Source organism: Thamnophis sirtalis, unplaced genomic scaffold (genome assembly GCF_051295495.1).
Source record: "Thamnophis sirtalis isolate CommonGarterSnake01/CBP01778 unplaced genomic scaffold, rThaSir2_p1.2 scaffold_1, whole genome shotgun sequence".
NCBI classification, from domain to species: domain Eukaryota; kingdom Metazoa; phylum Chordata; class Lepidosauria; order Squamata; family Natricidae; genus Thamnophis; species Thamnophis sirtalis.
Genome location: NW_028261381.1, coordinates 90,952,476 through 91,024,564, shown reverse-complemented (window position 1 = coordinate 91,024,564; position 72,089 = coordinate 90,952,476). Strand labels below are relative to the sequence as shown.

At 38.9% G+C, this 72,089-nt stretch overlaps 1 protein-coding gene across 1 annotated transcript; it reads right to left on the bottom strand.

Moving 5' to 3' along the window:
• Positions 1-11,680: 11,680 nt before the first annotated feature.
• Positions 11,681-62,507, bottom strand: BDNF (brain derived neurotrophic factor). Its single transcript, XM_014061142.2, has 2 exons — positions 62,033-62,507; positions 11,681-12,620 (listed from the first exon to the last, which is right to left on the bottom strand). The coding sequence occupies exon 2, from the start codon at positions 12,597-12,599 to the stop codon at positions 11,859-11,861; it is 741 nt and encodes a 246-aa protein (XP_013916617.1). The 5' UTR covers positions 12,600-12,620; positions 62,033-62,507; the 3' UTR covers positions 11,681-11,858.
• Between the last annotated feature and the right edge of the window lie 9,582 nt (positions 62,508-72,089).

The window sequence follows — 72,089 nt, the reverse complement described above, 5'->3', positions numbered from 1 at the left end:
CTAGACCTACTTCCCATCTAGCCATTTGTTTTTCCAGAGGAGCCTGGTTGATGCATCAGATTTCTTACAGAGGCTGCTGGCCTCATGGCAACCTTTTAGTATTCTTCTAGCAAGCCGTATTCTTGCGAGACTTTAGGAGACTCCATTTTTTAGGGAGGCTTCCATAAACTTCACAAACAAATGAACTCCTCTGCAAAAACAAAACCAAAATGGTTTTGCTGGATGCTGCTGGGCCCTGAAGCTGGTTGAGGAGCAGGTCAAGTTCCTTGGGTGGCTGGATGGGAAGCAGGCCTTGGCCTACAGGCTGCGACTGCCCTCTCTGTGTTGGTTGCTTCTGCTCAAAGACTTTCGGCTCCCTTGCCTGGTTGAATAGCTGGCTTGGGAAAAGGCAAAGGCCTGGGGAATCCTGAGAAGCAGGGGGAGGCTTTTAGGTGGTAAATTGGGAGGTGGACCTCAGAATATAGGCTGTAACTGTCCACCATATGCCAGAAGGAAGGAGGGAAAGATGGGTGAAGGGATGGAACAGGGAGGATGGAACAAAGGGAGAAAGGAAGGAACAGGAAAGAAGAGGAAGGGAAAGAAAGGAGGGAGGGAGGAGGAAGGAAAAAGAGAAAGGGAGAGGGTGAGGGCGGGAGCCACTATCTTGTTTGCTGAAAGGGAAGGGCAGGGGAGGGTAAAAAGAAGGAAGGAAAGAAGGAAGGAAGCTTTACCAACTTTCTACAGGAAAATCATTGGGAAAACTGGAAGTTGACGTTGCTTCCATTACCGCTGCTTTTTTGCCTGCCCATGGTCATCCAGTTTCTGTTTTAGGTAAGGAAATACCTCTGAAATGATGGTCCAGTGGATCACATGTTGTCTAGTAGGAATTAATTTTGAGAGGGCCATCCATTATAACTTACTACTGAAAACCTCCCTTATTTTTCTCTTCGATAGAATTTGTATCCTGGCATTAATTTAGGGAAAACTGTAATCTGTTACTGAGAAGAACTGGCACTTAATTAGATGGCTAAGCTAATTTATAATTGTTAACTTTCATTTGGCAGTACTGAACTGAAAAACTACCATTCATTGACTGCTGTAAGAACTGAAATGTTGCTGTGAATTCCACCATAAAATAATGCACAGACAAGGGATTTTTATTTCTAGAGCTGTGAGGAAATATCTGGATTCACTATTTATAGCTCCAACAAAGCTAGAAACCCTTGGGTGCTTAAATAAAAGAGCTACTTCTAAAAATAACAGCCCTCTCTATTTGGTGTCTGTGTAGTTTTCCAAAAGCAAGAGAGCAACAGAAGCTACAGATTTCAGCCAAGCTAACTGTCCTTTAGTTTAAGAATTTGAGGGTTTAGAATAGGCCACAAAAACACTCTTCTGTTTGCTAATACAGACATACATTCAGACAGCCAATTACTGTTGGGCCAAGTGTTAGTACTGATATCATGTTATTACTCAGGGTTATGTTGTTTTATAGTTCTGTATTATGAAGATCTCAGGAATGACAAACCTTTGCTTGGATTATGATCTCTTCTCTGGAGAACTGTAAGAGGAACCAGATTACATAGACATACCAATTTCTGGGAGAAAATGACTCCATTTTGATGGGAATTGCCCTTTATAAAGAAGACAGGAGGAGATGGACTGCTGTATTCAACTGCTTCTTTAAAATTGTATAAGGCAATTAACTTTAGTAATATGGGTTGACCAACACTTTGCCATTTTAGTAATTACTGAGAAACGTCTGCCTGTGGACTAAATATGTGTATGATTCAGTGTTTTTCCATCATGTGACATTTCTGTCTCGGTGAAGTGATGATTATCACATCTATTTTTAATGGCTACAAAGACCAATTCTCAATTTAAAAATAATACTGGAAATACCAGCAGTAGAAAAGGATAGAAAAACATCCTGGAAGAAGTTAATGGCGAAGTATTTCCAAATCACTGTCTAGAAAAATAAATATGCATAAGTATCATCATAAGAATCAAAACTGAATATAAAGAATTTTACATTTTCTAAAAATAACCTGAACAAAATCATTTATTAATCAGAACTTGTGGCCCATCTAGCCAAATTGTCATCTATTGGTAATCTTCCATGGATTTATTGAATTTTCAGAAATTTCTGCCTAATTTCTACCTGAAATTTTAAAATAGAGGGAATGAATAAATGCACTGTTGTGGACACATAATTGTCATTTCCAACACTCCCTGACACTTTCCCACAAGTCAGTTGGAAAGCCAGCAGGAAATATAAACTCATTTGTGATTACTTACAATCCCTCCTAGCTTTCCACAAGCAAAAAATGTCACTTAAACAGTTAGCAAAAATTCTATGATGACATTGGTTGAATCGATGCTATAAAATATCCTACAAAAATTTAAAACTACAGAATTTCACACAACTTTTTTTTTAAATAAATGTTTCCTACTCTTTTTTTTTCTAAGGTTCCAGGCTTAGGATAGACCAAAGAATAGTCTGCATTTTCCCAAATTTGTGTGGGGAGATGAGTGTTTTCTTGCCTCTGATCAAAGGTTTTTTAGATACCAGAAGAGCTCACCTGGATGACTGGCAAGCCTTGTCCCTTCTGGGACGGACTGTCTTCATCACTGGTAGGATTTGGTTGTCTCATGGTTGCAGTTAGAGCAGGATGGTTAAGTGAGGTTCAGTGTCACAGAGATAATCAATCCAAAGAATTAAAAAAAAAACCTGCATGCCATCATGCATCTATTTTAGAGCAGTAAAAGGTTGGAGCAATGGCTAGGACCCATTCACTTATAGTCTTCCCCCAGTTGTTCTATATTTATATGGAAGGGGAATCTTGAGCCAACATTCAGAGTGCCACGAGTTGAGTTGAGATGAGAGGCAGGATAAATGCAGAGAAATATAAAATTCATGTGTGTGCGTGTAATATATTCTATTAAAAGTTTTAGAAGATAAAGCTAACAATATGATGTAAAGAAAGAGAAGGTAGGAAAAGAAAGAAAACATTCTTCACTGGAAACGCTACAGAGAAGTGTGTCATTTTATGAAACCAAGAGAAACCCAAGTGGAGACTTGAGACTTGAGACTTGAGACTGCAGAGTTGAAAAGTTAGTGACTCCTTGTCATCATCTCAAAGAGTTCTTAGCAGGAGATAAGGTTCCCCCCCCCCTTGTTCGATCATATCTAACTTGGGGAATGTCTGGAGAAGTCCCTAGAGGGTTTCTCCCACCCCCCAAGTGGTTTGCTATTGCATTTTTCCTAGGACTGGGAGAAAGTGACAGGCCTAAGATCAGTCAGCTGGCTTTATGCCAAAGACAGGACTAGAATTCACAATCTTTCAGTTTCTACCCTGATGCCTACACCGATCTGGCTCTAAGCAGAGTTAATGATGTTCTTAATTGATTGTCTCGCTATTTATATCACTGTCCATGACTCCTTCATTCCTTTCACTTTCCCTTTAGCTTCTCCTTACACCAGTGGTGGGTTTCAAAAAATTTTGGAACCTCTTCTGTAGGTGTAGCCTGCTTTCCGCGTCCACTGGTGGAACCTCTTCTAACCGGTTCGGTAGATTTGACAAACCGGTTCTACCAAACTGGTGCGAATTGGTAGGAACCCACCTCTGCCTTACACAGAACTAAAGTGGCCACATTGTTTATTATATATAATAACCCCAGAAGCCAGGGTGGATTTGATTTAAATCAACTCGATTTAAATCATAAGTTTTATCCTGTCATAGGTTTTGTCCTGCCAGCTCCCCCTCTGACTTACTGACAGCCCCAATGTTGCAAAATTAATTAATTAATTCATTATGTATATATTAATAAATAAATTTATTAAAATAAATTTAATTTAAAAAATCCTATTTAAATTTTAAAAATCCAATTTTTAGATTTTTTTTTTAAAGCTGGAAGCAATAGAAAAGCTTCTATTGCATCCATGAAGTCCAGCATGGAGCACTTTCAGAAACATTGCTACTGAGATCCTACTTTGATGGGATGCCTACAGTGTGACTGAGCAAGGCAACTTTAGTAAGATTAAAGCTGCTATGTTTACTTAATGGAACAAAAAGTTGCATATGTTCAATTTAAATGTATTGATATGGTCTGGATATTGCTGTCCCCATTTTTCAACTCTGAATGTTACGTGACACCAACTGTATTAAATAATAGTTTCACTGTGTACTGTATTAATCAGATTCCATCTCATCTATTACAATATATTTAATTCTAGGATCCACATCTGAAGAACTCAGACAACTGAACCAGAGAAGTGTGAGAAGCATAACCAGAGGACTCCCTTTTTCAAACAGGATGACACACTAAAGAAAGTTAAACGTTACTTTTCAGTGTTGCACATTGCAGAACACAGAATAGTTGACTAAAGTTATTGGCAGACAAATTTCATTTGAATGCAATAAAAAGAATCTAATTGTAAGGGTTGATCAACTGTAGAACCCAAATTAGTTACAGGGCATTCATTTCTTCAGTAATCTAACAGAGTTCAACTTGTGCCCTTAATGAAAATGTTATTGTCTGATCATACTTCAAATTTAATTTCCTCAAGTACATTACTTAGTTTTCTTATGTGATCTGTAAACAGCTCATGAAGGACCCAATGGAAGACAGTGATGTGGGTTTTAGGTATCTGATATGCCAACAATGACTTAAAAACCAACTGGCCAGTGGGAGGCATGCACACATGCGTGGCGGAGTTGACCTGGTGACAACTCGTGTGCCCGCAGAGAGGGCTCTGCATGCCACCCGTGGCACGCATGCCATAGGTTCGCCATCACAGGCAATTACACACATGCTTCACCTTTTCCATCAGAAGTACAACTTTATCTTCTTGAGAGCTTCTTCCTCAAAATACAAATCTACCTACACATGTCCATCAGGCATGAAGTTTCCAACCACAGGGTGGGAGTAAGACATTTTGTTGCCTGGGAGCAAAATACAGCTCAATTCATACATCAAGTTTGATTTCAATTCTGATGAAAAAACAACTTTCATCCCACCTGAAGGCAAACGTCTAATTTACTGGATGCAGGACTGGATGTACCTTAGGGCACAATCTGCTCTGCCTCCAATTTGTCAACACTGCATCTCCCCTTCAGTATGTGCAATCTAAAATGACTGCCACATTCAGTCTAATGGTAAAGCCAGCCTTGCCCAAGCATCTATATATAGCACTCACATATTAATCATGAGAAGGCAAATGGTAACATGATTTCTCACAAAAGTAGGACATATCTGGCCTTATATAATATAGAATGATATGCTTTGCTTCCTCAGGGAATGAAACTGCATGGCTTGCTGCAGATCTGAAATGGAGACCACTATTTCTGGTTCTAATTGGTGTTAAGTATATGAGTGCTACTCTGAACTATTTGTTAGCATGTACTAGCTACTTAATCCCCTGCACCCTGGAGCTCATTTCAGTGTTGAAATTGCTGGGAATTGCTATATAATTTTCCCCAGTGTTTCAGAGTAATGCTACAAGCTGGAGAAAATTCTAGGAGATTGAAATGGCTATTCAACTCCAGCAACGTATTTAAGCATTATTGCTGAAGTAGTATTGATGCCACACTGATGAAGAACTGTTCTGCCATAGAATAGAAAGGCGGCACTGCAGGGTGATTGAGATGCAGGCTCCCCGTCTTTCTGAACCAGCCCTTGTAGCTTTAGTTGATGTGCTGTTGTACACTCGGTCTCAATTAAATTGATAAAGTACACATATAGTTTATTCGCCTGGACAAAATTAATTGTACACTTTGGAGATGTGTTTTGTTATGCATCTGAAAGGTTTTATTTAATAATGTGGAGGACTTTAAATCAACAAAATTAGAAGGAAAATAAGCTGTCTTACATGAGTCTGGATAAAAGGGTTGAGCGTGAGAGTGCCATCTTTTTAAATATTGAGGTGCCCACAACATGTTGTTTTCTTTAAAAAAACTGAATCCCCTAGCATGTCTTTTTAAGTAAATAGTTCACCTTTAATAGAAAGAACTACAATTTCTTGAAACTGTTGAAGAATTCATTGGCATTTATGTCGGTGGGAAAAGTTTTGTTTTTGGATTTCCTAAAATTTAGCTTCAGTATATTATCATCAAGATGGCTATAAGAAAATGGTATTCATAAGTATACAAAGGCTTGGCAGTTGTAGGAAAGGCAAATTTGTTTAAAAGTATGTCAGTTATAGTGGAATCCACTAAGAGGATGTCCTCATACAGTGATGGGTTTCTTTACACAGTAATAGTAATGACTGAATAATAAATTGATTTAATATTTTCATTTTTATCCAGTACTTCTTAGTGAAGCATACATTATATTACTATTTGAGTACAGCCTATTGTTTATGTACCTCCCGTCCTATTTTTTTTTAAAAAGGAAACATTAGACTGCAGAGACAAATTACGCGTAATTTAAATTTTCAAGATTGTACCACTTCAGACTGTTGACTGGCAAATTACCTCTGTGTAAACCAGCAGCCTCACATCTGGCGGAAGGAAATTTGGAACTACTGGGCTTGATCAAGACCTGTTGGCTGGGGAATTTTGGGAGCTGAACTCCAAATATTTTACTGTTGTCAAGGCTGAGAAACACTTTCATAGAGTAATCTCTTTAAAATAAACGTGGCACACAATAATGATTTAACTCCCATGGATTCAATAAATCAATTGTCATAGCTTCCTTTTGTATTGCTCAACTAACACTAAGGAGGACAGACTTTATATAATTTTAAAGATGATGAAGTGATACCATGAAAATACAGTAAATGCTAGTGGGGATATAGCCCAAATCTAGGTCCATGTCATTGTTTCAAACATATTACTTTTCTATAGACAGTTTCAGATGTAGGAGAAACTTTCACCTCTTTGATGAAATGATAGAGCTTCAGAAGAAATCTATGTATTTTCTGTAATGCACCATTCTGATGAAACAAGTTTCTGATCTGTTTGCTTTTTATTGTTCCTTTTGCTTAATGTATAAGCACTGCTTTGTGCAATAAAGAATGGATTTACATATGCATTAGAATCACCCTTAATTGTACAAAGTAGCATGTGTGTGTTCAGGACATTGCATGCGTGCTGCACATATGGAATGAGGGCATCTGCATAAAATTCATTTGTGCTGTGTTATTTGATTTGAAAATTATAAATGTATGTTTAGCCATTATTTTAAAAGCGAATAAAAGCTACCGGGCCCCAATTCAAAGTTCCTTATTCTTTATTGTTTTCAGCTAAATAAAAAGGTCTAATTCTGGGAATTATTTTTTCCTTTCCTTTCCTTTCAACCACTTGAAATACCCTCCCTCATTTGCCAATTTGTCCAAATATGAAACAGCTGCCTAGCTGCCTTACCAAGAAGATTTTATTGTTAAAATAAAAGTAGATTTTGTTTCGGGAAAAAAGAACACACATATTCTTTGTAAAACTCATGTTTGGTTTACAATTAGAGAAAAGTCACATGGTCCCAAAAAGCCAAGGGTATTTTTGTCTACATATATATGTATGTATATGTGTATGTATATATATATACATATATATATATATGATATTTAAAAACATAAACATCTATATTTAAACATATATTATATGTTAATCAGTACATTTAAATATAGCTTAATTATATTTACAATTTGATGCAGATCTTGTAAGATTTAATGCCAGATTCATTTTTTCCAAAAAAGTCCCATAAAATTATATAAATATACAATAAATATCTGTTATACATGGAGAATAAGAGAGAACAAGGCCACAAACATTAACTTACATTTCCATTTTTTTTTTCAAAACAAAACAATAGGGCCAATGACAATGAAATATTTCCGCCACAGACAAAACACAGCAAAACGTCAACTGACTGACATTTTTGAAATCTCAGGTCCACTAAAACTGCCAAGCCTGTTGTAATGTATTTTGCAATAGTAGGTCTGGTCTAGCATAACCATGGGTGTTAAAAATAGTGAAGGGTCTGGGTGGGGATAAAGAACTTAAAAATAATTGCAATGTTTGGGAAACTTAATTCATGAAATGCCAATTTGTTGCATAGCAAATTCTTTGAGATTTCTGTATTCTAATAAAGATCTGTGACTATTTGCACAGTTCCAAATGCAGCTATTAATCTATGTTTACTACTAGTAGTTATATGAACTGCACCTTCATATTAAGTTCCCATTCTGTGGTCTTCTAGCCTCATCCGCATCCTTCTTGTTGGATAAAATGGGAACCCTACAGCAACGCGAGGAAGTTAGAGTTAAATGTGAAAGATTTATAAACCTATATCATTATGGGCCTCCTTGTCTATTCTCCAATGTCTTGGGAGGCATCTTATACTGAGAAAAAATTGCTGCTACTGTTCCTATTATTATTTCATAACTATTAGGGAGATAATAGTTCATTATTATCAACAGAGGGATAGAATCACCCTCTTCTTATTAAAGAAATATTTCTTTAATGCAGACTAATTCTAGCTATTTCTAATTGCATCTTGGTCAATTCATTTCTTTTCACTGTTAAAAATGAAACACTTTTAATTCAGAGTAAGATTATGCCTATCCCCAATCACTGTGGATAGCAAGATGGGTAGCATATAAATTTAATAAATAAATAAAATAAATATGTTCTAGACTCCCCACTCACAGGTCACACTAACAGAGTGTATCTGATATGCGGTTTTGATTATGTTTAACTCTTTCAGACTGCAGACCACAGTTATTGCTCATCACTTAAGGGAATTTGGGTGGCTTACTTTAGTAATCCCTAATTAATCATATGGCAGAGCTGGAGGGAAATACATTTTTTTGTGAACATGATTATTTGAATCTGTGTGCTGTAGTTAAGAGGATTAGGTAACATTAGCACACAGAAAAAAAAACATTTCCGCTAATAGACTAAGAAAATCAGGCTATGGAACTATCTCAGAGATTACAAGGCTTCCTTTCTATTTCTGCTCTCAGTTGTGTGAACAAAAACACCTTCTTACATGGAATGGTTTTATACAATCTTTTCTTTTTATGTAATAGGGGTTGTTATAACAGAGATGCTTTTCCATTTCCTAATAATATGGTATTATCATAGGTCTAAAGGAACAGGTTAAAGAAAGGGATGGTCATAAGGTGGAAAATGTGATCCAGCTCAAGCTCCATCTTCCCTTACAAAGGATAATGTTCTGTCTATTTTGCTTTAACAACCATTTGATTGCCTGACTTTTGGCAGACATTGTTGAATAATGAAACGGTATCTACTGCTTAGTGTCTTGGATCAATGGTTTACTTCAATACTAAACTCATGTCTGTGCATGTACAGTTTAATCCTATTTTTCAAATATTAGAAGCCAGTAAAAAGCTTTGCTATTTTAGTTTTTTAAATTTTTTAAAAAAATATATACTTAGATTTTGTCGGTGTCCACATTTTCTTTTTGGTAACTCTTCACTTGCATGTTAATGATATGGGATTTACTAGTTTCCACGATTAAATAAAATAGTTGGAATTACAGTAGCTGCTACCTAAATTACTGCTGCGTTAACCAAGACATATTCTGAGATTTTAATCTTTAAAAAAATGTAGGTTTTGGTCAAGAAATAAAATGTTATCTTAGTATCACTAGCCTCATTCACCCAAAGACTAACCGCTCCCCCCACGATCTATGCCTAAAACTGTATTAAAGACTGTGAATTAGGCTTCTTTATCTTATTCTCACAGGAAACAACTTAGTCAAAGAGTAGGGATTTTGCTTAGCTTTCTTGTTGACTTTCTAAGCAGGTTGTTTGGGTGTGGGGAGGTATTCTACCTGCAGTCTGAAGTGGTACAGTCCAAGCTTCCTTCGCCTATTTATATGATTCTTATAACAAGGATTTATTTGTGGCAAAACGAATCATCTGGGAAAGCATGCCTTGTTGTTGTGAAATAATGCTAGATACTAAATGACATTGTGTGCATTCTAATACATGGATCATATGAGACAGGCTATTAGGGCGTGGGGATTCTTCAAACTTCTTGCAAGAATAAGAATACTTATATATATTAGACTAATTGACTATTTGTGTTCTGGGTTGTGTTGGATTTGTTTATCATTACCCATGGCCTAAGGCTTTAATTCTGTGGTCAGCTCCTTGCATGTGCATCCCACGGAAATCAACTATAATTAAAGTGCATACAACCGATGCCAGGTCTGTATCCCATCGTTTAGGGATTTTAAATCAAAGCTCCCTGTAGGAGTTAAGGCTATTTTGTGCTACCCTTTAGAAAGACATAGATGCATATAGCCATATTTAAAAGCAACAGGTAGTTAGGTTTTGAGGTAGAAGGCTCTGTCTTTCTGATTCCAGAGCCACTCCTTCCAGCCTGAATGGTTTCATAGCACAGAAAACTGATCCTTGAAAATGAAAATATTCTAGACATTACTTTTATTTTAAGATCAGGCTGTACTATGTGTATAGTATCTCATGGATCTCTTTCACTGAGTTCCATGGGTGCTATTCAGTTGAGATTACTACACCTGCCATTGTGAACAGAAGCCAATGAGATATAAGTGCTGAATAGTGCTTAATTACAATAATAATGGCATTTTAACCATTTTTGCACAAATGTGATCAGATGTTCAGTTTATGTTTCGTTGTTGGGATTTACTAATGTCCTTTAACAATACCGGTGTTCCAATCACAATAAATTAGTTGTCCCAATACAACTCTGGCTGCATGGCCAGTGACTTTCCTATGGGGATATGATTCTCCATCCCCATCAATAGAGGCACCTATTAAAGCTTGATACTATCTAGCATCAAGAATAATGGACGCATATCAATGTATGTCTGGTTCTTCCATGTTTGATTGAAATATACTGTTAGTTCTCAACACCTTGGGAGAGGAAAAAAATTACATCTGAAAAACTATGATGCTTTTGCTTCCCAAGATAAGACCCCATAGGCAACCCGGACATGAAACAATGTCTTAGAAGCCAGCACTTGTCAACCTGGTGACCTCTAGATGTGCTGGGAATTCAGCATTAAGTGGGGATTCTGGGAGATGTAGTCTCCACTTAGCTGAAGGATGGAAAAGGCTGTTACAAGCAAAATTCAAGGAATCCCCATGGTCTGTAACCAAAATGGAAGGATAGCTTGTAGTGAAGACTAGAAAAGAGCACTGGGCAGAAGATCAACATTGACTTTTTTTAGTTGCCTCTTCTTTATTTATTTTTTCAGTAGTCTGATTTGATATTGCAAACACCTTCACAACATACAACCCCCCCCCCCCCCAAAAAAAATTCCAAATTTGTTTCTCCAGAACACATATATGTCAATGGCAAGGAGAAGGGTCTCTCCTCTTTTAAAAGCATGTGGGGATTTTAAACTTAAAAAAAGGTCAACAGGAAAACTATGACAACAGCACCTTGACATTATTTTAATTCCAACGCTACCAGAATTTAAAAGCAGTTAACAGATATAATACTAACAGGAATAAAGATACTTACTGTCTAAAATGTAAACGGAATGTTTTGGTTCAAATTTTTTTTTCTCGAAAAGAGGACAGTTTCTCATCAATTCACAATTGAAGCAGCATGCAATTTTATTTTTTTAATTTTTTTTTAAAGTTTTCAATTCTTGGCAACGGCAACAAATCACAATGTTAGAGGAATGTAATGCAATTTTGTTTGTTTTCAAAGTTGTGCACAAATGGATTTTTTTTTCTCCTTTTGTTCCCTTTTAGGTCATGGACATGTTCAATAAATAGATTGTGGAACCACGGTACTGTATAAACTTCCTTTATACATGCAGTCCATAAAATTATTTTCTTTCTTACTGAATAATTTACCCTGTTATGTATATATACAAATAGATAATTTTTGACTCAATATAATCTATCCAACATGAATCCACTATCTTCCCCTTTTGATGGTCAGTGTACAAACACAGGAAGTGTCTATTCTTATAAAGCGCCATCCAACTCTCTTTTTGTTATCCATGGTGAGAGCGCGGACGTAAGACTGAGTAGTTCGGCACTGGGAATTCCAGTACCTCTTGTCTATTCCCCTACAGCCTTCTTTTGCATAACCCTTCGTGCTGCACTTGGTCTCATAAAAATATTGCTTCAGTTGGCCTTTGGGCACTGGGACTTTTTCCAGGACTGTAACTGTTGCTCCAGACATGTCTACTGCAGTCTTTTTTTCAGCCGCTGTCACCCACTCACTAGTACTGTCACACACACTCAGCTCCCCACGGCGAGCAGGGTCAGAATGGCGCCGTACCCTCATGGACATGTTTGCGGCATCCAAGTAGTTTTTATACTCCTCGAGCAGGAAAAGCAGAGGAGGCTCCAAAGGCACTTGACTGCTTAGCATCACCCGTGATGAGTACAAGTCGGCATCCTTATTTTCTTTGCTGGGTTGGATGACCTGCTGCTCGTCCAGGAGCTCCTCAATGACATGTTCAAAAGTGTCTGCCAAAGATGTTAATCCTCTGGTGGCGTCATTGGGCCCACTGAGGGTCTCCAGATTTCCCTGTGTCCGGAGACCAGGATAAGCCAAGCTGCCTTGTCCTCTGATACTAACTTCCTTCATGGGGGCAGCTTTCATGCAACTCAAGTATGAAATAACCATAGTAAGGAAAAGGATGGTCATCACTCTTTTCACTTGGTGGAACTGTTCAAGAGAAGAAAAGAAATGGAAAAGAAATTGAAAACAAATACATTTTTTAAAAAAAGCATAAGCTACACAGATAAGTTTCCCCCCCCCACAATAGTTGGAAAAAGCTAGACATTTATTCATCTCTCTATGATACGATACCTTCAAGATGGATTGGGATTGCACCTCCCAGAATTCCAACTCAGGACAGAAGGCTCATTGGCAACATTTCTCTGAGTTGCAATCAAACATATTAGGTAGGGCATCACGTTGGGGAGGATACATTATAAATCCATCCACTATTGGAACATGGGTAACACAACCTGAAGTTTTATTCAGGATCTGGTTCCCATAGGACATTAGCATGGAGGATGCTCAGAAACTTTCAGGAATTAATATTTGGTCACAGAGGTTTGGAAACTCTGGATCGGTACAGATAATAGAACTATGGCCTGATTTAGAAACTAGATTGTCCTATGATTTGTTTAACAGTGGTGTGTTGTTGAATAAATCAGAGTTATTTGGATTCTCTCAACATACTTAAGACATAAGGTATAGTTCACAAACCACAAAGATAGGATCCAAAACCAAACAAATTGCACTGTGGCTTCTTACAGTGTTTGAAATCCACCCAAGTACTACTCTCTTCTAATCACTGTACAACAGTGTTCCCCTGTTTTATTTTTTTATATCATATATCAAATGCTGTCATTTAAGTAGCTGTCTACAGCAGATGCTCTTGATTGGAGTATCCTGCTAGGAACAAGTTAAAAATGTTTGCCTAGAAGTCCCAAGGCCTTTGTGGAGAAAATGTCACACTTTAGGCATGATAATTAATTATTCTCTATTTGTATGACAAGTGTTAACAGTATGTTTGGAAAGGTTACCAAGCATCTGTGATACGCTTGCAGTAATTGGAAAAAACCCAGAAAATTATTGTCTTTTGCAGGAAAATCTCAGTTTGGAGTTTGAAATTATATGCACTAATTCTGCAGAAATAAAAGCAATATTATGTCATTTTAAATGGAAAAATATATTATAAATAGACGACTCAATAATCTATAGTACACCTGATCTGCAAACAATCAAAAACATTGAAGAAATTAGCTGCATACAGATTGTACTTGCAAGTCAGTCAGGTTCTAGAAAATTTTCAAATTAACTTCAGACAAGACCTTTCTTAAAAAAATAATGACCACTTTTACACAAATACCCAATAATAAAAGAAAGTAGATAGTGTCATTGTAAGTCAAACGTTCTGTTAACCAATTCTGAATTTTAGTAATTTCTTGGAATCTACTAAAGTTGCAACTCTTCAAATTTTAGAGGGCAAGAAGTTTCATTATACAGGTCTTCATCCCCCGTAACCCATGGCATAAAAATTATTAACAGATTCCACTTAGGAGTTTCGCATAAACTCAGTTTATACTGGATGAGAAAACAGCCCTGCAGATACAGTATTCCCAGGTAGAACTCAGTTTAACATGTAAATAAACCACAGCCTGAATAAACCATGATTTGCATTAGAGATCAGGCCTTTTAGACTTGTTCAGCCAACTGTACCTGAAACAAATCAAGACTGAGCATAATGAATCTTCTTGTTTGTTGTTCATGGAATTACAGCAGTGACACAATGTTTTTTTTTTGTTATTTTTTTAAATATCATTTTTTTTAATTTTCCCTTTCTAATTATAGAATACTCGAAGTGGCTAATAATCTGTAGTTATATACCAAATTTAAGATACCTCTGGTCAGACTGCATGTTCCAGGGTATTCTGGGTGAATATAATCTGATAGCACTTTTATACTATACAAAGTTAACCACAACTCCTTTCTACTAATTGGAATGCATGCTTACTACTTCTGAACAGTTGTTTACAGATTCAAAGTAAATGGACATGACAAATGCAGATGTTTGGGTACTCTTTCAGTCAATGGTTTGGCAGAAATAATAATTTCCAATATTTTTATATCTGTCCAAGATTAAAAATATCTTGGAATTTTTCTCCACTGTTTCTTGCAGAACAATTCTAGCTCAGAAATATTCTTAGATCTCCATATATGCATTGAATGCCCCCAAATGATTTTCAAGTCTATAAACTATGAAGACTATTCCAAAACATCTACTTCAAGATGGATTTTGTTGAGATAGCCAACTTCTTTCTAGATTTATTTTTTTCATGATTATGGAACAGCTGGAAAATCAAGAAAAATCACTGGTAGAATTACTCCCAATTAAACATACTTGCAAAACAGAACCTACAAATTACTGCAAGCAATTGCCTGAAAACTTTACCTGACACTGGAGCAGGTATCTATAGGTCCACACAACACTGCTGCTTATACAATGATGTGCATGGGAGAGTCGTTAGAAGGAAACCTCACCGCAAAAACCATTCTCTAAGTTGTGCAAAAGAAAAGCACAAGAAACCTGAAATATTTGGGATCAAAATACTTTGGAAAAATGAAACAAAAATTAAACTGTTGAGCCACAACTCCATAGGATACATCTGGTGAAACAAGGCCAAAGTACTAAAGAAAATCACATTTTGCCAACCATTAAGCACAGGGAATGGCAATATTATGCTTTGGGGATGTGTGGCAACCAATTCTTCCTCTGATGAGTTTAGCAAAGAAAGGTGGACATAAAATCCAGAATAAACATAAAAAGACACTTATCTGATTACAGAAAACACTCTGAAGCTATTAATTCTCCCAAAAGATCTTATAAAAGTCTAACTGGAAAAGGTTTACAAACTTTTATACCTGCCATAGCCATTGTTTTGTTATTTTGATGAACAACAGCACACAGGGCTCAGCTACATAGCCTAGAAGGGTATATGTAGATAAAAATACCCCATTTAATATTTTATGAAGACCTGTCCTCCCAACAGAGGTTTGTTCTCATAGATAGAATACTACCAAAATAAGCAGAAGCCAGTCCACCATAGTCCAACATGAAAGCATGTTTGATTTGGAAAAATGGAAGATCTCCCATCTGGACAACCAATGGTGCATTAAAAAGATGACAGAAAAGTGACGACCTGCTCCAGTAGGACTAGAACTGAGGGCTACATCAGTGTTGTGTTTAACCTCGTGTGTGTGTGTGTGTGTGTGTGTGTGTGTGTGTGTGTGTGTGGCCAGCTCAACATCATTTGAATTGGGAGCCTCTGCCGAGGCCTCTGCATTGCTCTGCTAGTCAAAATGGAGCTTGGGAGAGCCACATGTGTCTCTCCTGACCTCTGTTTTCACTGGCACAAGCTGGTCCTTTGCTGTTTCCAGGATGGGCCCATAGGCCAGATCTAAGAACCCTGAAGGCCAAATCAGCCCGCGGGCCTTGAGCTTGACACCCCTGGCCTAGAAGACCAGCTATTTGGTTTATGGGTTCAATGCCTGTTCTTCAATATTGTTATAGCTGATGAACAGAATGGAGCCCTGGCTCCCTCAGAGTAGTTGGCTCATTGTTAACCCTAAAATTGGCTTCCCCATTCCCAGTTTAATACATGTAATTAAAAGGACTCAGCTACTACTATAGCCTGTGCAGTGGGGAATTCTTGTTCCTGGTTATCGTTCTTGGGGAAGGCAGAAATTTAACTTCCTCTCTTCACTCCATTTAGAATATCATTTAGTATAGATCTGGCTTTAACATATAGTCATTTTCCTCTTCTCCTATCCTTTTGGATATGCAGAGCTTTAGATACACTGATTTAACCCAAGAATCAGTAAAGTAATTTCTTAGATGTTAGCTTTTCTAAATACTTATCTAATGTCAGCATTTTGGCTGCAGGGTCTGGATGACCACTATTTGACAGGCAAGTGGAACAAGAAGTTCAATATTTTACTGTCTACTAGTGGTTGATAGGTCAACTAGTCAATAATCATTAGAAAAATTATGCAGAAATACCCAAGTGTACTCATTGCGAAAAACACATCTCACACACACCAAAATCATTTTCTTGAACTCCTCCAAGAACATTTATGGAGCACCTGCATAAATCCAGGGAATTACTACACAGTTATGATAGATGAATTCTTTGCACCCATCTAGTGGTAGTCTGGGTGATAGGTTGAGAGTTATTTGGGGGAAACACAAATTTTAAAAAAAAATATTGGGTGTGGTGGCTGAATCTTGGAAGCACCACCCTAGCACATTCCATGTGGTGATTCGACATAGGTTTTCTTATGGTTGGTGCTTTTCAAATTTTAGTCAAGGACAATTGCCAACCATTGTCATTATAGTATGTGTGAAAGATCTGTGTGAGCATGGCCCCATTCCTGATACTTACTTACTTACTTACTTACTTACTTACTTACTTACTTATTTATTTATTTATTTATTTATTTATTTATTTATTTATTTATTTATTTATTTATTTATTAAATGTACATGGTCTGCAATTGTAATCAAATGATTTGGAGTGGCTTATTGAAGACCTGTTATCTTGATAGACAGCTTGGTCTATATCCATGTGATTTTCAGTTCTGAAATGGAAAGAAACCATGGCACCGGTTGTGTTTATTTACATGGTCTGTGAAACTCTGCCTAGCATCTCAGCGAACTCTTTCACAAGAAAGTGCTGATCTAACTCATGCATAACATCAAACACCTCATCAACCAGATAGACAATGGAGGGCATGGTTGAATGCTGTAATCAATTAATGTATGGAAGGTACATTCTGTGGCTTGGCAGGCTGGTAGTGAGCTTTAACAGAAAAACAGGAAAGGACCTTGGAGGTCTTCTAGTCCAACCCACTGCTGAAACAGGAAAGCCTATAAAATTTCAGACAAATGGTTGTCCAATCTCCTCTTAAAAACCCCCATTGTTGGAGTACCCACAACTTCTGGAGGCAAGTTGTTTCACTGATTAATCATTCTCCTTAGTTCTAGGTTGGTTTTCTCCTTGATTAATTTCAATTCATTGCTTCTTGTTCTGCCTTCAGGTTCTTTAAGAATAGGTTTACTGCCCTCCTCCCCTTCTTTTTATTAGAGCACCTTATACTTTTCAGCCACTCTACACTTTCACCTCATTTCCTTGGAAAAATAACTGCAGAGTGTAAGACCACCAACTCAGTAGGAATTGACTTTTTGATTTCATACTAGATAGCTTGACTAGGATAACATGATTTATCCAAATATACAGAATGCAAATGGTCCTTTTCTTGTCACTGAATTAGCTGAGTTTCTGGCTTGCTCAGCTAGCTGGACTTAGGGAAAAAATAAACTTAAGCAAACTGTAAACATTGTCTCCTTGAATCTTATTCACAAGTATTGGAGTTTCCTAAAATTGTATTGCATGTCTCTGTCCCTGTTCATTTCCCCCTTTCCTTCCCCTCTTCCTCAAGCAAAGAGACAAACAAGTACATATACTGCTGTGTGTCCTCTTCTATAATGTTCTGAAAATGATGCCAGAATTTCAAATAATTCCAAATTTTCAGATGAAGATAAAGCATGAGGGATCATCAGAATAAACAACAATATGTCACTCGATTATTTGGAGAATTCTAGTTGCTTACGTCAGTAATGCATCTCAGACTTCTAAAAGATCATTTAAACTTTTCATAAAATTAATTTGAATTGATCCAATATGGCAGCATCCAATGCCAGATATTGGCATGTGGATTCAATAAATGTGTGGCAACATAGCAAGTGAGCAAATGGAGAATGGTAAAGTACATTTCCCTCCACCCTAATACCTTCTTCACCACCCACCAACCACCTGGATTCCCATCTTGCCCTCTATTTAATGAATTTTCATAGCAGATAATTGGCATTGGGAGATTGCAGAATGAGTTCTGGAGTTAGTTCATTACTAGCAGTGGCCCACACTTCTGAATTAAGAGGGTAGAGAAATATTCCTTCAGAGAATAGCTGGAAAGCAAAAATGCTGAGCACAATCCAGGGGTCTCATTTAGAACCCAAGATCTTTGAAATATTTATTTTTATCCCTTGCAGTTATCGACTACAAGCAATTTGAAATCCAGGAAGTATGTTGATTTTAAAATATTGTTAATATGTTAAAGCTCTTCTTTCCAAAGTAGCTTTGAATATAGTTAGTCAAACCAAAATAAATACATTTTAAAACCGATTTAAATTTTATTAGGAGTCATTAATGGAACTCCAGAGAAAAAGAGCTCCACATTATATAGGGTGTCTGACTTGGCTGTTTTCTCTGATAATGATGGAGCATGTTGAATGTCCATGAGTCCTATTGGGACCTGCATGGAAACACTGATTAAAATTGCCATAACTGCTACTGAGCTGCTGACTAATCATCTGGCATTGTGGAAAATGGGAGGGTTCTTCAGGCAGCATGGGAAACAGCTGATGCTCCAAGTTGGTAACAAAGTATGACCTAAATGTTTGTGTTGTAAAGCGGATGCTATATTCTGTTGAATGTTTGATTGAAGTATTGTCCTAGGAACAGGCAATTCAAGATATAGGACATTTCTTGTCCTGAAACAATGAATGGTGTTTAATTCCATGTAATCAAGAAGTGCATGCAATTATGATTTAGTTCTCCTCTAGTCTACCCATGTGTTTTAGCCCCCACTGTAACAGTCCACACTTTGTCTAAAGCGCTTCAGGAACACTTTAAGAACAAGTGTGTTACTGTGCGTGAGATCATATTATTCATCTGGTGAAGTAGGTTGGGCTGTTGCCAAGGAACATTTCTTCCATAGATACCCAAGACCTCATGCCTTTCTATGCTATTGCCAGCACTTAGGTCTGTCATTCCTTACATGCAAGAACATAGTTATCTGCAAGTATCTTCATGTTGCAAAGACAGGCATTAACAACATTTGTAAATACTTAATATTTGTTTTGCTGGAGTGAGAATATACTATGTTTCAACAGGCTCTTCCACTATTTTGTCTATGCTATCAATTAAGGACCCCACTTTCCTCCCACGTTTTATCACATACCATGCTACTATAAGTCAAGCATGACATACATAATGGCTCTCAGATGTTTAATACCCACTCATCTTGTTTTGCAAATATTTATTAGTATTTTTGCACTTTACTAATTGTGTTGAGAAGCATGGGGAGAGGAAGTCAACAGAAGGAGAATGAACTTAAACAACTCTCAAATCCTTATATCATATTATACCAGAGAATAATGTGAGGATTTTTTTTTTTAGCAAAAAAGAAGAGGCAGTACAGGATGGCCAGTACACATTTTAATACTACCATGTTGGATTAAATAACGTAACACTATTCAGACCATTTCATCCCATATTTTGTTCTCTCAATGGAGTGCCTTTACTCTGTGTAAGCAATAAATGAAAGCACCCTAATATTAATAATAATAATATCCTGATACATTATGACATGCAAGATTCTTGGGAAGAATTTGATGTGGATGCAGAACTGAAACTGTGATTTCACATTTTGGGGTATACAATAATACCAGTAATCAAACTAAAGTCCGACGACAATAAGAACAATGAAACTAAGGCCAGCTCAGTTGCCTAGCTATCTGTTATCTCTCCCTCTGTCTTCAAACAGAGGCAAAAGTTCATCTAATAAATATTACTTCTGAGTTCTATAACATAGGAGAACCCCTTAGACCTCTGATGGTGAACCAAAGGCATGTGTGCCAGAAGTGGCACACAGAGCCATCTCTCTGGGCATGTCAGCTGTTACCCGTTTCTCTTCCTGGTTCTGACACGAACATGTGCACTGGCCAGCTGGTCTCCGTGCATGCAGAAGCAGCTCCCTGGCGCGCATGTGTGTGCCGGAAGCCGAGCTTCCAGTTTCTGAGGCATGGAAGCACACTGGCCAGCTGGTCTTTGCATGTGCGTGCATGCCATAAACCAGAAGACCAGATGACCAACGCACATGCCCATGCCAGAAACCGGAAACTCAGCTTCCTGGTGCGCATATGCATACCAGGAAACCTCTGGTTTCTGGCATTCCTGCACGTGTGTACGTACACTCCCATTTCAGCATTTACTGCCAAAAAGATTCGCCAACACTGCCTTAGACTATAATGGAAGTTGTAGCGATAGTTTTGAATAAGGCTGTTAATACTTAGCAAGCAATGTAATTATTAGTTTATTATTATTTTAAGTAGTAGCATTTTTTTCAACATCCAGTTGGTGGTCAAGTTACCAGCCTGGGGAAACATGAATTCTAGTCCCACCTTAAGCATGAAGCCAGCGGAGTAAACTCCCTCTCTCTTAGCCTTAGGAAAATGGTAGTAATGGCAAACCACTTCCAAAAAACCTGACCAAGAAAACTGTAAGGACTAGCCCAGACACTTACAAGGAATCAACGCTCACCCAAAGGGATGGCAAAAAAAAGTTTTTGAGATGCATTTATATTTAAGTATAAGTGTGGTCTGAGTATCCTAGTATAGATGCAGAGGTGGGATTCACTTAACTTCCCTATTGGTTCACAAATGTGAGCATGCTGGCATGCTTGCTTGCTTTGCTCTCATGCACTTCATATGCGCATGTGCACTGCCTTCTGCACACCCACAGTGCTCACACATTATGTTGAGGCATGCAGCCAGAGCCTCCCACAGCCACCGCTACCAGTTTGCCCGAACCAGAGAGAACATGCTGAATACCACCTCTGTGTAGATGGCAATAATGTGCTGGTAAATATTAAGAGCTGACTCTGCCAGCTTCGTTGCTGCCCCCAAGCTAGCTATGGAAGAGCTCTCCAGGCCACTAGGCATAATGGCTTAACTCTACTTTCAACAGGCTTTAAAAATTCCAGATAATATACTATTAGCTGCTTCAAGTCAGTGGGATCTGGCTCCAGCATACCGATGCGGATTTATCTGTACAGGTTCCTCTGGAATCAACTATAAACATCTGATTGACTTGCCAGCAGTTTGAAAGAAGTCTGGATTGAGGGGCAAATGTTTGGTGCTGTTGATCTTTTTATTGAAGATCTTCGATGTTGCCACAGAGGAAGGCATTCACTAGCATTGCTTCTCTAGCCAGGCTGAAATCCCAACCACTGTATGAAGCATTCTGTGCTCTGATATAGGAATATGGGCTTGTGCTCGTCAAACAGCAGCCCCTCACCCATCAATTTCCCATAGCAAGCTGAAGATACTTTCAAAAACAGATGGCAGTCTGCTGATCTTAGAAAAGGAAATGTTTTAAAAAAGCATGTCAAAATCCTTGGGCATATGTAAAGTTTAGTTTAGGAATTTCAGCTCCTGAATATTAAATGCATAATCCAAATCATGTAGTAGGGTTAAGTAGCAGTTTTATTCATTATGCACCATACTTCAAACGTTAATATGCATATTCTATGCACCAAACCCACAGTATTTTTGTTTAAAATTCACTATGTATATAATGGGTATGCAAATTCCAAATATGATAACATTCATTATGGTCTTCCTTCCCTCCTTTAAAAATTCTCAGAGGAAAAGCAAACGATCCACACAAATGCTGGATTATAGCCATTTGTACTGATTGGCATGACTGCAATTTCATTCATTTTTGTGGTTGAGAGGGATGAGATCAATATCAGGCCTCAGGTCTGTGCTCCCTTTTTAAAAGATCCATTCCCCTCCAGGTCAAATGTATTTTTCAGCCTTGTCTGTCAACTATGTTTTTAAAGTATTTAAGTTCAAAGATGAGGAAGGAAGCATTTGTCAATAACAATAATAAAACACTAGGACATCCAAGAATACATTGGCTGAGTCACATAACAGAAATGTTTAGAGTTATCATCTGGATATGCTTTCCATATTTTAATTAATAAAAATTGACCAAGGAATATAGAAGGAGGAGCTGCTGCATAAGGTACTTCCAGAATAGTTTAGATCAAACTGTAGGCTGAGAACCCAACTATACTGAAAAAAAAATCTCTTACAAAACATGTGTGTGTATGTATGTGTGTGTGTGTGTGTATGTGTGTGTGTGTGTATGTATACACACACACACACAAACACACACACACACACGTAGATCTTTGGTTATTTGGGTTTTCTCCCGCGTAAAATTGGAAGTGTCTTTGCGATGTTTCGATGAAGTCTCATTCGTCATCTTCAGGCTGGTTTACTCGGTTTCATGCTTCCAGGAGCAATGTGAGATCACAGCTGTTTCTTCCTTTTAACTGCCAGTGGGGGTGTGAGCTGATTGGGAGGGAGCTTGGCTGTGTTCCGATTGGGTGGAGGTGTGTTCTGATTGGTACAAACACCTGCGAAAACCTCAGAAAACAACTTGTGGCTTAGTGGTTAACACAACTGCCTAATATGTAATACAGCACAGGTTCAAATCCCAGTAAGGGTATGGCTAGCTGATGAGAGCTAAATAGCTTGAAATAACTCTATACTAGTCTCCCTTTATTTATTTATTAGCTCAAATACAACACAAATGTAACAAAGGCATCAGTAAAAATATTGGCTTTCTGTCTGGATGGTCTCTTGTGATGAGCCCATAGACAGAGAAAGGAAGCAGTATGCCTCCTCCCATATTTGGGCATACCAGGGTTTGTGACACTAAATACACACACACACACACACACACACACACATATATATATATGCGCGAGCAAAGCGTGATCGGAGCTGCCATCCCTCTATGAATACTGGTGTGTATGTGTGGCGTGCTTGCTCTGTTGCTGCAAGCAGATTGGTTGGCTGTGTTGTAACATCTTGATTAGTTGATGGAGTTGATGTTTGCAGTTTAGTCAGCTGTTTTGTAACATCCTGTGTGGCTGAGGTACTGGCTGCGTGCCTATTGTTCTTTTGTGTTGTAGTGACCTGGGTAATGGGCTGTGTGATGACCACCTGAGCTCTATTGTGATATCCTGAGTCCTGTGCTGCAACCTGGGGGGGGGGGGTTGGCTGCATTGTAACATCCTGAGCCTTTGTGTTGTAACCTCCTGAGTTCTGTGATGTAATGTCCTGAGCAGATGGCTGAGGTGTAACATCCCAGGCTTTGGTTTGGCTCCGAGTTTGCATCTGGCCATGTGTTCATGGCGTGTGTTAATTTGCTTTGTGTGTGGGTCGGAGCGGGGTGCAGCAGTTGGTGATGCCGCCATGGTTTGGCTTCTGGATGGTGGTTGTATTTGGTCTATGGGATGGGTTTGGGTTTGAGTTTGGTGAGGGTGATTGGTGGTTGCGTCCTGTGTTGTTCTGGGTCTGGTGTCGGACCCAGAACCAAATTAATCGAACCAAATTTGTCGAACCAAATTACTCTCCAAAACTGAACACTTCAACAAGAGAATAATTATGGAAGCCATAGAAATAGAGAAACACCCCCACAACATGAATAAACGTGACAATACCTCCCGCCTACCAGACATCTGGAAACTAGCCCTAGTCAACAAACGAGTCCCAGCCACAAAAACCGACACCGGACCCAGAAAAACACAAAAAACCTGCATACCTGTACCCGTGAAAATCTATGAAAACACACAAACAAATACACACACAGACACGGCTTTGTTCATAAATCAAGTGATTGGGAGCAATTTAATTTACAAAGGGTACTAGATATGTGTTTATGTGGCATAGATTCAATCTAGATAGCAATAAAATGATACAAGAAAATACTAAATGTGTCCCTGAAACAGTTGCTGGTAACTGTAGGATTACTAGATTGATCATCTTGCCAAATTCGTTTAAAATACATTTCTATATTTCTTTCTTGTTACCTAGTGGTGTAGTTTTGCAGCCTACAGTAGATCTGGTAGGCCTATCTAAATGCGGAGGTTGTGTACTCCAGATGGGGAATATATTGGGAAGGAGCTATATAAAATATAGCTTAGCCATAATTTTTAAAAATTCAGATAACTGCTAGCAGGAAGAAAAGAGATGCAGAAAATTAACTCCTGCTTCCATCTAGAGATCACCTGGATTTTTACAGTACTGTCTAGCAATTCTAGTTTTAAAAACGATTGTGTAAATAGCTTCTTTATAACCTGGAACATCTGAAATTTACACATATAAGGGGTCTTCTTCACCACTATATTAATATATTTTTCTCAAATCCATTAGTGGGTATCCTTTGCCCTGCCTTTTATGACCCTATTCTTTCACCTCACACTTTTAATGCAGGAAATTCTAATGAAAACAATTGGTAAATTTCTCCTGATGTGCCAATAGGAAAAACATCACTAATCATTCCCACACAGGGAAGTGCCTAAAGAGGGCACCCTTCTCCCCCCAAAAAAAGAAATAGTGATTTTAAGTGAAAATTGAGATGCTGCATAATTTTATCTGTGTTTCTCAAGCAAATTGTCCAACATAACTAAATTTCTCCTTCTCATATCCGTAATATGATATAGTTGAAAATTCACACTAGAATGAAAAATTAAAAATTGTCCTAAGATCCACATATAAAATATCGTTCAGCTAACATGCAACTCAAAATATTTGTAAAGCTATTTATTATGTTTAAAAAGCAAAATATTTAATGTTAATGAAGCCTTCCATAAATTCACCATAATAGGTACTATTGACATTAATGAAGCAATTCTGAGTTTTATCTCTAGAGGGATAGTAGTAAGCTTGCCATATGAAAAAGAAAGAAGGATTACTGAGATTTTAATAACACAACACAGGAAAAATGTAGTTGAAATTTCACATTCTAAATTATTAATTGTGCAGGATATTAGTCTTGTTGGCATCTGTTAACTTTAAGGTGAAACCAAAAATCTGGAATTCTACCATTATGTTATCTTGATGTACATCGTGAAACTTGGACACTATCCGTGTCTTTGTATCTATGATTATGTACCTATGAAGTAAATAAAGCTTATTGAGCCAATAAGCTTTATTTCCAAGATTAAAAGGTAAAGGTTGGTTCCCCTTGCACATATGTGCTAGTCGTTCCTGACTCTAGGGGATGGTGCTAATCTTGGTTTCAAAGCTGAAGAGCCAGTGCTGTCTGAAGATGTCTCCATGGTCATGTGGCCACACTAAAGGTACACAGAATGCTGTAACTTTCCCACCAAAGGTGGTTCCTATTTTTCTACTTGCATTTTTTACGTGCTTTCGAACTGCTAGGTTGGCAGAAGCTGGGACAAGTAATGGGAGCTCACCCTGTTACAGGACGCTAGGGATTCAAACTGCTGAACTGCCAATCTTTTTGATAGACAAGCTCAGCATCTTAGCCACTGAGCCACCACGTCCCTTTTTCCCAAGATTATGCATTGGTTATTTTACATGAAAGCAACCAAGTTCAATAGAACTTACTTTTGAAAAGATACGTATAAGATGATAATATATAACTCTAGTATTTCTAAAGCCTAAAGAAAATAAAATTAATAATCCATGCTATATGCTACAAGGAGGGAAGTATACAATGGGGTACTCCAAGGCTCTGTTTTAGGCTGATCAATTATTTGGATGAGGGAATAAATGGGGAACTCATCAAATTTGAAGCAAAGCCAATACAGTTCTAGGCTGCATTAACAGAGGGATATAATCAAGAACACATGAAGTGTTAATGCCACTTTATAATGCCCTGATAAGACCACACTTGGAATACTGCATACTAATGAAGATGTTGAGACTCTAGAAAGAGTTCAGAGAAGAGCAACAAAATGATTAAGGGACTGCAGGCTAAAACATATAAAGAATAGTTGCTGAAATTTGGTATGTCCAGTTTAATAAAAAGAAGAACTAGTGGTGATATGATAGCAGTGTTCCAATATCTCAGGGGCTGCCACTAAGAAGAGGAAGTCAAACTATTCTCCAAAGCACTTGAGGGAAGTACAAGAATCAATGGATGGAAACTAATCAAGATGAGAAGCAACCTAGAACTATAAGAAATTTCCTAATCAGTGGAACAACTTGCCTCCAGAAGCTGTGAATGCTCTAACACGAGAAGTTTTTAAGAAGAGGTTTGGCAACCATTTGTCTGAAATGGTGTAGGGCTTCCAACCCTGTTATTCTATTCTATATTATAGTTACATTTAAAAAAAAAATATCAAAAGGATATGGCAATCTGATGCACACTGATTATTTCTGAAAAAATAAAGAGTAATACACAAATATGTTTACTGATAGTTAAATCACTGTTATCAGCAGGGAGAATAAGTTTAGAAAACTAGATTTTTATTTTTGTGCCTCTGCATGTATGATTTCATTGCTTCATTTCCTACATTTTAAATATCTTTTCATAGGTGTGCAAACAGATACCGAAATGGATTGCATGTTAGCACAGGATTTGCAAGAACTGAATTTACGAAGAGCAAGAAGGATTAGAGTCAGATGCATGTGCCACTGGCTGTTCAGCACACACAAGTTATCCTTGAGGATATATATTCACCCAACTGTATAATTATTTTTTTAATCACTGAAAACACCCAATACACGCACCCTAACCACATACTAATGACTTCAAGTGCTCCTAAAATAGTGATGTTAGAAGTACTCCCCTTGTTTGCCTGTTTAGTGGTTTATAATTTGCCGAGATAACACAGCAAGCCAACTACATTATAGAACAACAGATAATGGCAATCAGTATTAAATACAGTGATTGAGACTTCAAAACAAACAAGAGATTATGTGGAAACCAAGCTATAAAGTTGCAACATGAAAAAGTATTTTGTTATGTTTAAGAATGTAATAGCTTTTGCATCAATCATGAAACTATTTAACATTAGATAAGACATTGATTTAATAACTCTATTGGCCAATAGTTCATGAAGGTAGAGATGATCCAATATTCACATAGAAATGAATGTCCATTCTTTATCTTTCTCTATATTCTAGATTTTTTTCCTTTGATATTCTCAGAACATTTTTTTTAAAAAAAACACCATCCATCCTTGAGGTAGGAAACACTATTTTGCATCACATAAAGTACATTTTAATCCTGCATTGTGTTGCCATGATGGCAAACTATGTGAAACAACCACAAGAAGTAAAAGTGCATAAAATATATTCCAACAAATATTCTACCTGTCATATTAGGGCTAATTGAAACCTAGCATTATGAAAGTTTGAGAGTTTCTTCATCTTTTGTAGTTTAATCTATATTAAAGTTATCAGAACTGGACTGTAAAAATCTGGATGATCAGTAGATGTCAGCAAAATGATTCAGAAAATTGTGTCTTCTGCCATCCAGTTCATTCAGGTTTTGCACCCTAGGACTAAATCGCCTACACTATTTGAATCCTTTTTAAATTTTTGCTGTGAAATGAATTCCATAGTTTAAAAATGAAAAGTGTAAATTACTTCTGGGACAAATATTTTGACAGAGGAGAAAAACATTCTTCTGATGACTTTCTTCATTTCATGCAGAAATGTATTCACTTTCATCACGTCCTCTATTATTCATTTCAAACCACTATGTAACCTTGATTGATAGAGAAGGTCCTTCTGTTGCACTATTTGTTAGTCATTGCACACTTTCAGACCATTTTTTTCTACAGCCTAAACTAGATCCCGGTGTGTTTCATCCTAGAAATATAGTTAAGGAGGGACTTCAAGTTCTCATGTCAGAGGCAGGAAGTTTCAGTCCATCCCAGACAAATGGGTGTCCAATTTCTGTTTGAAATCTCTTTTATTTCTTTTCTTTTCTTTTAATATTTTAAATGTCATGGCTTCTGCCAAAGTCAAATTCCGCAAACTGTAATTTGAAAATAATGTTGAGACTTTTTTTTATCAGAAATCTTTGAACTTTCTCAGAATTACAGATTTCTGGAGAGGAAAGGGCGATGGTTAAACCAGTGTGCACCTTGAGGTAAATATCTTGAAAGTGATCTACACTTTAATCCGATTCAAACTTCCAATACACAACACCTCTAATCAGTGTTATTTGAAGTATATCACACTCAAGATCTGTTGGCAGAAATACAATATCTTCCTCATTGTGACAGACTTTTTCTACGCCAATTTCAGTTTAAATTGTTGACGGAAATATCTTAATTCAGGGCTGGACTTATGACCCTCATGGTGAAGTTAGATGAAATATGGGTTGGTTTAACTGATGTCATTTGAAGAGTGCCTAAGCAACCTAGACGACTTTTGAGAGTTCTCATACCTTCACGGTGATGAAAATCCTGTTTAGTAATTATAAGCAATCATTAAACGGATTACGCAAACAATAGGATCTAATTGAGCTTCACTTTGTTTTTAAACATATACCACCCACTTTGTCATATTTTTCTGAGTCAAATCCAGTGTGCTTGTTCTAACATATAAATCCCTTCACAGTTCAGGACCTGCCTGTCTAAAAACTTTCCTTTTATATTACTAATTGGCAATTCCACTCATCTTCTGACCATCCTTTGAAAGACCTACTAAGGAAGAAAGCTTAGCTGGAACACATTCAGGCTAGGAACTTCTCTAGTGTTGTGAATTTCTCTTCCCGTTGTCTTAACCTCTTGGTTTACTTTTTAAGTTATCCCAAAACCTGATTTTAGAACCTGGCATTTCCTTACTGAAACTCATTTATGCTTATACAAATGCTACTTTTAATTGTGATGTGATTGGTTTTTATCATTTATTGACAGATATATTTGTTTTCATGAGCATATTATTGTTTCACGTAAACTGGCTTTGCCAGGAGCATGTGAGCATATATTTAAAACATAAATAAATGAATAAATGCATTTATTATAATACATATGGTAAAGGTAAAGGTTCCCCACACACATATGTGCTAGTCATTCTTGACTCTAGGGGGCAGTTCTCATTTCCGTTTCAAAGGCAAAGAGCCAGTGCTGTTCAAAGACGTCTCCATGGTCATGTGGTCAGCATGACTAAATGCTGAAGGCGCATGGAACGCTGTTACCTTCCCATCAAAGATGGTTCCTATTTTTCTACTTGCATTTTTACATGCTTTTGAACTGCTAGGTTGGGAGAAGCTGGGACAAGTAATGGGAGCTCATTCCATTATGCGGTGCTAGGGATTCGAACTGCTGACCTTTTCTGATCGACAAGCTCAGTGTCTTAACCACTGAGCTACCATGTCTCTTTCTTATAATACATAAATGTATATAAAAATTCTTTTCCTCAGAGGCCAAGATTGATTTTGGAGTAAATAGTCCTGAAAAACATGGTCGCAAAATTCAAATGGCTCAGCAGTCAAAGATAACCAGTGTTATTCAGTTAAGATGCAATAATTATATTAATTTTACCTAAATCTTCTTTTTCCTTTTTCTACAATGTTCTCATTAGTCTTAATTGGTTATCAACAATGAAAGAAAGTTATATAGTCTATGCATACTACTATTGAATTATGTTTCTTTAAAATAAAGAAAAAAATACTAGCAGAAACAAATTAAACCAGATGATGTCTTAATAGCCAATTCAGAAGTTTACAACTTTTTCTTTGATGATTAACTATTATGAAAACATTTTGCTTTTGATGCTCAATCTGTAGCTAAACTTGGATACAGTCTTTATCAGATGCTGAAGAATCAATAAGATGCATCGTGAAAAATGTGATACACATTCTCTGAATTTTGAATTAATAATGGTTGACGATCATACAAAATTGGACAGGTCTTATTTTTAGAGCCCATTTTTAAAAGCTTAATAACATGTGGCCACGTGCAAGCAACAAATTGCCACCATGACCATTCATTGCCAACCATCCAAAGGAGCATGCAGAACTAATATTTGTAGCGTTCTGTTAGTACATGCCTGAAAAATCATGTGCAGGAAAGAAATGTTAATAATAAATGCAACATTCCAGGATATAGTTCTGATGGGGAACATCTGGCCAAATTTTTGATAGAAGAAGAGTGACAGAACCAGGAGGATCAGTGGCCACTCGGTTTTATTTTCTAAATACACTACCTACCTTTGCTGAACTTCTGATGCTGGGTGGCCCTGGTTAAAGTAGCAAAGAGTAGACAAATCAATCTGCTGTTAGCCATAGCTGGTGGTTGGAATGGCAAGGTCTGAAAGCATGCACTGCTGAACTGGAAATGCCAGTTAGCACAGCTCCAATGGGCATTAGCAACAGCAAGCTTTGTTATTTTGCTTGTAGCAATTTGTATTTGTTGGTGAAGGTGTCAATCATTTTTGAGCTAGCCATTCCACAATCTCTGTGGTTTTCTTTTTTACTCCTCCTAGCACATGCCCTGTTTATTTACTCAATCAAGCTTGCATTCTGGTTCTAAGCTGGGTGGCCTCAGGAAGAAAGTTAGAAGCAGAAGGCTAAAATCCCACCACAACATAAAAGGGCAACATGTATGACTTGCCATAATGAGCCATTTAGTTAACAGCTGGGTTCAAGGAGGCTTTCTTCTCAATCATTACACTGGAGCTCAGGCAGCATGAAAACGTTTGTAACAAGAATAGCAGGCAAAGCTTATGCATCTGTAATGCTTTAATGAAAACTGTGCAGGCAGTCATGGCTGATTCCTGCCCTGACTAGTACATTTTGAACATTCACTGCTATCTCTGTTTAATTACATAGTTTTGTTGCCACAATACTAGAATTGCCCTGAAAACCTTTGGCTGCGGGACACACTTGAAATGAATGGTTTTGTTCCCCAATTATGAATATTTACACAAACACATATGCACTGACTGTTATTTAAGTGAGTAACAAGTGTTCAAACCTTGTAATTAATAACAGAACACAATGCACCAGTAGTATATAATCACTGGGCAGGAACTCCGCTGAAGGATTTACTACAACCTCTTCATGCCCCCCAAATGTATATAAATACACCCTGACAAAAATAATATAAAGTGATTTATACATTTATCAGATTTGTAACTGTATACATACATATGCATTTATATAAATTATTTATACAAAGCTAAATGGGACTTTAGACTATGTTTCTCTTTCCACAGATAGGAAAGGATTTTGCCCCCTTGCTGGAGAAACTGAACCTTTCACTCTTAATTTATGTATTTTCAACTTTCCATTTTAAACCATCTGACACAAGGAAAAACCTGGTTTATTTCAGGCTTGTCTTTTGATTTAGAGCAGGTTGTGGTTGCTTCTGACATTCCTTCCATTAAAAGTAATAACTTGTTACTGTTAACGAATCTTGGAAAGGTACAAAAATTCAGCTAATATAAAAGGTAAAACTACTAATTCATAGCTTTTGAATTGAGAAATCTTACAACTTATTATGCTCTCTCATCATCATAAAACACATAGTTATATTTTAACACATCAACAGCAAGTGGAAAGAGAGTGATAGCAAGGAAGGAAGGAAGGAAGGAAGGAAGGAAGGAAGGAAGGAAAGAAAGAAGGAAGGAAGGATCTATAGAAGTTTTCTATGCATGAGTAGTCTCGATTTATATGAGGATGATATCATCATATTTTCACTTTCTGAGTATAAAATGTACATAAAATATAGAATGTGCGTGAAATGATCTGATGGACAGAATGAAGAGCATCAAGAAAAAAGCATGCATGTTATGTTCTTTTATGCAGGTTTCTCTCTAGCTATGTCATTTTGAAAAGCTGCTTTGGCAGAAAATAGTATTTTCAAAGACCGTATATCAGGTATCTGTAACAAATGTTTCCTGTACAAATTAATGACACTGGCCATAAATATTTATTTTTCCTCAAAATGTAAATATGTAAGTGTCTTTATGCTGAAGTCTTTAAGAAAGCTACGTTGGGTGGAACAATCAGTATTTTAAAATACCATAAATCAGTTTTCCAGTCTAAACTTGCACACAATAAATCAATGACACTAGCCATAAATGTTTTTCCACATTTAATGTAAATACAGGAACCTTTTATTATTCACTAAATCACTTCTGCAACAATCCATGCAGGTTGGTGAAGCACAATTAATTTTAGTTTTCTCTAACCTAATTGGCATTTCCTGTAGGAGATGCTGAAAACTGATTGTGATCCACATTAAGTATACCCAATCTGGGCTGCAAAAATCCAAATGAGCACTAGAGGACAGGATAGAGATGCATCAAAGCAGCTTTTATAGAGCTAGAATAATACAGGTAGTCCTCGACTTGCAACAGTTCATTTAGTGACAATTTGAAATTACAACGGCACTGAAAAAAGTTACTTATGACCATTTTTCACACTTATGACCATTGCAACATTTCCATGGTCACATGATTTATATTCAGATGCTTGGCAACTGACTCACATTTATGACCATTGCAGCTTCTCAGAGTCATGTGACCATCTTTTGAAACCTTCTGGGAAGGTTTTCAATAGGGAAACCAGATTCACTTAACAACCGTGCTACTAATATAACAACTGCAGTGATTCAGTTAACAAATGTGGCAAGAAAAGTCATAAATTGGGGCAAAACTCACTGAACAAATTTCTTATTTAGCAACAGAAAATCTGGCCTCAATAAGTCGTAAGTTGAGGACTACCTGCATTGAAAGAGTAACACATAGATCAGTGATGGCTAACCTTTATATCATCATGTGCCAGCCTGTGTACCAGAAATTACACACAGAACCTCCCGCTTGGACTCGCTGGCCTTTATGCACGCGGGAGTGCCAAAACCTAGAAGAGCAGTGTTTTGGCACGCATGTGTACACCGGTACCCAAACTTTCAGTTTCCAGTGCAGGTACATGGTCAACAAACAGCTAGCCATCATGCATGTGTGTGACGGAAACCCGGTGCCGGCACAGGCATGCGGCTCAGAACGCTGTTCTTCTGGGTTTTGATGCCCCCACCCGCACGAAGTCCAGCTGACTGGCACACGTCTGTGCACAGGAATGCAGAAGAGGAGCCAGCGAGGCTGCGCGTCCTATGCGGGATGGCTCTGCGTGCCACTGGCATGCATGTCATAGGTTTGCCACCATGGACATAGATAGTTCATTTTTCAGCTTTACGTGTTCACTGCAAAATGCAGGCCTTTGAATCAGCCAGTTTTCTGAAGCATTATTTAAGTTAAACCAAATATATTATGATGGTAACAAAACATAAGATATTCACATACTTTCCTGGTTATCAATCTCATCTGGAAACTTCAAAGATTAATTTAAACATTATTTCCAGGACTTCCTCTCTCTTTTCCTTTGACAGTGTCCTCTGGAAGGTATCTTCTACCATTAAGAAACCTGGGACAACACAGCACTGGAATTAGTGCTGGCAGAGAAGAAATTTGTAAGTTGCAATAATTGCTGTTTGGTGATGTAAGCATTGGAATGAAATGCTCCCTTCTCTCCAACTCTTCAATAGACAAGAAGTCATTGAGGCTACTCTGTCTGTCCTACCAAAATCTAGATAATCTCTAGATAGCACATTCAATAGCTCTTCAATAGGCACCGTTTTTCAGTGGTTCTCCTCCTACCTCTCGGACAGGTCGCAGTCGGTGTTGGTCGGAGGGCAGAGATCGACCCCTAGGCCCCTCAATTACAGGGTGCCGCAGGGTTCGGTCCTGTCCCCTCTCCTATTTAACATCTACATGAAGCCGCTGGGTGAGATCATACGCAGGCATGGGATTAAATATCATCAATATGCGGACGATACACAGCTGTATCTGTCCGCCCTGTGCCAACTCAGTGAAGCGGTAGAAGTGATGTGCCAGTGCCTGGGGGCTGTCAGGGTCTGGATGGGAACGAACAAGCTGGCGCTCAATCCCGACAAGACCGAGTGGCTATTGATGCTCCCTCCCAAGGATGGTCCAACTATTCCATCTCTCAGCCTGGGGGGTGAAATTATACGCCCCTCAGAGAGGACTCGCAATTTGGGTGTCCTCCTGGATCCGCAGCTGACTCTAGAACATCATCTGTTGGCTGTGACCAGGGGGGCCTTTGCCCAGATTCGCCTGGTGCACCTATCTGGACCGGGAGGCCCTTCGGATAGTCACTCACGCCCTCGTCACCTCAAGACTGGATTACTGTAACACGCTCTACATGGGGCTGCCCTTGAAGAGTGTTCGAAGACTTCAGCTAGTCCAGAATGCAGCCACCCGAGCGATTGTGGGTGCACCTCAGTACACCCACATTACACCTATCATCCGCGAGCTGCACTGGCTTCCCATTGGTCTCCGGACACGCTTCAAGGTGCTAGTCGTTACTTTTAAAGCCCTACATGGTATCGGACCTGGTTACCTGGGAGACCGCCTCCTGCCAGTCGCCTCCCAAAGACCTATTAGATCCCACAGACTAGGCCTCCTCCAGATTCCGTCTGCCGGCCAATGTCGGCTGGCGACTCCCCGGGGGAGGGCCTTCTTTGTGGCTGCTCCGGCCCTATGGAACGATCTCCCCGTTGAGATCCGGACCCTTACTACCCTTCCGGCCTTCAACAAAGCAACTAAGACCTGGCTGTTCCGGCAGGCCTGGGGCTGTTGAATTATCCAGCCCCATCCGATGTTATGACTGTTGCTGAATTTTTAATTATTGTTTTTATTTTTGTACCCCCTTCCCTTTCTTATTGTTAGCCACCCTGAGTCTCCCGGGAGTAGGGCGGCATACAAGCCAAATAAACCTAACCTAACCTAACCTAACCTCTTTGGTAGTGTCTGGATTTTTATAACCACATAACATAGGGCTAGAAGTCCTAGGCAAAAGGTAGTTAATTTATCAAACCAAGGCCATCTTAGCCCAGTATTTGTTACTTGAAGGACCAACAAGATTTCTTGGATATACTTGCAAGCAAGAAATGGAAACGTACATTTGTTTCTTTGCAGCTAATATGGGAGGCATGCTATTTTCAGCTTGGGTGATAAACCTGCATTCCATGAATTTATCTAATTTTCCTCTAAAGATAGGGTCCATTACCATAGTTGAGTATTCATAAAGAATATATGAATTAGGACATTTCAGTTCTCTTAAATTTCCTTTCAATTTCCATTGGATAGCTTCTGATCCTACTGTATTGAGAAACAAGTGAAAGTTCCTTACTATTTTATTCATGCCATACATAAATCTATATATCTCAGATATGGTCCTCTTTTCTTATAAGGGAGGTTTTCAAGGTCCCTGATAATTTTCACTGTGATTTTTCCAGTTCTATTTTCCAAAGTACACAATATTCTACCATGTTTTCCCAAAAATAAGACATGCTCTTATTTTCTTTTGACCTCCAAAATAAGCACTTGGCTTTATTTTTGGGGAGGTCTTATTATTTTTGAGGTACAAGAGGTGGTGAGCGTGATCAACCTATGTCTGCTGCTATGTTGCAATATTTTCGGGGAGGGCTTATTTTAGCACATGCGCTCAAAAGTCCAATTGGGCTTATTATCCAGGGAGGTCTTATTTTCAGGGAAACAGGGTAGGTGTAGATATATCATGGATTTTTATGACAGCATTTTAGTGTTGGCAAGTTTATTTTCATTCTCTTTCTCAATGGTACTTAGGATGGGATATCATTTTTTCATAACTATTGTGTCGGAATCCATAATGAGCCCAATATATTTTTGTCCTGTTAGTTACAGAAAGTGTTAGTGTTACTCATTATTGTATATGGGGTGTTTTTCTTTTGCCCCAAAGTGTATCACTTTAAATGTACTTAAACTGAATTTCATTTGCATTTCTTTGATCATTCAATTCAATTGACAATTGAAAGTCTTTTTATCTCTTCCCCGCTCCAATAGTTTTCACCACTTTGAGGAGTTTGATATCATCTGCAGACTTAGGCAGCTGTATGCTTACTTGTAAATCAAGATAATTTATGGACAAATTAAAAGGCACCAATTTTTAGAAATATCCTTGAAGGAAGCTAGTTGTTGTTCTTTATTCCAATTCTTTGCTTTCTACTTTTTTAAAAACTAGTCAGCGATTCATAAAAAAAAACTGTTTCCTCTTATCCCATAACCTCAAGAACTTTTGATGAGGCAATTTATCAGTATACTTTCAAAGTCCAATTACACAGTGTTGACAGGGTCATCTCTATCCAATGTACTTGCTGATATTGTTAAAGAAAAACTCCAGAAGATTGGTAAAGGCAGTAGTAATCATTGTAAAATCCACACATATATTCCTCTATAGGCTCAGTATTTTTTTTACAATTGTATCCACGATTCCCCCCCAAACAGATGTTAAATTGAGCATCCTATACCTTCCCAGATTTCCCCTAGATTCCCTTTTTAAAAATGGTATCATGTTGGTTACCATCCATCCCTTTGGCCCTTAACTAGCAAGTTACTAATTTTACATCTGAAGTTTTAAGCTGAGCTGAGTGGATGACATCAGGAGCTATTGATATATTCTGTCAAGGTGTTCTAGAGTATTGTTGCTTATTATCTGAGTCAAAGTCAGCTTGGCCTCAGCTATATCTTCTCTAAGAAAGATAGGTGTAAATAGTTCAGTCAATTCATGAACAATCTTCATATCCTCCTTGACAATCACTTTCATTCTTTTTTTCTTTCAAACCAGATGCTTCCTAGCTGTTTTCTGCTTCAAATATAAGTATTTAAAAATGTCATATTTTCTCTGTTTTATTGCCACAGGCTTTTTAACTTAATGATGACGATTTCTTGTTACTTTTTCTGTCAAAATGTGTGCTGCATTTTGTTCTCACTGGAACGTTCTTCATTTTCACAACTGCCTTGACATTGCTAGAAAGTCATGCTGGTCTGTTCTTAGGCTTGATTATTTCTTTCTTATATTGTGGACTATACATTTTGCCCAAGCCTACATTATTATGGACTGAAGCATCATGGAGAAATAGCTCTTTATTGCCTTTTCTTTTCAGTCTTTTTTTAATGAATTCCTCATTGTTGAGGTGGTTTATTTTTGTAGTCACATTTTTGAAAACCTTGCACTAGATCATAGTGATTATCTAGGATTAAATCTTGGGTCACCTGTCTTCTGGTCATTCCAAGGCCAATTGTTTTGAAGCACTGTCATTGGTATCTCAAAGAGTGAATCCTTTGAGGGTAACTGACCCTATTCTCCCCACCACCACCATCCACAGACATACATTAAAATATTTTTTTCCTTTCTATACCTCAAGATCACCATCATAGTTTTTTAATCAGGTAGCTTACAGCCTTTGATCTAATTTACCTTTCTGATCAGATATTGCTTTCCTATCATGAAGGGCTCTAGTCTTCCAACATTTTCTAGTGTATTAACTTACACCTGTTTGATATGTGGTACAATACCTTTCCCCTCCCTGTCCTTTCTATGGCAGGAATGTCTATCTCACTGATTCCTTTCATTCCACCAAGTTTTTGTTACACCAACTATATGTTTGTTCATAACTAATGACTCTAATTGTGCTTGGGTTTGTCACTAGAAGTGTTACCACAGAAGAATCTATACGCTATGTCTTATTTCTTGTGGTCTGCATGAACCATTCTGCATGGCATTTTAAAAAGTGCCACACTTTCTTATTAATCCATTTCTAATCCTGACCCTAATCCTGACAATATTTTCTGAAATATTTACACCCTTCCAAATCAGATGCTGTTCAGTTCCCCGCCCCCAAGGATCAGTTTAAGGCTTACTTGATATTTCAATATATGAAATGTGCCAGCAGCCTGCTTCAACTTTGGTTCAGTTGGAGTCAATTTCTTGGGTAGAGATTCAGTTGGATCCAAGTCTGACTCCACTTTTTCTTCTAACACTATTGTCTTATCGATACATTGAGACTACTGAACTATATCTGTCTAGGAGATAGTCATGTACATAGAACAGGCCAGTGGCCTTTTTCAGAGTGCAAGTGCTCTTTTCAAGAGCTGAGGTGGCGCAGTGGTTAGGGTGCAGTACTGCAGGCCACTTCAGATGACTGTTATCTGCAGTTCAGCGGTTCTAATCTTACTGGCTCAAGGTTGACTCCGCCTTCCATCCTTCCAAGGTGGGTGAAATGAGGACCCAGACTGTGGGGGTGATATGCTGACTCTGTAAACCCCTTAGAGAGGGCTGAAAGCCCTATGAAGTGGTATATAAGTCTAACTGCTATTGCTATTGCTACCTTAATAGTTCTGGATTTCAATTAGTGGTGGGTTCCTACCAGTTTGGCCAAACTGGTAGTGGTTCGGCAGCCTGGGTTGCTGGAACTGGCAGCAACCCAGGCCTGCCACGCCCCTGAACTGGATTCCTGGTTGGTGCTGTTGGCGCCACCATCTTGTTTTTCTGTTCTACGCATTCACAGAACAATTTTAATTGCACTGTGCATGCATGCACAGTGTGCATCAAGGGCGCATGAAGTGCACATTTGAGCAAACCAGCAGTAGTGCCGGCCGGAACCCGCCCTGATTTCAATCTATTAACTAGCAGCCTATATTGGTTTCTAGGTATGGCCAGCTACATTTCTACTGTTGTTGGCTCCAAGATATAACCAATGATTGTTTAATCTCCAGCACAATATTTTATAGCAGGTTGATGTCTGCAACCTTTACACCATGCAGACAAGCCATTATAAAACCTATATACCAACCACAAATTCATCTCTTTGTGCTTCTAATCTTTCCATTGCTCATAATCAAAAGCCTTCTTCCTCATCCCTTCTTAACATCTAAGGAATGGATTCTTCCTATATCATAATCTTCCTCATCTTTTAAATAATATCCTTTCATTTGATAACATTTCTAACTCCATCACCTTGGTTTTGAAGGAACCAGACTTTCTCCCTGAGAGTCAGGAACTCACTATATCCAGCCATAAGCTCATGGGTTGTGCCCGGTGGACAGTCATAGATAGCATTTTTGCTCCTTTTGGCTTTCTATTTTCATACTAGTGATTCTATTGGTTTTTTTCTTCTTTTGCAATTGTTTGACCTAACATATAACCTTGTCTTCCTCACAAAGTTGCTAAATTTGTTTTATGCTTATTTTTGGGAAGTGGGAGTATGTGTTGAGGCACATGCGGTCCTCTGATCCAGCAGACGTCTTCACTTGCAACTTCAAGGCTGACATACTGTCATGTCCACCCTAAATATATCTCGTTATTCAGCAAAACGTGTAAGTATCTCTGCATGAAGCAAAGACCTTTTTTTTTAAAAAAAAAATCTGTTATGTCCAATAGGGAGGAAGGGAAGGAACCGCAAAAAGTTCTTTTCATAGATCATTCAGCTAAGACTTCAAAAGAAGAAAAGTGTTATTACTACAGCAGTTTCAAAGTAGTATTAGTGTTAACTTCAGAAAACGTATTAACAAAGAAAGGCACCTGTAAGAAAGCTGAACCAAAAGATCAAACAAGGCATGACAAACCAAGTGAATGTCACATCTTCAAGGTTAAGACTTACATGTTATCCAGCCATGCAGGGAAAAGCAGATAACAAAAAAGCAACATGGAAAGAGACATCTAGTGATATATAAACAACCTATGCGTCCACCTATTTCATAAATCCAAAATAAAAAGATGATCACAATTCTTTACACCTTAGTGGCCGAATAGATACGTAGTAGCATAATCTTCTCTTATAAACTTTCAGTGCTTATTGGGGGTCAATAGCTGATTTCTTTAGGCATCCCATTTTTCTCTGTAGCCAAATAGGTGGATTTTTGTGACTTACCTACTATATATCTGTGCAGCAACACACCAGCCATACTCCCGAAAAAGAACCCTGTGGTTTAACCACTACACTGATTTCCCACAGGTATCGTATTGATATTTTGCACATTGGCTTTTCTTTAATGGTTATACTTGGGCTTCTAACCTAGAAGTAGGCAAGGCTGCTGATTAAAATCTTAGAGGTATTTTTTTTCTTTATACATATGCTAGCTCATTCCCATCTGTGCTGTTAATTAGTTCCTGACTGTAGGTTAAATGTAGGACATGTTGTCAGGAGGCTAAGGTGGAATAGCCAGACCTCCTGCTATTGCAATATGGCCCATTTTTAACTCTTCCCTTCCTAGTCAAGTTTATAATTTATAGGCAGGCAAGCAAAACCACTATGTTAGCTTTGGAACAGAAGGAGGGATGTTTGTTCAGTTTCATTTCCACTGCCAAAGAGATACATAGTCTTTCTAAATGCAGATTTACACACACACACGATTTAAAATGCAGGTTCCCTCCCTCACTGATTGCTTTTCTCCTAATTACATCATACACTGCAAAATTATTATTAAGGACAGGAAATTACTATGTGCATGAAGACAAACTATTGTATGCATACATGTTTCTGGAGGACATAAAACATGCTTTCCGATAATTGATAACGAGTTTGAGGGTCGCTCTCAGCTTAAAATGAAGAGGCAATGGTGCTTGTGAAAATGCTCAATAACAAGAATTGTGTGCTTAATAAGAACCCCCAATTGTGTTATGGAGAAATATATGGAGTATTGGTCATTCCAATTTTTTTTAAATCCTTATACAAGAAGTGGTAAGTTTGTCTTCTACCAGTATTAAAACTGCGAAGGTGTTTTACATACAAGGCAGGTGATTGGGGATTTATGGGCATAATATGGTGGGCTGGGAAATAATTTAACAAATCCCCTGCGATTTCTCATTCCACATCGAACTTCATTTATAGGAAAGAAACAATGGTTGGATTTGCTTAAATATTTTTGGATATAGCAATAGCACTTAAGCTTATATACCGCTTCACAGTGCTTTCCAGTCCTCTCTAAGCAGTTTACACAGTCAGGATATTGCCCCCTACAATCTGGGTCCTTATTTTACCGACCTTGGAAGGATAGAAGGCTGAGTCAACCTTAAGCCGGTCAGGATCAACTGCCAAACTGCTGGCAGCCGGCAATCAGCAGAATTAACTGTAGTACTGCATTCTAACCACCGCACCACTGCGGCCCTTAAAATATGTATGAAATATTCTATAAACTGAGTTCTAACACTGAATTGTAAAAAGTGTTACACTGGAAGCCTAAATCACTCATAAGGGGGAAAAAACTAAGCAACTCCCTGAGACTTTTGAGTGAATATATGCAAACAGACTGTATTGCTTGGCTATGAAATCCAGCATATATTTTTGCTTTACTGAACAGTATATCATTCTGATAAAAGACAATTAATACATTTTTAAACAAGTTGATTTGCATACTGTATAAGCCTTATTTTTCAACACAAATTGATTTGATTCTTATTAGATACATACATTGATTTTGATTTCTAGATTAATAAAAGCGAATTTCAACTCCTTTGCAAAGATTGTAGTATCCTACTCTGTTTAATAATTGGGTTCAAATTAGTAGAATTTGTTTCAGAGTAGTTCGGTTTATCTAGTTTTTGAAAGAAATCTCTATGTATGCATCTCTTTCATTTTTCTTGGATATTGTCTACTATTTATTAGAGATGTATTATCAAAATTCCCCACTGCATAAAACATACTACAGTATCCATCTTGAACTTTTTGTAACAGAAAGCAGGAGACAGGAAATAAACTGAATGAACAGGAAAGAGATAGACAACAGAGAGAAAGGCTCTAAAACAAACAAACAAAAGAAAAAAAAGGAAAAAATGCATAAAATTACTGATGGAGACCAAGGAAATGTAGATAGCTTATAGAGAATGTAGAAGTAAGATGGCATTATTCCTTTAAACTTAAAAAGGTAGGAGTAAGAGAAATGCTTTAATTATATGATGCTCTACATTAGTACAAAAAGCATAACTGAAATATTAAAATCCTCCCTCAAAAATTATGATTATATTTTGCAGTCTAGTGCAACAATCATCATGTAAACATCTGTTTATGAGTGATATATTGAAAGAGTTAAAAAAGCAGTTTAAGAATCTTTTCAAGCTGTGGCCTTCAGAAGAGCCTGCATGAATAGTCTTATTATCCTGTGGAACGAATCTTCTTCAAGGATTAAGATAGATAAAGGACAAATCTAACAATAGGAAAAAACCCTGAGGAATCCTGGGAATTTTAATATGATGTAACACACCACTTTTTATGTCACAAATATTATTCTAGAAAAAAAAGGAGATTTGCAAAAGGAAAGAAAGATGTTCTGCATAAAAAAAGATAAAAGTAGAGTCCAACACCTGGACTGGAGATATTCTAAGCTACTCCAAGACATAGATTTTGCTTTTGCAACAGCCAGAGTCCAAAATCAAGCTATGATTTGGCAATAAACTCAAGCTCTGTGTGGCCATATTTCTCCTGTTGATACTTATACTTTCCAGAAGGTAGGATATTTATACTCTTGGTTTCCCATATGGAGATCGTATGTACAATAGTCATAGTTTCACTCAGTTTCTTTTCTAACTAAAGAGAAGAACAGCTGATGCAGGAGAGGAGATAGTGGGTGTGGAGTAGTGAATTCTTGGAAAGATAAGGACTCTACATATTTCTGATTCCAGATTGTAAACAGACTTTCAAAGCTATTTCCAAATTACCACTTGATTCCGCTCCTGAGAGAAGTGTTATTCGTGCATTATACATTGTATAATATGCAGTTTTCAAGAGATCCAAAATTATTCAGTTTGTAAGAGACAGAGATAATAAAGAGGCTTCTGTGATTTAGGCACTCTTTCTATTTTAGTAATACAAAACCTTTTCAGCAGCCGTGGGCAATGGCATAAAGGGTCTTCAGTTTGGGAAGATGTTTACTAAATACTGCATTCCACCTTTTTTTTGTGAACTCCAAACAACCTACAGTACATGAGGATCTTCTCTCCTATAATGCTCATAACAACAACCTATTGAGAAGGTTGAGTTAAAAACATGACCTTGTTTATTAAACTTATGATTTAAACAGCAAGACGCCTAAGCTCATCCACTGAACTCCATGGTTGAATGGGAAGTTGAATCTCAAAAATTGAAGGTTTTTTTTTTTAAATTGTAAATAAGCCTCTCCTAGAACTAAGTTTCTTTCTTATTTGTCTTAGCCCGAAATTGGTGGAAAATTATGCCTCTATTCATTGGTAGCTCAGGGCTGTATTCCAACCCTACAATTTCAAAGCCCCCTGAGAGCTTAGAGAAGAGGTTGCTTGGCTGCACTGCACAACCTGAAAAATTCTTTCAGAAATTGTAGTAAGGTTATCCATCTTTTTATATTGCAAGGTTTTTTTTCTGTAAGGGTAGCATTTATAATCTTAGCTTTAGCTGTTTTAGTTAAGAGGTTTATTTTTAAAAGCTTTGCCCCCCCAAACCTGTAGTTTACTAGTAAACCATGGTTTATTAAATCTATAATGGGTATGTTGAGATTTGTCATAGTCAGTGCCTGTTTATCTATTCAATGGGATTACAATAGTGTAGTTGAGGGTAGGATGTTTAATATCTTTATGTGTCAAGAGTATCCCCATCATCTGGAATATTAACTTTATTTACTAGGCTCTACTATAACACAAGGGACGTGATGGCTCAGTGGTTAAGCTTGAGCTTGTCAATCAGGAAGGTCAGTAGTTTGGTGGTTCAAATCCCTACTACTGCATAATGGAGTGAGCTCCCATTACTTGTCCCAGCTTCTGCCAACCTAGCAGTTTGAAAGCATGTACAAATTCAAGTAGAAAAATAGGAACCTTTGGTGGGAAGGTAACAGCGTTCCCTGCACCTTTGGCATTTAGTCATGCTGGCCACAGGACCAGGGAGACATCTTCAGACAGTGCTGGCTCTTCGGCTTTGAAATGGAGATGAGCACCACCCCCTAGTGTCAGGAATGACTAGCACATACCTTTACTTTACTATACCACAACAGTTTCTGACTTCATTGTGAAGATTTTTTTTCCTTTATATTATGTTAGAGTTAGATCTTTATTTTTCATGATAGAAAGTTCAATACTAACTGGAGAAAATAACAAACTAAATCTGGAATTCATATTGATGTGCCATCAGCATTCATATGCAGTACTTCAGTGGAAACAACAAGAAAAGGGAGACGAAGCAGAAACAAGAGTAAATAAAGAAACAATATGGGATTGTTTCACTGACAAGGCTTAGACTTAGTGATGGAAGAGCATGGGGATATCAAAGGGGATGGGATGAGCAGAACTATATTTGTTTGGTGTTGCTTAGACTTTGTGACTGTAAAAGGTCTTTATACTGCTGTTCCACATAATAAGCATTTGTCCATTGGGGAAAATATGTTTCCAAAATAAAAGATTTCCATTTGAGGCCAGGGAGGAGGGGGAGCCATACTCAGATACTTCATGAAAAATGGGCACTTCACCCCATCCTTCTCTTGTCATACCCCCAGGAGTTTGAAAAAGTAGTAAACATATTTATAGACTAAATTGTAGTTAATAAAAATAGAAAAAAATAGGTTTGGTATTATTGGTTTTGCAATGGCCTGTTCTAACCCTGAAGGAAGACGCTGGAAATTGGTTTAAAAAGGCACATAAATCTTAGCTCTTTTTTATCTTATTGATTAACTTTACTAAGCTCAGTTTTTAAGTTATTGTGTAAATGAGAAAGTGGCAACAAATTCTGGGCAACAAAATTTGGGTGAGAATTTTGAGAAGGATTAGAATGCAAACTCAGTATTTTCCACTGAGCAGAAGTTCTGGGAAATGTAAAATATGAGAGAGAATGAGGTGTGGTGCCTAGAAGTAAGACATGTATGAAACAATCATAAATATAGCATGAGCAATTCTGCTTTAACATCCTCCTAAGCTTCCTGTCACATTTTTCTTTTTAATTATTTAAATAGGAAGCAAAGTCTTTAAAAGCTTTTGCACTGATAGTGCTTTCAGCATGAAATCTAGGTCTTCGACACCCAGAAATTTTTAATTTATAAATACTATCCCTTTTGGTGAAAGTAAAAAAAATGTAAGTAAGTGTCTCATGAGCAATATTAGTCTTTGATGTTTGAATGTTAGATTTCAGTGAAAGTGTGGAAAGATTCTTGTATTACTAAGCAACAATAGAAAAACATAGCCATGTTGTGCTTTGTGATATAATTGCTCTGACATATTATTTTTGATGGGCTTGTCTAAAGCTCTTCTTTCTTTATAAGGCAACTTGAAAGATAAGAACAGATGCTAGTTCTAAATGTATTACTATTAGCAAGCATGAAGATAAACCAAGAGGGAAAAGATGTGCTACTAAAGTAGTATCACAAGCAAATCCCAATGTAACACTAATGGCAAATTGTCTAGAGATGTGTTAAGAAATCATATGTAGAGGATAACACAAAAAGATATAAAAGTGCTAATTTCTTGCAGTAGTGGCTAACAAAATAAAAGCCTGAGATGGAAGCAGCATTGCTTGCTCTATATCAGGCACGTTCAACCTGTGGCACAGGGTCACATGCAGTTCTGGACAGGTAATGACACAGCCCTGCAATATTGTAAACTTTTAACATTATTATGGGATTTTACATTATAAAACTATATTATATATTGTATATGCAGCCCAAGACTATTTCTCTTCATTCAATATGGTCCAGACAAGCCAAAAGGTTGGACGCCTATGTTCCAGATGTTTTGTGGTGCCCAAAGGGGAGTATACTTTTCATCCTTTAATATGGACAATCAAGATATTTCAGCTTATGAGTTGAGGGTTGGGAGGCTGGACTGCAGTGGTTCTGCTCCTTAGATGAAAAGAATTTACCCCAATTCCTTCAGGGCTTTCCCATATATTTTTCAAAAGGCCTCCATGAAGTTTTGGGAAAGGTCAACTATTATTTAGATACAGTACAATCAGTAAACTGGTGGTACCCAGTTGTACTCTAAACCACACAGAACATGCTATTAATGTCTTGACCCAGTGCATGGCTCCTAAGAGTCATAAACTGCTGAATCGGGGTGGGTTCCGGCTTCTGTTACTGCTGGTTTACTTAGGGATGCACTTCATGCACACTTGATGCATGCTACACACGCAGGCACAGTAGTAAAAAACAAGATGGCAGAGCCTATGGCACTGCTGATAGAACCAGTTTGGGGGCATGGCTGGCCAAGTTACTACCTACTTGCGCAAACCAGTTCAAACCGGTAGGAACCCATCTCTGGGTTGAATGGGGAAAAACAAGTTGAACCTGAATCAAACCAAGATGAATTTGCCATTTGTGCATCAATGTTCTCTGTCAGAGAACATGTGAGCCACTGTTTCTCTTGATGGGCAAGCACTACCTAGGAAGGAACAAATCTATGACTTGACTCCTAGACCCCTAGCTACTTCTAGCTGAACTGCTAGGTGATGAGACCATTTGCCTAACTTTAGCTATTGTATCTGGCAGACCTTGCTAAAGTAACTCATACTATTATCATGATTACTTTGGAGTAGTGCAACATGCTCTACATGAGGCTTTCTCTGAAGACCTTGTGGAAGCTGCAGCTGATACTAAATCCAGCAAGCCACCTATTAACTGAAACTTGGCACTGATAATGTGTTACACCTCTGCTCCAAGCAATGCATTGGGTTCCAAAAAGCTTCTGGGTGTAATTCAATGTACTGCATTTGACCTCTGCTACATGGCTTAGAACCTGAATACTAGCAGATCCAGCTTCTTCTGTAGTACTTGTACTAGGATACTCCAGTACATGTAACTCCACCTCCATGGAATGGCTGAGCTGCAGAGATACTACTTTTCATTAGCAATGACTGCTGTTTAAAATAACCTCCTGATGAATATTGGGCTGACACCCATCTTCCTTCAGGCAAATACTCAAAATGATGATCTTCCACACCACATTTGTAGACTGATTTGCGGTATCTAGTCTGAATGAATGAATGAGTTATTGAGGCATTATTGTGGATCAGTATGTTGAATTTGTAATCTTGTCTCTTAGTATGGAAATTTTATGTATTTTAATTGATTTTTTTTAGCATGGATGCTTTATGTCTTAAAGATTGGGCTAGCTATTATTCCATGTTCAAACACAATTCTGATGGACAAAACTAATTTGTAATCATATTTATCGCTTGGACAGTAACTCTCTCAGAGTCAACAATATATACTTCATTAGATATATCAGATTTGTCTTACAAATTGGCTTTGAATAGGGCATTTAGTCCAATATAACTTTACCTACATAAAAAGATCTTCCTCCCCAACCATTAAAAGATAGGAAGGATAAAGACATGGAATTTTTTGCTCTGGCACTCTTCACTATTTTGGGGAAATAATTCAAACACAGACTTATTTGGCTTAGCTTCAGGTGAAATCTGACTGGTAGCTTTTGTTTTGGATATTATTTTTTTCTTTGACTGTGGGTTCTTATATTTTCTTATTTTAACAGATGGTTTACAATAAATTATTACATTCAGCATCATGAAAACACAGGCTTGATAAAAATAAACAAATAAACAAACTACAATATAACTCCCAGTTCCACTTGGATCTTTACAATATGGTAATTAAATACTAAACTGATAAGGCACTGAGTATTAAAATGCCTAACAAAACTAAACAAATAAGCTATGTTTCTTTGTTTTTCCTTGAAAATGTTTAGCATCTTATCCAAGAAGAACTGAAAAAGCTTCTTGGATGAGAATCAAAACATCTTCAAGGAAAAACAGAAAGTCCAGTTGCCTGTTGAAAATAATCAGAAGAAAGAAAATACTACTTTTTGCTAAAGTAGGTTTAGAAACCCCATTTTTATAAATATTTTAGTTACAGTTAGTTATATACTACCTGTATCTAATGCTTTCTCCAGTTCCATATATGATGAAATATAAAATCCAATATAATAAATCTTGAGTAGAGTCCTACTGATAATAATATACTTCTTTAGTTCTGCTGAAATTAGTGGTCAAATTAGTCATGACTAACATTGAAAGTGATAAAAGTATGACTAATTTCCTTTGATCCCAACTCAGTAATTTGCAGCAATTAAAGTTTATTGAAGCATTGGATTTCTTAGGAAAATCAAATAGTTCCAAAGACTGCTTTTATAGTACTGTTTAACAACTTATACACAGTACGTTGTTTTAGCTGCTTAGGAGAACACGCAACATTAAAGTCTAGAATTTAAACTTCACTGCTTTAAATGATTTGTGACTTAGCATCTTCTTTTTTTTAAAAAATTACATAAATTATAACTTAAATAACTGTTGGCACTTAATTCATAGTTGAATTAAGCTCCTCTTGATGACAACTAACTCTGCTTCTAAACAAGAGATTATCCTTTTCCGCCACATAGTCTCGTATGAAATATGTAAGCAATGGAAAAACAAGGCTGTTTTAGCAATAACAGTACTTCATTTTTGTCACTACTGTTTTTAAAAGTAATCATACCCAGTATAATGAGTTTTCTTGCTTTCTTTTTGTTAGTTCTTTATATGGCCAAAGATACATTTTGGCAATACTGAAACTAGATCATAAACTTTATATGCTTAGGTAGGAATGCTCCTGATTTAGTGCATGGCATTCCATTAGCGAATCCACCAACTCCTTTGGTGACATGAAGCAGTCATTGTTAATACTTTAATAATAAAAAGTAAGGGGCTTGCTATATATAAGATCAAAGGCATGATCAATTGCCATTGAGAATCTGAGCATAGTTCCATAGGGGGCAAAACCGTAGTTCATTTTTAGAATGACTGGATTTTTCAAAGTCTCCTCTTTCTTTGCAGTTAATTCCAAAATGAATTAGATACTCCCTTTTCTTCTTGCTGATTTGATTCACTCCTCACAATAGGGCAACCATAGATATCAGATACTGTCTATTACAGTGATAGTGAAACTTTTGCTTATGGCATGCCACAATTGTCTGTGTGCCCACACAATTCAATCCTCCCCACCCAGCTGTGCATGCGTGTGCGATCCCTCCTAGCACATGAGCGCACAACCCCTCCCCAGGCTCGGGGAGCTTTCCTGAAGCCTGGGGAGGGTGAAAATGGCCTCCCCCAACCCCCTGGAGGCCCTCTGGAAGCCGAAAACATCATTCCCGAATTTCCAGTTGGCCTGTTGGGCCTGTTTTTCACCCTCCCCATCCCCCAGAGGCTTTCCTGAAGTCTGGGGAGGCTAAAAACAGCCTCCCCCGGCCCTCCAGAAGGCCAAAAACTCAATTGGAAGCTGATGGCTGACATGCCAGCAAATTTGGCTCTGTGTGCCACCTGTGGCGCACATGCCATAGGTTTGCCATCAGGAGTCTATTAGAATGATCAAATTTGAATACCAACACTATGCCAAGAAGCAGGATAAGGAGCTAATATTGCAAAGGCCTTAATGCGGACTTAATTTTCCAACTTTTTTGTTATGCATCTTGACTAAAAGATTTATAGAAGACAAATGAATACCAAATTGTTTTGGTGTATCTCACTTGTTGCAACAACATGTCACCATAAAGGTAGTCCTCGATTTATAACCACAATTGAGCCAGAAATTTCCCTTGCTGAGAAAGACAGCTGTTACATGAGTTTTGCTCCATTTTACAACCTTTCTTGACACAATTGTTAAGTGAATCCCAGCAGTTGTTAAACAAGTAACATGGTTCTTCAGTGAATCTGGCTTCCCCCATTTGCCTTTTGCAACAAAGGCAATCACATGACCATGGGACACGCAACCATCATAAATACGAACCAGTTGCCAAGTGTCTGAATATTGATCATGTAACCATGGGGATGCTGCCATGGTCATAAGTGTGAAAAATGGTCCGAAGTCACTTTTTCCAGTGCTGTTGTAACCTAAAGAGTTATTAGTCTTAAGAGCCACGGTGGCGCAGTGGTTAGAGTGCAGTACTGCAGGCTACTTCTGCTGACTGTTAGCTGTCTACAATTTGGCAGTTCAAATCTCACCAGGCTCAAGGTTGACTCAGCCTTCCATCCTTCCAGGGTGGGTAAAATGAGGACCCAGATTGTTGGGGGGGGGGCCAATATTCTAACTCTGTAAATCACTTAGAGAGGGCTGTAAAAGCACTATGAAGCAGTATATAAGCCTAAGTGCTATTGCTATTCAAATGTGCACAAATAGGCAGTTTTAAGTTGAGGACTGCCAGTACTGTACTACAGTTCACCAGTAAAAGAAGCAGAAGACCACATCCATTAGTGTGAATTGACAAAGACTCTCAGCCTTCGCCTGGGGTCAACTGGCTTTAACACCAGGAGTTAAAACCTATCTGTTTTATCATTCAGACTCTTTAGCATAAAAATCCACTTCTTTTGGAAGCATTTTTAAAGGACTTTCAAAGACTTATTAATAAAGGACAAACTACACATTACATGTTGTTCCACCATTCAAAAGCTACCTTTCATAAAAAACAATAATACTAAAACTGGCATACTACATTGCTTTACTGAATTAGTGAGTATTGTATAGTTTGTCCCAAGGGCAAAATGCAAAGGGCATATTATTTCAGTACCCCTTGTCTCAGGGACATACAAAGAGAATTTGTTCTTCCTAAGCCAGAGCTCAGTTATTCAGAACAAAACACTCCAAGAAAGAGTTCAGTCTTCAGAAAGGCAGAGCGTGCCAGCATATAAACCTCTCTTAGCAATGAAAGTTGTTCCATTAAACTACAACTCTGCAGTGGGGAACAGGGCTGAGTGCTCGTAACAGTTATATGAAAAACAAGTCAATGCAGGTTAGTAATTAACCTATTAAAAAGGATATATCCGCTTAAATAGCAATCATCATACTGCCTAATACACAAAGCACATTTACAATGCAACCATAAATCAAAGGATAGAAACAACATCTGTAGATATTAAAGAGGCATTCACTTTAAACAACAATCGGCTTTACAATTACTAAAGATAGTTTTTACTTTCTGTTCTAATAACATCTGGTTCAGCTCCTGTCCCAAGAAAGGAGCTTGACCGAATGATAATTGTTCTAAGGCAGGGGTGTCAAAGTCAATTTCATTGGTGGCTGCATCAGGGTTGTGTTTGACCTTGGGGAGCTGGGGTGGGCGTGGCCAGAGTGGGCATAGCCTGCTCAATGTCAGTCATGTCGGGGGCACCTGTGGCAGCCAGAGTGCTCTGCCAGCGAAGACAGATTCCCGAGGTCCATTTCTGGCAGTGTCCTGCAACCCTCTGCTAGTGAAAATGGAGCTCCATTTTCACTGGCAGAGGTTGAGGAGGCCATTGCAGCCAGAGCTCGGGAGGCTGTTTTCATTGGCAGAGGCACTGCAGGCTGGTCCCTAATTGTTTCCAGGGTGACCACGCGGGGCTGGATCTACGCATCCCACAAGCCGGATATGGCATCTAGGCCTTGAGTTTGACAATCCTGTTCTAAGGTATAGTTTCCTTGTTTCAATTTTAGTTCCTGGCACTGAAGCAAAATGGGGCTAACTATATGTGTAGTTATAGGAAACAATTATCAGCAAATTCTCCCTTTTCAATTACTGAAAGTTTTGACTTTTTGCTATGTGATACTGATAGCAAACACAAATAAGCAGAACAAGAAAGACCTACAACATGACCTTAGCATGCCAATTCCTAGGTCTGTGATGGCAAATCTATGGCACACAGAGCCATGTTGCCTGGCACACACTGTGTTGCCCATTCCTCTTCTGGGTTGCTGGCACACATGCTTGAATGATGATCAGCTGGCCTTCGTGTGTGTAGCAGTGCCAGAAACTAGAAGAGGTGGTCTTCCATTTTCTGGCATGCTCATCGGCCAGCTGATCATCATGCGTGCATACACGCCAGTATCCAGAAAACTAGCTGGCCATTGCACATGTGTGCACTGGAAACTGGGAGTTCATTTTCCGGCTCGCGCATGCCTCCTGGGCTTCTCCTCTTTCGGGTTGCATCCCAGATGACAGTGCGCAATCCCTTTTTGGCACTCAGTGCCAAAAAGATTCGCCATCACTGCCCTAGGTAAACACAAAAGAAAACTGTGTTTTCTGAGTCTTCCTTTTGTTTAGTATAGTATTGCAATCTTAAATCCAAAACACTGGCTATTAACTTAGGTGACTACTAAAATTATAAGTGATCTCATTTTCAGATATTTTTTTGAAAAAAAAAATCATATCAAACTACCATTAAACCTATATTTAACGTATACAACATTAAACATATACAACAACTGGACTCGTCCCATTCCACCCGACTTTTGTCTACTATTAAGTAATCCGGTATAGAATAAAATGTTTACATCTTTTGACTTGTTATGCCATCCACAATTTACAGCTTCTGAATGATGACATCCTCCTGGTTAACAAGAAAAATAGGGCTCTAACAGCGAGTGCAATTTTTTAAAATGGGCTTTCCAGCTGTGATTCAGTGAAGTTGAACACTAAGTGGCAGTACTACAGAGGGAAAATTGTTCCAAGTTGTTGAGTTTCAAAGAAAGATCTTTCTTTTTATCTCTTTTCATTAAATAAACAATAGCGAACAGCTCTTTTTCAATTGCCTCATATTGGAAGTTAAGTAGTGGGTTTTATCTGCAGTCCTGAGTAAAACAGAATGCTTGAGAGAACTGTATTTTTTCCTGTTTTCTGGATTAGTCCTTTCTTATCAGGAACAGCTATAATGTAAGAGGCAGGTAAGTTTAGGGCAAAGGACGTGGGCAAATACAAAACAGAATAGGTGTTCTGTACATTTTGATATTTTTTGGACAATGGGAGGGGTTCTTAAACAAGTATATTTTTTCAGATGTACATGACAAAACTGTATTTCATATAGAATTATTACAGAAATGGAATGCAATCCTTAAAATTCCAATTCTATTACAAAGTTCACTGGGTAATTCTCTATTCGTCGTCTTCTGCCCAAATCTACCTTGGAATTTATTCTCATTGAAACAGAAAGTCTCTGTGTGCCAGGATAAGTGAGAGAATTATGTTTATGTAGATAAAGATGTTATTACATTCCAAGCACTGAAATTCCATCCTTCATACCCATGAGGATGAGTAAGTGACTGGACATCCTTCAACATACCGATAACAGTTGTCTCTGCCACAGTCAATAGGAATAGATGAGAGTTAGTACTTGTGGACCAATCTTCTATACATCTTTGAAGAAAAACAATATAGTTGCTTTAAGACTGATGGAAATCATTTTTCATAACTAGTTCTCCATATTGGAGAAAGGATACCAATATGTCGTTACCTCCTTCTGGAAACTGCACTGAATTTACAAAAATTCCTGAAACACAATTCACAACTAACACATGGCAAGGCAAGATAGGTAAAGAGTAATTCAGGATTATTCATGTCACAGGGTTAGGTATTTGCTCCTCTCCTATGACTTCATCCTTAATCATTTAAATCAGAATATATAGATAATGAGGAGAGATCCATAATATGGCTGCTACTCATTTTAACTCCCTCTCTTTTTCTGTCATACACAGATATAGATATAGATGCATAACAGGTGCAATAGTAAATACACTCAGTTACTCTCATGTGATTTTTCTCTGTTCTGAATAGTTTTCTAAGTATGGTACTACTATAGTACATAGCTAATATGTTCCAGTGCTTATGACCAGTGTTTAATAAATGGAAAAAATCGTGAAAATCCTGAATGCATATTTCTTACACATTAATTTTATTATATCAAACTTAAAGTAGCTTTAATGCTTTTCTAAGGCATAACATTTTCACATAGCAATATTTTCTGTTTTCCTTGTACCGAATATAACAAGTAGATCTATGTAAGAGGGAAAAAACCCCCTCAAAACATATTATGACAACTGGATTGACAGACTTCATTTGTTGGATAAGGGAATGGATGAAAATTGGTCTCCTGGCCATCAATATGGCTCAAAGTCTGGAGTGCAACAACGAATCAAAGAACACTCCAAAATTCAAACAATGATTGAATAAGAGCCAGATGCTTCTACACTTTTCTCCAGAATAGAAGTTCTTTCCTTGGTTGTTGTAGATGATGCAGTTGATGAACTCTACCACACCACCAGTCACTCCATCTGTAAATTATTCCCAGCATGGTTTGAAGGCATCACACATTTTCCTCACCATATTTTCATCCATATGCCCTGTAAACTCTGGAACACACAGAAGGCACCTTCAGACAAACATTGTTTAACCTCTGCCAGTCTGTCAGAGCACACCATTTTTGCTTCAGATTGGCAAATCTGTGAGTTTAATACACCTTCCAGAATTCCCAGCATTTTATGAATTAGCAGACTTCCTTCACAAAAAGGGAAACCAACTTTCTCTCTTCTCACTTCTTCTGTGTCTGCTGCAGGTATTTGTGTGTGTTGCTTGATGGCTTGTAAAGCATTCCTTCTCGTGAGTCAGAATGGAATGTATGCAAAAGGATTGATTATTTTTTTTAAATTAACAAATGCCTATACAGTAGGAAGTCTACAAAGATTTCTTTTCAAAGCACCACAGAGGAGTAGTAAGTTTCAAGGCTTTCCCTTGAGTTAGAGAAGTAATTGAAACTGATTTGGAAGTTGTGGTGTGACAGGCAGTCTCCCCAAGGAAGGAGCAACTACAGGGCAAACCTCTGGAATCAAATTTCATCTGTGGTCCAATTGAGGAAGGACCCCCCTCCCCCAATTTTGCAGCACTGGTTAGAAATCAGGACTTTTAGAAGACTAAACAAGATCTGTTGTTAAAATTGTATGACAGGTAAAAGGAAGTATAAAGCAGCTAAGGCACAGTACAATCTTTACATGACATTACATTAGATTCCATTACATAGTAAGGATTGCTAGTGCCAAATTGATATAATCTAGTATCTTTTCAATTACCCGCTATCATTCCTTTAATCATATTGCATACATATGAGATTTGGAACAGACTGAATTTTATAGTAGTAAAAGATTCATCCATCCATCCATCCATCCATCCATCCATCCATCCATCCATCCATCCATCCATCAAATTTATATAGCTGCCCATCCCATAAAAAGTGATTCTGGAGTTATACACACACTATATACAGTATACACAATTTATTTATTTATTTAGCATATGTTAAGTATATACAGTGTGTAGTATATACAGTGTGTAGGATTGAATGGTACTTATATATGTCTATATAAAGTATATCTACACATTGTATGACATTACATGTCAGAATTGGAATAAACCAAGGCACTAGTAATCTTTTAACAGTCTCTCTTTTTGCCAAGACTAAGCAGAATTATTCAATTGCAAACCTAATAGCAACAAAAACATAAATTTAAAATTGGATTGGAAAAACTGCCAATCAAACATCTTATTCTAAAAAAAAAGCAGAAATCAACATAATCTAACTTACAGTAAATATACTATCACCCTTAGCATTTGATGTCTGGAAAGATAATCATTTTTAAAGGAAATGAACTACGTTTAAAAATAAACATCACTTTAAAAATAAACAATGTTTCAGATTCATATAGGTTGTCCCTACCTTTTTCAATTGGGCTTTTGAAAAAAAAAGACTTTGGAATAATTATCATAGTGAAAGAGCTTAAGGCAGATGCTGGCTGGGGAATTCTGGGAGTTGAAGTCCGGACATCTTCAAGTTGCCAAGGTTGAGAAACACTGGCTTAAGGCAAATGTTTACTGCCTGGAAGTTACAGACAGAATGCATTGAAAGGTTTTCAATGATGCTGCTCTCCAGTAACTCAATGAGCTTCACTTCATTGGTTAGCTTATCTAAATAACTGTCATTCATAAGGGTGCTTCATCTTTTTTTTGGTCAGGCCATATAGCTGAGCCATTGCCTTGATTTGTGCATGGATTTATAAATATCACACCAGTTCAATTTCTAAATATTTTTATCAACCCATAAATTAAAGATAACACAGGTACTTACTACTTGCTATCTATCAGGATAGCTTCTCTGCATACATTAAAACTCAGTTACTAGAAGTATAAATAAGTAATAGTTATCGATCCCAAAATGGCAATAACCTAAAAAAAATGTATATCAAACAAAATTTTAAAAAGACTTTCGGAAAAAAAACTGTTAATGTTCAAGGCAAGATGCTAATGGCAATTCTGGGAAAAAAGAATATACATGGTTGTAACACGTTGCTCTTTTAATCTTATAAAAAATTGAAGAAATAGAGCAATCAATAGTATACAACAAAGCTGCCAAACATTTCATTCGTAATTTGGACATCCAGAAACAATCACTGTAATGTTTTCGAAAGCTCTGCATCTAGGTTATTTATACCAGATTCCAAAATAAATCTACTTGGAAGTAAGATCCAATGGCTTTGATTGAAATTCAAAAGAACCTGTCATGAACAATATCTACAGTGATAGTCCTAAGGCATCTTATTGCTGGAGAAGTAATCTCCATGAAGCATGAGATCTACTTCTGAATAAAAGTCCTTAGAATTAGTATTACCACTTTGTTAAAGCTCAATGTCAATCATTACTTCAATAAAAGCTAAGCTTTACAAGCCTCTACTGAAACACTGGCAGATGAGGAAAACAATGCCAAGGAATCTTACACTGCAGTTGTAAACATTCTGATTGTATTCACAAAGTAAGACAAAGCTGTAAGTTTATGCACACATTCTTGAAACGTTAATTATTTATTTTGGTCATACCTAAAGTACAGGTAGTCCTCAACTTACAACCACAGCTGAGCCCAAAATTTATGTTGCTAAGTGAGAAATTTGTTGAGTGAGTTTTGGCCCATTTTATGACTTTTCTTATCACATTTGTTAAGAGAATTACTGAAGTTGTTTAGTTAGTAACATGGGTTGTTAAGTGAATCTGGATTCCCCCATTGACTTTTCTTGTCAGGTGGTTGCAAAAGGGGGTCACATGACCCTGGGACTGTCATAACTATGAACCACTTGTCAAGCATCTGAATGTAAACCACATGATCACAGGGGTGTTGCAACCGTCATGAGTGTGAAAACAGTCATAGGGTCACTTTTTTCAGTGCCATTGTAACTTTGAACGGTCACTAAATGAACTGTTGTAAGTCAAGGACTATCTGTAGTTCTCAATTTAGGGCCACAATGGAGCCCAAAATTTCCGTTGCTAAGCAAGACCGTTGTTCAGTGACAGTTGCCCCAATTTACAACCCTGTAAATTGCCACGGTTGTTAAGGGAATCACTGCAGTTATTAAGCTAGTAATATGGATGTTAAATTAATCTGGCTTCCCCATTGACTTTGCTTATCAGAAGATCAGATGATACTGCAAGCATAATAAATATAAGCTAGTTGCCAAGTGTCTGAATTTTGATCACATGACCATGGGGAAAATGGTCATAAGTCACTTTTTTCAGTGCCATTGTAATTTTAAATAATCATTAAAAAAAAAACTGTTGTACATTAAGGACTACCTGTAGTATATTTGAAGTTCGCCTACTGTAAGCACACTGAGGGTCACACGTGTTCTTCCCCTATTCACCCCCCCTCCCAAATATTCTGAACTGGTATCACATAACTATATTTTGCAGGTCTTACTGACACCACAGTGCAATGTTGTTTTTTTCTGTAGCATCTTGCTTATGCTTCCTTAGTTACAGAGCAGTAAGTAGTCAGAACTTGAGGATTCATTGCTACCAGCTCTTAATCAAACAAATATGAATTTAGGCTGCATTTACAAATATTACCATTCACTTTTACATAGAGTGCCTTAGTATCAAGGTACAAGAAGCATATGGCTGTGATTAAGAAATTGGTTATGCAACAAGCAATTTTACTCTATATGAGAAAGCTTAACTTCAGCCAATTGATGTTTGTATATTATGTTTTCAGGATAGCCTAGTTGAGCAACCTGATTCTTAAGTAGCTGGAATGGCACAATCCTCCAATAGGATTAAAACTGTATTATGGGAAAAAGGAATGCAGATCTATCTTGTGATAGTAAGTGCCCATTAGTAAGAACCCACAAATGAAATGAATCAGATGCACACATCAAAAAAAGGATTGAAAGGATGCCACACTGAGTGTTTTGAAGTTCTGCTTTCTCATAGCTAATAGAGACTTATATGTGGCCATCCTCTCTTTTTCATGCACAATTCCTGAAGAAAGGACTGTTGAAGATTTATAGAGACCACTGAGGAAAATCTTGTACACAGAGGATTATCTGATAAAACACAATGAATATTTCCTCTTATCTTGAGTGGAAGCAGTAAACAGCCAAACAATGTCAAAGATAAGGCAGTGGATGTTTTTATCATCACACCCTCCATAAGCACTTAATAATTTGCTGAAAGCATTTTCATATACTCTTCCATCTAGCAAAGTGGACAAAAATGACAAATAACTTTATGGCCCTGGAATTTCAGCTATGGTAACTGGCGTGCCTGAAATTCCAGGAAAGGTTACGTTTCAACAAGTGTATCTTTCCATTTACTTACTGAGCCTCACTGAGTAGAGTAGATGCATAATTCTACACTGTAGCCAAAAAAATTGTTTCCTATTACATTCCATTTATAACCTTTGGCAGTGTATCATACCTATGTGGTTAGCCATGCCTATTGCTGCTACTAAACAACCCTCTTCTCACTCCATAAGGATTTCACATTGTCCAAGTCCATTAAAAAAAAAACACAGAGAGAAAAATGAAGGAAAGCTTTTTCACGGTTCCTGTGTTTGTACTATATGTGAATACTTGATGTTCTGAGTCCATGTTGGAAGGCATCTGAAGTCCCATAGCCAGCTCTGAAGAAAAGATAAATCATTTCTGGAAATGGCTTTGTTTTCAAACAAAGTTCATCAACTCCCATTCGACTTAAATACACAACGTATCTTAATCTAGTTGATTAAAATCTATACAGTTTTGTGCCATCAAAAGTGCCCAACCTACCCAAAGTCTTTGGAAGTTCAACAATTGATGGCAGACTTCCCAGGTATTTTTGCAAATAGCTGGCACTCAAAGATATATTGCTTCTAAGTTATCATAAATGGAATATAACTTTTAAAAAGTTTAGCAGAATAAGTCTAGTCTTCTTCCCCCAAATATCACAAGGAAAATCTATCACCATGTGAAAGTATACAAGCAGACTTTTTCAACTCACTTTCTCCACAACATTCTCCAATTGGCCTTGTTAGTTGGAAAGGGCAACATTTGTTACCCCAAAATACCAAAGGCTCCAAGGTAGGGATAGCTTGGGGTTCAGGATCACAGTACCTCTAAGGCTTCATCAGCACATCTTCCCACCCTAAATTATCATGGGTTGGCCCTTAGGTGAAGATTGAGCATCCCAAACATCTGAATTCATTTCTTGCTCAATTTTAAGTCCAATTTCTATTCAACCTGTGTTAAACACATTATTGGCTAACATGCATTCCAGCCGCCAGAGAGGTTTGAACCTGCATCGGTTGTTCAGATAAATGGAGATGTCTTCTACTAATGTAAAGGGATTGTCTAATTGCTTTCGGAAAAATAGCCTTGAATAAGAGCCTGCCTGCTTTGTTTCACCTGGCCCTGGTGTGGGTTTTTTTTTTGAGGGGGGGGGATCACCTTAAAGTGTGAACTAGGTCCCGGCTGATATTTCAAAGCCCAGAAATCCTCTTTCAATGAACGTAAAATCCAGCAGATCATACCAAAACGAAGCAGGGATTTTCTATTCTGGATCTGAAGCCGGCTTAATCTCTGTAAGCAAACAGGTCGGGGCACAAGGGAGTTAATTTACTCAAACACGGGGCAGAAGGGGTTTCCTGGCGCCTCCACTCTGGGCCAGCAGAGGGCCTCCTTTCCCACCGAAAACAAAGTCGCATGACAAAAACTCCCGCTACCGATCCAGCGTGTAAGGTCTGGCCGGCGGCGGGATTCGTAGGCTGGGGCTCCTGGGCCGCCCCAACTACGTAGCACCAGGACCGTCGCGCCCCGAAGCTGCCCGCTCGCGGCAACTCCCAAAGCAAGAGCGGGAAAGCCCAGCCAGGTAGTCGCCAGCCACCCACGAACCCGCTTCCTGACGGCTCTTCCCACGCTGCAACCCCCGCTCGCTTCTCTCCTCCTCGCCAGAGAGACTTCCTCGGACATGGTGCCCCCCACCCAACGACCCCTTTCCTTTGCCCGGCATCCAGGCTTAAGGGGACGCCGCCTCTGGGGACGCAGGGGGGGGGGGGAAGCGCGCGGGAAGGAAGCGAGAGGTCCGGCTGAGAAAGTTGAAGAGGACGAGCGGAGCAAGAGGGTGAGAGAGGAGCACAACAGGCTGGGCAAAGGCGGCAGAGCGAGCGAGGGAGCGAAGCTGCCAAGCACAGGGGCGCCTGCCAAGGTACCTGGTGCCGAGCAGGTGCCTGGTGCCCAGACACGAGTGTCTGGCGGGGTAAGAAACAAACAAACAAACAAACAAAAAAGGCGGCGACCGAGTCGCCCGCCCACCCTGCCGTCCGCCTCTGGAGAGCGGGACGGGGGCGGGGGCTTCCCTTTCTGCCCCCTTCCAGCGCCCTTACCTGGAAGTGCAGCTCCCCGAACTTAGCCAGCCTTCCTTGCGAGGAAGGCTTTCTCCCGCCAGAGCCTGATCCAACTGCCGGGAGCGCCCTGGGCAGCCTGTGCCAACCGAATCTCGGGCCAATCGCCCTGCTGGGGCTCAGCCTAAACTGACGGAGAAGTTCTTTCTTCCCGGCGGGGCCTGCCTTTCTCTTCCTCGCCCCCCCCCCCAACTCCTTGGGCCTCTCTGGCTCGGGCAGCCGCGCCGTCCCAGCCCTCCCAGGGCTGCTGGGATGACTCCCCCGGGAGGCTCCCACAGGGCCGCTCCGAGCCAACTTCTCCGCGCCTCCGCCTCTCCCTCGCCCCTACCTTGCCGTCCACACAAAGCCTGCTGGGGTCCCCTCCGGAGAGTCACATCGTCTCCCAGCCGTCCAGTCCCTCCAGCCGCCTCCTGCAGCTCCAGGAACACCGGAGGAGGCAAGCGGCTCAAATGTCTCATCAAAGCTTTATGAAGGGTGGGAGGCAACGGAGTTGTTGGGAGCCTCTGATCTCTTTTCTCTCCCTTCCTTTCTCCCCCCCCCCCGGCTGTCGTAGGAGCCTGGCTGTGCCCCCACACCACCGCCCCCTCCTCCTCCTCCCTCCCTCCTCGCGTTTGCTTCCTCTCACTCAGGAATTATTTAGATCTCCATTTGGGTTGCTATTGGTCAAGCCGCTTCCAAACGGGCACCAGCACCGGGTCGCCCCCGGTTTAAAGGAACCGCACTGCCTACTCCGCCCGCTCCCCGCTGCCCCCTCCCCAGACCGCCGCAACTGCACGGAAAACTCCAGCGTCTTTGCAAGCAACCCCTTTCGCTTCTCGGAAACTTGGTTTTCCGTTCGCTCCCTCCTTAGATCGGCCCAACCTCTCAAAAGGGAGGCCTCTCAAAGACGCCGGCAAATATGCTCGGACTTACGTCCGGATCCACTTTCCTTCATCCTGGGTGCCCCTTCCTCTACGACCGGAAAGCAAGAAATTAAATTTACCGCGGGGAGGGGTGGTGGAGGCTGAAAGACACCCGCGCTAAGTTCTGTTAAGAGTCCTCTCCCCCCAAATTTCAGCGTGGTAAGAAGGCGGCGAGATCTAGTGCAAGTCTGCCCGGGTGACCCACGGCGGGGAGAAAGCGTCGTTTTCGCGGAACAGGTTGGGTGCCAACGGATAAATCGGAGCAGGGAAAACAAGGAAGCCCGAAATAAAGGTGTCCCCCCCCCCCCCGCTGGTGGTTTCTTAAGTCGCGGTCTGGATCCCGGACCAGGGGGTGAGGGGTGGCTTGGTGGCGACTTGAACCGCTAGCAATCTCTTAAAGCCGGAGCAGATTAGTTTTCTACTTGTTAGTACATTAAACAAACCAGATCCATTTAAATATAGCTCCCTGACTGACCTCTCCGTCGTCTGCCTATTAAGAATGCAATCAAGATAATAACAAGCATGGTTTATTAATGAAGGGTCCGGATAACGTTACGAGTCACTTTCGAAGAGAACACGCAGCGGGCAAACGTGCCCAGTCCCGCCGCTCGGCGGAATTTTCTCGCAGACATAACAAAACAGTCGGGAGAGAATCAACCCCAAACTCACCTTTGCGCTCGCTCGCTCTTTCCCCCTCTTTTAGGCGCCTAGCCGCGAAAGACAGCGCCGAGAGCTGGCATGGGAGACGCCTGGATGGCAACCTCCGGCTTGGGTGGTGGAGTTGGTTGGAAAAGAAAAACAGCATTTAAAACGCCAAAGAAGGGGCTTGAAATCAAAACTCCCCACCTTCTTGCCCAAACCTCTTTCGCGAGGCGTCCTCATCCCTTTCCTCCCCGTTTCCCAGCACCCCCGTTCCGCTTGCGCCGCAAATGCCGCTTAAATTATTGATAGTGGAAATTGCGTGATGGTGGTGGTGGTGGAGGAAGTCATTGTGGCGTCCCCCGATGGAGTAGCTCCGTTTGATCGCGCTGGAGAGGGAGAGGTTTCATGCTCGCTCGCTAGAGTGAGCTACGCTCGGATCCACAACTCTCCCATCCGTGAATGGAGGCTGTACGGGAAATCCACACGAGTGCGCCGCTTTGACGTGGATGTCAGATGATTCCCCCGCCTGCCTGTAAACGAGACACCCCTGCGTAGCTCACGAGCAATCAGATTTCCTCCACGCCACTGATCTCTCGCGCGTAGCAATAAATAAATGAATAAATAAATAAATAAATGAGGCGGCAGCGCGGCGGCGGCGGCGGCGGCAGCCTGGGTTCCCCGCCCTTGCACGTGTCTTCTACCGCGGTTCTCGCTTCGCTTGTTTTTGGGCTTCCCCCTTAAACGCCGGGAGAAGAGGGTTTCCCTGTCGCGCAGGGATGTTTTTAAAAGAACTTTGAGGCCTGAACTTGATTTAAGAAGCTTTTGCTTGGTGTTTTTTTCTCCAAAGTTGCTAAAGATTTATTTTAGGCTGAAAACTTTACATTAGAATTCTTTATTGGCCAAGTGTGATTGGACACACAAGGAATTTGTCTTTGGTGCATATGCTCTCAGTGTACATAAGGAGAATAAAAATACATTCATCAAGAATAGAAAAATACAACACTTAGTGATAGTCAAGGTTACTAATAAGCTTTAATAAATTAAAAATAAATAAAAGCATTAGACGCTTCTCGACCTTGGCAAGGTGTGGACTTCCAACTCCCAGAATTTCCTCAACCAGCATGCTGGCTGGAGAATTCTAGGATTTGGTCCACACATTTCCAAATTTAACATGGTGCTGACTTAGAAAAAGCTTCCAAACCGTATTGCCTGTTGAACTAAAACACATCTGTTAGTTTTGGACTTAGAAGGAGCTGGGTATATAGGCTCAACTCTTTTGAAATCTTTTTGTCTGGCAATCCCTCAAATCTTCATAGAAATGAGGACAAAAAGATGCCTTTTAGAATTAAGGAGGATGAAAGGCAACTATCAGTGTCTGACAGATTTCTCCCCTTCACTTCCCCATATTTTTTGTTTCTTTAAAAATAAAAATAAAAATGTGGTTGGAAATATGATGGTGGGATTTGAGGCTGAGTCACATATTCACAGGACAACAAACCACAGGATATCTGGTATGACATGAGAAGGCTCCCCTAGAAAATGGAATGGAACTTGAATTAAGTTAAGAAGATCTGAACAACCAAGCACACATGACTTTTCTTAATTCTTTTCTGTCATAAGGAAATTCAGGGATTATTGGGCAACTCATTAGTACATGGCTAATATTTGCATGGCGTGTTGAATTACAAGATAGCTATTTTATTAGCTTAGCATGGGGTCCAAGCAGGGGTTTTGTTCCTAAAATTAATGTGTTCTGCAAACTTAGAAAATGAGATTGACGGAGCAAACAAAATTGATCGGCCAGCACTGTGCCAAAGAGATAATGGTGGATTAACTAGTATGCTAATGATGAGTATGTCATTACCAACTATTGACTGAACAGATTGACTTCAAGCTTAAACATCTTGATAGGAGTTAAAGAGAGTCACCCATCAGACATTGCAACACATCCATCTTGCAGCTTACTTATACCTTCTTGCTATAAGTATTTTACTATTCTTATCTCAAAATATCTCTCTCTCTCTCTCTCTCTCTCTCTCTCTCTCTCTTTCTCTCTCTCTCTTTCCCTCTCTCCATGTGTATGGAGATTGACACAAGGAGTCATATGACTTTTCCTTTCCAATGAAATGGTGTATTAAAATATCATCTATTTGTTTTCCGTGTGTATGACTATAGCCCATCCAACTTAATTTACATCCTTCTCCAACTTGGCTGCTTCTAGATTGATGGGGCTATACTTTTCTTCCAGACCAGTGGAGAAGAATTTGGAGACTGGACAGAGAATTCTAGAGTCTTCATACCAGAATTCTTCCAAGCCTTATTTTCAGTACTTCTTTTAATTGGAAAGCAGAAGGAGCAGACGGGGTTATTTGATATGTTAAATGTATTACACTTTGAGAGATAATCTTTGCTTGTTATCCTCCATCATAAATGTTCCCCTTTTCACTTTTTGCCCACCTCCAGTGATTTTAAAAGGATATAATTTCAAGAAAAAGCTACTATGAGTTAAAAATTATTCCCCACCCATCATTACTTTTTATGTGCATAGAAAATGCTATCTGGAATTATTACTTTTTTTTTACAAAAAAGAAAAGACAAAATGAGAAACTTTTTCTCACTAGCTTTCTAACCATCTGTTTAGTTAATGTGATTTGATCCCAGCCTGATTTTCTGAGAAGAAAAGGTCAAGGAAAAAAAGCGGCTGTATTTCCATTTCTTCTTATTGTCAGGAAATCTAAATTAATCCTGATTATACAAATGGGAATGATGTCAATGAACTTGGATTTTTTACAAGAATATTTTATTCTATTAATATTTTTTAATTGGCTGAGTTCAGTTCTAATATTATTTGCCACATTTTACATGTAATTGCATATGTATATGTTTCCTAGCTACATGCCTTCTGCTAATGTCCCCCCCCCCCTGCTGGCATCCCCCTCCCCCCTCCCCAATAAAAGCTATTGGAAATTACTAATTCGGTTATGTGCAAAAACAAATAGCATATTTTTTTTAAAAAAAATCTATCCTGCCTTTTTAAATTACAATTTGCTAGTAGTGGAAATATAGTGCATATGACCTGGGTACAATCCACACTTTTGAAAATTTTCAATATTTTACAAGGAAAAAAAACAATTTTATGATTCAATGTTGGGTTAAGTATCACAAAATCAGGTTCACCTGCCATTGCAATTCAGTAAAACAATACAGCTAGAACAGTGATGGGTTTCCAATTTTTTTACTATCGGTTCGCTCGTGTGCGCACGCATGCGCCTTTGTGCAGAAGCATCTGGGCAGGTGGGCGGAGCTTCCCCCCACCGCTACTACTGGTTTGCCCTAGCCCAGCCGAGCCAAACTGGGAGCAACTCACCTCTGAGCTAGAAAAGTATAGAAGTGATCCTGGTGTCACCCATTGGGCTTAATGTGAGCAGAAGAACAAATAACATTCGTTTGTATTAGGCTACAATTTGGATTGTCTCATGCCAAAGGCAAACTCTTTGATTTTGGGATAGTACATTATTTGAAACTTGTATAAACCCTTGTTTCTGAGTAGTGTAATTTGTGAACTCAGTCACTGGGATTTTCCCCCCCACAAATCATAATTAAAAGAAAGCATTGCATGGTCCTAAATCTTGGTGAAAGGAATTTAAGTAATAATTCATTCCTTTGTGTTGTTGAAAATCCATAATTAGGTTCAGTAGAGCTATGATTAAACTCTAATCAATCAACCAAAATGAAAAAAATGAGTGAAGATTATTTCAAAAATTGTCATTAGATCTTAATAATGGGCTTCTTATATCAAATCAAGACTTAACTTACTCCAGCATCTTTCTTACAGATGTTTTAAGGGTAACCAGAAGCAGGAGATGGTAATAAAACCCTCTTCTATTTTTTATTCCCTCGCAACTGATATATGGGAACATGGTGCTTCCAAATTAGAAGTATATGATAGCCCTTGATAAACTTGCACAAGTGGTCCTCAATTTAAAACAGTTCATTTAGTGTCCATTCAGAGTTGCAATGGCACTGAAAAAAGTGACTTAGAACCATTTTTTGTTTACAACCTTTGAGGCATCCCCATGATCATGGGATCAAAATTCAGATTCTTGGCAACTGGTTCATAGTTATGATCATTGCTATGTCCCAAGGTCATGTGATCACTTTTTGCAAACTTCTGACAAGCAAAGTCAACCAGGAAGCCAGATTTACTTAACAACCAGGTTGCTAACTTATCAAATACTGTGATTCACGTAATAACTATGGCAAGAAAGGTCGTTAAATGGGACAAAACTCATTTAACAAAAGAAATTTTGGGCTCACCTGTGGTCATAGGTCGAGGACTTCCTGCATTCTGTTTATTTATGCAGTCCTTCTTAAAGCCATTTGGTTGGTAGCCACCACCATCTCAAATGATAATAATAATTTGAGGGTTATGCCCTGGGTTATGCTGGATTATGCACTATGTGAATAAGGACTTTCTTTTGACTATTCTGAATCTGCTTCCAATGTGGGTCATTTGTGTTTTGAGAAAGTTAGTAAACTTTTCTCTAACTATTCTTTTTACAGCATGTCATGCATGATCCTTCTTGGTAATGCATATACAATTATTATTAATGCTATGCCCTATTGTGTTATTTATTGTTGCATTAGATCCAGCTATTGCATATCTAAAGCTTTTAGTCTCTGTTATTTTTCTTCTTCATTGGTATTGTGCTAGACTGGGCTTTTGTAATCTCATTTTTCAAAATTTCCCAAGCTTCTTGAGTTGTTTTCCCCTTGAGGAGTCTCATCAATGGAATTCTTCCCAAGTTCTCTCTAAGTTAATTGAAATTAGCTCTCTTAAAGTCCAAGACTCTAGTTTGACTTTGTTCTACTACTTGTGTTTGCATAATGCTGAATTCCAATATTGCATGGTCACTTGCCCCCAGGGTTCCTGTGGCTTCAACACCTTCTATCATTTCCTCTCTGTTAGTGAGAATTAAGTCCAATATGGCTGATCCCCTTGTTCCCTTCTCTACTTTTTGGGAAACAAAGTTGTCTGCTAGGTTTGTTAGGAATCTGTTGGCTCTTCCACTTGGTGCAGAGTTTGTTTCCCAGTTGATGTCAGAGTAGTTAAAATCCCCCATTACTATTGTGGCGTGCTTCTTACATACCTTAGTTTGTTGACTAGCAAAAAGTTCATCTACTTCCTCTGCTTGGTTGGGTGGCCTGTAGTATAGACCTATGGCAATGTCATTCCCCTCACCAACCTTTAATATTGACCCAAATTCATTCAAGATAGTTCTCATCATTGTTGTGCTCTATTTCTGTAGAGATGTAGTTATTTCTTATATATAGTGCAACTCCACCTCCTCTTTTATTTGGTCTATTTCTTTTAAATAATTTAAATCCTTCTAGCTGTATGTTCCATTTGTGGGTTTCATCCCACCAAGTTTCTGTAATAGCAACAATATCGTATCTGCCCTCATTTACTTGAATTTCTAATTCACCCTGTTTATTCCTCATACTCTGTGCATTGGTGTATAGACATTTCAAATCAGCAACTTGGTTGTTAAGCAAAGTAGTCACTAGTGAAACCGCAACTGTGCTAATGAGCTTTCTTCAGTTTTCCTTTGCTGACCATCATAACAGCGAGCAGTCACTAAACAAAATAGTCACTAAGGGGAATCCTCTTTTGATCTATCTGTGTGATCTCTAAGGTCTCTTTCGTGACTTGATGGCACAGTATCAGTTTTTGATTAGGGGAATATTTTTTGTTACCCTTAAAGAATCATGAATATAATTCCCTTTCCATAAAGTCCCCCCCTCCTCCACCTCCTCCCTATAGTTTAGTATTCAGAAATTCTAAAAGAGTGGTTGTGGGAATCCTTATATCTATCAAAGAAAGGTAAGCATTTTGTTTACTGTAGGAAATTGGGAACATGCTCCCTGTCTAGAGACTTATTAAATAACAGAGTCAAAACACAATACTGGCTTTGCATAGCAATAAGATGATACCCATATACCCAAAGTAAACTCTTTTACTTTGCAGTTGTTAAGCAAGTGGTGGTAATTGCTCAAATTTAATGCCAGGTTAATAAACTGACATCATTTGCATAAACTTGTACCTGTTCTGACTTTGGCATTTGAGATTTTGCCCTTATGAAAGACACGACATAAGGCCAAATCTAATGTCCAAAATCCTGATTCAGGCTCCTTTTCTAAATACTTTGGGAGTTCATTAGTGAATTAAAATCTGGATGTATATCAAAACATTCATGAAATGCTTCACATTGGTAAAATCCAGAAAGCTGAAAGTTAAAACAGTTAAACACAAAAGTCCCTGGTATCACCAGTTATTTCCAACAACTGATATTCAAGATTTTATCAAAAGAACAGTGCTTACTTGCAGGATGTTACTTGGTTGCATTGCTAGCAGTGGTGTGTTTCAATTTTTTTTAGAACCTATTCTATATTTGTGGCCTGTTTTGTGGGAGTGGCTTGGCGGTCATGTGACCAGGTGGGAGTGGCTTGGCAGTCATGTGACTGGGTGGCCATGGCCAAGTTAGAAAATGTGGTGAAACTCACTTAACAACGCTCTTGCTTAGCAACCAAAATTTTGGGTTCAATTGTGATCATAAGTTTCCTTCCTTCCTTCCTTCCTTCCTTCCTTCCTTCCTTCCTTCCTTCCTTCCTTCCTTCCTTCCTTCCTTCTTTTTTCTGTCTCTCCAACTTTCTTTCTTTCTCTTTCTCTTTCTCTTTCTCTTTCTCTTTCTCTTTTCTCTCTCTCTCTATCTCTCTCGCTTATACACACACACACACACACACACACACACACACCATTTCCCTCATGTCTTCCACTGTCAAAGTCCTTCCTTCTCAAAGAGAAGGAAGGACTCCTGCCTTGGGAAGGGGTTGGACTAGATTACTTTGATGTTCCCTTGCATCCCTCTATGTTCTCTGTCCCATTTAGCCACAAACATCCCCATTCACTTTAAAGATGGTCGCAAACTCCACTCAACCTGCGCACCCCCTGGTCCCACCTAAGGAGGTGAGCTGTGGGGCAGGGGAAAGGGGGGAGTCTGTGGCTCCAAGTCTCTTGATCTTCTTCCCTGCCTCAGTTCCATGGGCAAGAGGTGCTGCTGCTGAGGTATCGCAGCAGTGGCGGCAGCGGCAGTGGTGGCGGGGGAGTTGGAGTGCTGCCTGCTGAGCAGCATGACCCACAGCTAGCCCAGGAGCAGTAGCCACCATCGCCAGCCACCCTGCACTGTTTGCTACCACTTAGGCCGGAGGCCAGGCACACAGAGGGGCATGGTGGCAGCTATGGCAGCTGAGCGGGGGCAGCAATTCGAATCCTGAATTAGAGGTGAGGGAAGGAAGGAATGAAGGAGGCTATATGCTCCTTTATCTCAGCTACGTGACCTTATTTCATTCTCTGCTGCCCGAATGAGTGAAGTAGGGGAGACAGAGAATGAAAGGAGGTTGTGTAACCAAGGCAGATGAGTCTGCAGCTTCCTTCTTTCACACATTTGGGCAATGGGGGGGGGGCTTTCTCGCACACCTTCGGAGAAAGAAAGAAGGCGTGTGAGAAAGCCCCCCTGCCTCTCAGAGGCGGGGCTATTGGTGAGCCAGCTAATCAGTGAGCGGCGGGTGGGGAAAGCATGGTGCAGATGGGCGGGGCAACCGAGAGACGACCAGACAGGCAAGGGGAGCAAGCGAGGGTGGCAGGCGGGAGGGAGCGTTCCAATACTGTGCCACCGGACGAATGGGTTCCAAAAGGTACACTAAATTTCACGAATGGGTTCTAGCATACCGGTGCGAACTGGCTGAAACCCACCCGATTTGCTAGTATGTGTAAAATTAAATTAAAACTGCATAGATTTTAACAGATTGCACACAATTTGTTATATTAGTTAAAATATTTTTAGCTCAGTGGGATTTCTAAGCAAACCTCCACAGGCTAAAGTGGCAACATTATTGAGATATTGAAAGTCCTGTTTTATTGGTTGAAATGGATCTTAATATACATTGTTTGAGAGTGCATCAATAGTATTTCTGCATAAACCTAATAGCAATTTTTTAATTAGTGGTCAGAAGTTAAGCAGTAAGATAAAGTCTTTGCTATTTAAATACATGGTGTCTCTGACAAAAATCATTAAAATTTTCCACTCAGGCGTTTTGTGACCTGTACCAATAATCACTGCAGCACATGTACGTGTTTTGCAAAATAGCACATATGCATCAATTTGTTTCATTTCACAATTGTTTATTCTGGGAATTCCTGAGATTTGGTAGGTGGTGTGAAACCAAACTTCTGAGATTTTTCTTGGCATCGAGTACACATTTTAAAATACATATATTTGTATCTATAAGACTTTGCCTTATAGACATGTAATATATTAGCAAACAGATTGATGATTGTATTTTTTTTTCTCTAGATCTACTTCATTGTAACATTCTGGGAAAGCCAATTAATTAATATAGTATAGACTTTTGATTTCCTAAACCATACTGTGGTGCTATGAAAAAGGTCTATGAAATGGAATGCAGCTGCAATAGATACAGATTTTTCAACTGAGAACCAAAGGAATGTTTATACAAGATTAATTTACTCCAGGAAATAGTGACTCCGATAATGTTAGGAATCCTTTCAGCTTCATCCATGTGTGGCAGACTTACACCTCATGCCTTTGCACTCTTGCACTCATACCTCAGAGGAATTGGAATTAATTTCACTGGTGTTACTAGATTACTTACAGGCGCTTTGGGTGGCATTAAAAAGCAAGTGTCTAGTAAGACAACCAAGTGTCTGGTGTCCAGAACCTTTGAGAGGATTGCATCCTTTCATTTTGGAGACTTGATAGCAGTGTTCCAATATTTGAGGGGCTGTCACAGAGAGGAGTGGAGTCAACCTATTTTACAAAGCACCTGAAGGCCAGACAAGGAATAATGGATGGAAACTGATCGAGGAGAGATTCAATCTAAAATAAGGAGAAATTTTCTGACAGTGAGAACAATCAACCAATGGAACAGCTTTGCCTTCAGAAATCGTGGGTGCTTCATCACTGGTGGCTTTCAAGAAGAGACTGGACTGCCACTTGTTAGAAATGGTTGGGTGGAGTTTGGATGAGGTGACCTACAAGGCTCCTTCTAACTCTGTTATTATTCTGTTAAGTGGAAGGAGCAATTCTAATCATAGATTATAGCTGCAGTAGAAAGTAAGTATACCACCAGGAGAAAAGAGCCAAATGCAGCTGAAGATGCTGTGTAACAAAGAAAAACAAAACACCTTTCCTTTTTAGACACTTTCCTTTCTAAAATTGAATCTAAAATTTGCTTGGTGAAAGACTTATTGCATGAGTATGTAGAATTATTGAGTGAATATACTGTATATAGCAGCGGTGAAATTCAATTTTTTTTTTACTAATGGTTCTTTGGGAATGGCCTGGTGGGCATGGCAGGGGAAGGATACTGCAAAATCCCCATTCCCTCCCCATTCCTGGGGCCAGCCAGAGGTGGTATTTGCCAGTTCTCCGAACTACTCAAAATTTCTGCTACCGGTTCTCCAAAACCTGTTAGAACCTGCTGAATTTCACCCCTGGTATATAGTTACAGAGTGAATCTTCTCTGATTGAATCAAGAAGCTTCCTGTTTTGAGAGAAGAAAAGCACAAGGAATGATTTTTTTCTTGCCTTCCTAATATTTCCATACACCCACTTCCTCCGATCCCTCTGGTGTGACACTCCACCTGTACCATTCTCCCCCAATCAGGTCAATTTTCCAAAAAGCGCTGCCTGAAGTCCCAAACATCTCATTTCCCAGTGGGGACAAAGTGGTTTATAACTCTATGAGGGTTCAGGTGGATCCTGCAACTTCTTCCCTCTCCAAAAATTTCAATTGGAATTGCAGGCCCTTGAGACAAATAAGCAAGTAGAAAGATATAGTAGAAGTTCTCCGTGCATTTCCCTCACTCAGTACTTCTGAGTGTTGGAAGAACAATGAGACTACATTTGGGTTTTTAGAATATGAGTATCAGGGCACTGCTAAAAATTAAATACCCAAATGGAAACTAATCCAAACCACATTACTCTTTTGAGCCAATACATAT

What these genes read in the sequence shown, in the direction of transcription:
- BDNF (XM_014061142.2), bottom strand. Translation starts at nt 12,599, where the DNA reads ATGACCATCCTTTTCCTTACTATGGTTATTTCATACTTGAGTTGCATG.